The 63588-nt window shown below is 41.0% G+C and overlaps 1 protein-coding gene across 1 annotated transcript; it reads left to right on the forward strand.

Annotated features, from left to right (window-relative positions):
* The first annotated feature begins 547 nt into the window (after nucleotides 1-547).
* Nucleotides 548-58193, forward strand: TTC23L (tetratricopeptide repeat domain 23 like). Its single transcript, XM_065873634.1, is given in 11 exon segments — nucleotides 548-615; nucleotides 4494-4698; nucleotides 8755-8878; nucleotides 16667-16823; nucleotides 18181-18306; nucleotides 29214-29391; nucleotides 30560-30680; nucleotides 42631-42758; nucleotides 51247-51329; nucleotides 55542-55665; nucleotides 58065-58193. Coding segments are annotated over 11 exon segments (1443 nt in total).
* The last annotated feature ends 5395 nt before the right edge of the window (nucleotides 58194-63588 follow it).

Below are 63588 nucleotides of genomic sequence, written 5' to 3' on the forward strand. Positions count from 1 at the left end.
AGCAGATAATTACAAATCAGATTTTTTGCCATGAGTTTCAGTCATTTCCCCCATCAGCTAATGACAGCAACCAAAACAGACGCATGTGTTTTAGCTCCTTAACTAGGATCACCTATCAAGTAGTGAGATGGCCCAAGGGACACGGAGAAGAATTAACCAACAAATACACTGTTAGTAGTGAGAGCTGGTTACCTGCAAAAAACAGTATCTGACTTGAGTAGGAGATCGTAGTTTTGTTGATTCAGGAGCTGTTAATGTGTTGGCTTAAGGGGTAAAAATGGTAGGGGATTTTGGAGGTAATGTGAAGTAAAAATTAGAGGAAGGAAATTTGATTCAGGGATTTAATTTGGCAAATGTCTTTAATTTCTGCTTTCCACGGTCTCCATACATGAGTTGTGTGTATAGTCTATTTGTGGATTTAGGATGGGTTATATATTTGGGCAGTTTCATTTTAATGCTAATAGCATCCAACAAAGGGAAAACAGAACAGACTTCTAAGCGTTTTCTTTTAAAGCTGACCTCACATGTGATTCTTGGTAGGAAGAAGATGCGAGCCAGCCCCATCCGCATCCCGACTGTCAGCAATGACACCTACTGGGACTTCTGCTTCCATCTGTAAGTATCATACTCACTCAGCGGCCTGAAACATTGGGACCTCCACTTAAGGCAAACCTTGGTGAACTTTGCATGCATATTATATAGTAGAGAAGATTGAGCTTCTGTGTTGTATGCTAATAATGGTTCTGCTCTAACGTCCATTTGTACTTGTGCAACCTATGCAAGATGGAAAACAAATGTTTTTTTCCTAACTTAAGGGAAATTTCAATTTTTTTTAATAAAGATAGGTTACTTATAGCGAGATTGGTAAAGTCATGGAGAATTAAATATAGAAAAATTAATGAGAAATTGAAATTGTTTCATGAAATAAAGAGACAATAAGTAAATTAAAAATTTCACATCATAACAGCTAATACTTATTGAGCAAATACTATGTGCTGGACACTGTTCTAAGTACTTACGCATATTAATGCCACTAATTCCCCCAAAACCCTGTGAGGGAGGTACTGTGATTACACCATTTTTTAGGTAAGGAATATGAATTAAAGAGAGGTTAGGCAATTTGCTCGAAGTCACACAGCTAGTAAATGCTATTCAAACTGGGCAGTCTGACTCCAGAGTCCATTCCTTAACCACTCCTCTATACCAGGGTTTCTCAACCTCGACACTATTGACATTTTGGATCCGATAATTCTTTGTTGTGAGGGCTGTCCTGTGCATTGTAGCATCCCTGGTCTCTACCTATGAGATGTCAGTAGCACTGTCCCAGTTGTGACAAGCCAGGATATCTCCAGACATTGCCAAATGTCCCCTGAGAGCAGTATCACCCTTGGTTGAGAACCATTGCTCTATACCAATGCTATCAAGTAGAAATATAACGCAAGCCACAAATGTAATATTAAATTTTTAAGTAGCCATATTAAAAGATAAAAATAAACAGGTAAATTTAATTTTAACACCATATTTATTTATTTCAATATATCTAAAATATTACATAACGTAATTCATGAAATACGTTTTCTTCAATTAAGTCTTTGAATTTCGGTGTGTGTTTTACACCTGCAGCAGATCTCAGTTCAGACCAGACACATTTCACGTGCTTAATAGCCACATGAGACTAGTAGCTAACGTATTAGCGTAATTCTGTACCATCTCATAAAATATCTTAAGGTTAAGGGTTATACAAATATAAAATTGAAGTTAAAAATGTAGAGTATCTTGGAAATAATCAGATAATTCATATTTAATTTTACTAGTCAGAATTCACATTTATGATGGCAACATGTAGAATAAGTTAGAAACCTAGCAGATCTTTCATTTAACTGGCCTAATTATTTTATTCTGCCTATCCTTCCAGATATCTAACTGGTCAGTATTCTCCAGGCATGTTTTTTACCTTTCATAGCAAAATGTTCAAAGCTAGTTCAGGGCTTGGCAGTCTCAAGTCATTTGTCAAGACCTCAGTGTTTCTACTTCCTTTGAGGCCCTGCTGTTGAAGCTTGCTCCCTTTGGTCTCAGCTTAATTTCATTCAAGGCTGAAATTTAAATATTTAGGGCTTATAATTTTTTTAAAAAAATTATTTATTTAAATTTATTTATTTGTTTATTTATTTATTTTTGGCTGCATTGGGTCTTCGTTGCAGCGCACGGGCTTCCTCTAGTTGCGGCGAGTGGGGACTACTCTTGTGGTGTGCTGGCTTCTCGTTGCAGTGGCTTCTCTTGTTGTGGAGCACGGGCTCTAGGCGCGTGGGCTTCAGTAATTGTGGCACGTGGGCTCAGTAATTGTGGCTCGTGGGCTCTAGAGCACAGGCTCAGTAGTTGTGGTGTATGGGCTTAGTTGCTCAGCTGCATGTGGGATCTTCCCGGACCAGGGCTCGAACCCTTATCCCCTGCATTGGCAGGCAGATTCTTAACCACTGCGCCACTAGGGAAGCCCCTGGGGCTTATAATTTTTAATATCCAAAATTAGTAATCTCTTTGGTGACCCCAGTAGATTGAACTTCTGCTTCAGGTGGGTGAAATATGCAGCCTACGCGAAGCCTTCTATTGAGGGACTGAGCTTTCTTTCCGTGAGTTTTCTTGAGTTATGATCTCTTGTCACAGACTTCCTCCACCTTCAGTCTTTTTCAGGTATCCTAAAGGCCTTACGCTTTCTTTTTCCATTCATTTGTTCATTATTTAACCAGCCATTATTTGTTTTTACTGTGAGCCAGGTATCAGGGTTTCTTAGAAACAAATGAGACTCAGCCCCAGCCCTGGTGGAGTTAACTGGCTAGGAAGCAAAGAAGACTCCGAAACAAAAGCAGATTTTGAAAATGAGACTGTTGCGTGATTCGCACTATAGTAGAAGTTGGAGAAGACTTTTGCAAGCCCTGTAGAGGGTGTTTCTACTGCTACTCCAGTGCTAGACTTCCAGCAGCGGTGACATTCGAGTTGGAGGAGGAGTACGGAATTCAGTAGGCAGAGAACAGGCAGGTTCAGCACCTGTCTCCTGCTTACAGCGCTGCGCCAGCCTTCCCTGGCTTTTCCATTGAATTTGCATGTCTTCTGAAAGCACACTTCCGTTTGTGGGCAGAAGGCAGTCCTGCTGGGCCCTGGGCTTGGGCCTGAAGAAATGTTGCTGTCCTGTCCACATAACCTGGTTTGCCCACATGCCTAAATAAACATAGGTTATTTAGAACAGGACTCTGGCTGGGTATTAGGATGTCATTTATTCGAACCTGGTGTAAAAGGTTGCAGTTGACATTTATTTTCCTTCTAAATTTTCCTCTTTGTTTTTCTTACAATGAAAATTCATTACTTATCTAATCAGTGGAAAAGGAAGACAAATTTTATTTTAAAAACTATACTATGGTTGAACTTTTAAAAGCTATCGTGAATACAAAGGTGATTCCTTTGGGGGAACTTATTAATAATTAAAATTTCTGTTGTTGCTCTTAATATCTTAGAATTCTGTTTCTTCTGGATCACTTTATGATGTCTCTGGTAGAGTTAGGATATGGTTATCTTTTTTGTTATGTAAGATTAACTCTTTGGACTTTTATCTTTATCATACCAATTACCCATTCATAATTACGTTCAGCATCATAGTCTGAGATCTGCATGGGGTGTGTGTGTGTGTGTGTGTGTGTGTGTGTGTGTGTGTGTGTGTGTAAGGGGGTGGGCAGGGGGTGCTGGGAAGAGGGAGATTTTCAACCCACTCAGCTCTTTCTCAAACACGTTTGCTTTTTTGTTTTGTTTTTTCTAACATAATTGAGAAGGTCATTTCTCTTCTGAATCTGCACTTGACCCAGTGTGGGTTCTCTCCCCTCTCCTTGGTGGGACCACATCCTCTTTAGTTACTATTTACGTTGAAGCTTTTAAGAAATATGAAAGAAGACACATAAAGTTCTGACCTCAAAATGTTAGTTCCCTTTACCTTATTTCATTATGTCCATTTTCCCCCCTGGTTTGGATCAGAATTTTAGAACATCAGGGATCTTGGAGATCTTCCAATTCAACATCCTCACGTCATGGAGCTCATAAAATAAGAATACCTAATGTTAAAAGAGCACTTACTAAATAGCAGGCTAAGTGATTTATGAATATTATCTGATTTAATACCATAACCTCATCAGGTGGGTATTCATATTGACTTCATTTTACAGTGAAGCAAACCAGTAACTTACTTAGGGTCATATGGTTGGTAAGCAGCAGGGCTGTGACTCTGCCATAGGTGGGAGGTTCCCTAAATCTGTTTGATTGGAACCACTACATTGCCGTTCTAATTCTTGGCTTTTCAGGTGACGTGAGTTCACCACCTAGCTTTACTCTACAGGTTTATTTTAGAGATCATATTCCTAGCCCCCAGTTGGGAGGGCTCTGTCCTTCAGTGCTACCTTGTTTGAGATATGCAGGGTTAAACCTGACTCCGTGTCCCTCTCTGGTACCCACAGGTCACAGCAAACCAAGATCCCAGAGCATCAGCAGACAGATGAGTTGTATCCCACTAGTGGGTCTGGAGAGAGCGAACAAGATGCTGAAGCCAAGGAGAAGGCCATAGACCGTATGTCTCTTCCCAAAGAGAAACTGGCCCAATCCCAGAAGAAAGTAGCTCAGCTGATTAAGGGAAAAATGATAATAAAACAAAAAACTCACTGGGTTTTCCATTTAAAAATACGTCCATGACTAGAGAAGTTCTTCCTTAATTGCAGATTGAAGGACATGAAGTAGAGGAAGGTGTTATATTTCTCTATAAGTGGAAGAAAAGAAAGCAGAGCATAGTCGGTAGCCAGCCCGCCTTCGGGCTCCACACGTGGGTCACTGTGCATACCTCCTTGGAGTGTTTGTGCTCCTAGCTTTAAACTAAAAATTGTTTGCTTCTTCCTGTTGCTGTTTGATTACGTTAATTAAAAAATCATCTTTTGATTTCTCCTGAAAGGTTTCAGAATAATATCTTTTGGGTAACAAGAAGGCCAGGATAGTGAGGCAGGAGGCTGAGAGTAAGGGTAGCCAGGCAGAGTCTAGGCTCAGGCCTGGCAAGGATACGGTGAGATGCCTGTGGTTACAGTGGAATCATAAGCAAACCAAAGGACCGGAAGTGGGCGGTAGCAGCAGGGGTCAGAGAGTGTAGGTATCCATTTTCAAGAGCAAAGCAAGGACTTGGGAACTAGGACCTCAGAGCAAGCCTTTAGCAAGAGTGTTCAAAATGCGGGAACCCGAGAAAGCATGTCAGTGACCCTCACGATTAACACACAGGCACCGGCTTGCTCCCAGAGCATTATTTATCAACAAAGGAGTTCATGTACTGACTTACTGACTTCCTGGCCATTCCTGGCTAAAGGAAAAAATGATCTTAACGTACATGTGTGAAAAATAAAACTCTGCAGATGGCTTAGGAAAGGCTGAGAGGCACTTCAGAGGGAGATGATAGAAGCTGATACTTCCCTAGATGGATGTATTTATAATATAAAGTTACCTCTGTACAGTACCCAGAAACTTGCAAAGGACCATCATCCTGACCTGGATCCAATAATATTTCATAAACCCAGGCTAGAATGATCACTTCTAGAAAGACAAGTACCCACTGCTGCGGAATGCAAGTGTGGGCTTTTAAGACTTGACAGCTCCTCGGGACTTCCCTGGTGGCGCAGTGGTTAAGACTCCCAATGCAGGGGGTCCGGGTTTGATCCCTGGTCTGGGAACTAGATCCCACATGCGTGCTGCAACTAAGAGTTCACAAGCCACAACTAAGGAACCCGCCTGCCGCAACTAAGACCCAGCACGACCAAATAAGTAAATATTAAAAAAAAAAAGAAAGAAAGAAAGACTTGACAGCTCCTTGACCAGTTTGGATAATGACAAAGATTCAGATTTAGGAGTTCTATCTAGCCCAGCTCAGCGCTCACAGCCCTGAAGGACAGGAATGTTGGTGGCAGGAGCAGCAGCCCTGGATTGACCTCTAGAGCCCATACTGGTTGTCTCAATTTCCCCGGGGCGGGAAGTGTGGGGATGAGTGAATACAGAATGTCCAGAGCCAGGACAGAACTCAAGGCTTTGGACTCTCATTCCAGTGACTTTTCGTGATGTTATGCTTCTCCCTCAGAATAGAACTTAGTGTTTACTGTGCGTTCAGCCTGTGCAGAACTCTCAAAAATTCGGACTGAATGGATGTTTCTAAAACACGAGGGGAAATGTCCCTCTAACACTGTTTGCGTCTGTGTGTTTGAGCTGGGAGGGGTGAAGCATCAGGGTAGGAAGGAGATGGGGTGGGGGGATGGGAATCATGGGGATCGGAAGGGAGCAGTCCTTGGACCACTCTGTCTGTGTGTTACTCTGTAAATGGTTACATTCAGATGACACGTAACAGATTTGGATCACTTTGATGTTGACTCACTTTCCCTACAGTAACTCCATGAGGTAGATGGTATAGATTTCCAAATAGAAAAGGAAGCTGGGACTCAGGGTGATCTTGCCCCAAACATCACAGTCAGTAAACAGAGGGTTGAAACTCCAGGCTTTTGAGTCCTTGAAGTGCCGTTTTCACCTCACTGGGAAATGAATGCCTGACTTTGTCAGTTAGTGCAGCCAGTCGATGACTGTGTTTGTAGAGTTACTGACGTCTGTGACCTGAAGGTGCAGTTCTCTGATTTCTTAGAGAGCTCTGCCTGTCAGTTCTACAGAGCCAGGGGCTCTCTCCCCGCCTCATACTTACCTTTGCCAATCGAGAGATGATTTATTCAGCAAATACTGAATGAGCGCCTCCTCTCTGCATGGAGCAAACAGCAGTGAACATGAGAAATAAACTGTTCTTTTATTTATTTATTAAATTTATAAATTTATTTATTTATTTTTGGCTGTGTTGGGTCTTCATTGCTGTGGCGAGCGGGGGCTACTCTTTGTTGCGGTGTGCAGGCTTCTCATTGCGGTGGCTTCTCTTGTTGTGGAGCACGGGCTCTAGGCACGTGGGCTTCAGTAGTTGTGGCACGTGGGCTCAGTAGTTGTGGCAGGCAGGCTCTAGAGCGCAGGCTCAGTAGCTGTGGCGCACAGGCTTCATTGCTCTGCGGCATGCGGGATCTTCCTGGACCAGGGCTCGAACCTGTGTCCCTTGCATTGGTGGGCAGATTCTTCACCACTGTGCCACCAGGGAAGCCCCAGGAATAAACTGTTCTTGAGGAACTTATTTTCTATTTGGGGAGACAGATCATAGACAAACAAAATAATAGTTACTGCAAAATCAGAGAGAGGTAAGTGCCATGAAGAAAAAAATCAAATAGGTAATGGGGTAGTAAGTGATGGGGTGAGAGTCTGTTTTAGATAAGGTGGCCAAGGAAGGCCTCTCTGAGGTGAATGCAATGAAAATGACAGAAGAGGGTAACGATGTGTGAGAGGGTCCCAAGCTGGGGGGACAACAGGTGTACAAGCCCCAAGTTAGAAATTAGTTTGCTATGTTCAGGAACATCGGATTTGTTTAAAAATCCAGATATGTTTATAGTAATAATGAGAAGAAGAATGATAAATAACTAGCTATTTGGTCACCATCGGAGGATGCTAGTGAATGAACTCACTGTTTGGAAAGCTGCTAAATAAAGAGAATGATGAAATCATGTATCCTGTCCTTCTGATACGAACTGTACTATTGGGTAACTAAGAAGGAGATGAGAGGAGATTTCCTTTTATAAAGTTATTCCACCTAACATGAAGAGGGAATGATAGAATTAGGATATCAGCGTTTTATAATCTTTTATAGATTAATTCACGTAGTTTTGCTTTTATCAGAAAGAGACAACCCAAGGTTAGGTGTCTTCTGATGGTAGAACATATGAAGTAGTTTTGCTAAAAAAAAGAAAAGCTAAAGGTAACCAAACTTCTAAATCAACCACCAATATAAAGGCAGAATGGAGACTGGAAGGACATGTTGAGTGACACCATAAAGATTCAACCAAATTTCCATTTTTGGGAAACACTATAAACCAAATAACTCAGTTTCTTCAATAAATAATTTGCAATGCAAAGAATTAGAAATGGAGGTGGAACCCACTGATCAAAAGAGACTCAGGAGACTGATCTCAGTGTATGGACAATTAAACTGTAAAAGAAATGTTAGCTTTATGAGGTAATTATTAGGTTTACGAGACTAGGTATCCGATAGTAAGGAATTGTTATTAATATTTTGGTGAGATAGTGATTTTGTGGTTATATTTCTAAGTCTGTATCTTTTGGAGATACTTATGAAATATGAAATGATTTAATATCTTTGATTTGCTTCAAAATCGTAGAGGGAGAGGGTGGATGCTTGAGGAGCATAGGTATGAAACCAGGTTGGCTGTGAGCAATGAAGCTGACTCACTCTCCATGCTCTTTTTGTATACTGTTACAGTTTTTCACAATAAGAGGTTAAAAGAAGTCACTCTGGCTATGATGTAGAAAGTAGACTATGGGGGGCAAGAGTGGAGGCAATTAGGAGGGGCTGTGGTCACCCAGGTCAAAGATGAGGGTGGCTTGGACTAGGTACACGTGGCAGAAATGAGAAGTGTGTAGCTTTAGGACTTAGGAATAGGGTGGAGCCAAGAGGACTTGATGGATTGGCTGTGGGATGGGAAGGGGGGAGGAGAGAAAAAGTTGACAGTGGACGCAGTCCTGCAATCCAGTGATAAGATACAGGCTGGAGATTTTCCTCCTTCCCAAAAAGTGTAATGACTTGTTTGCTCTCTGCAGAATACCCTAGCAAATAAGGAGCTGATTCGCTGTGTCATCCTTCCTCGGATTATTTTTGGGGAAGAACCCTGGAAATGTGCACAGGCTTTGGCCACCCTGGCTTACAGCTACGTGACACTGAGAGGTACTCGATTTCCCCGGCTGGGTCTGGGGGAGCCAGCCACACTGAGCCCACACAGAACCACAGTCGGGGTGGGGTTGCCCAGGGGAGGGTCCATCCTGTCCCCAACTCACACCTTGTCAAGAAGCGGGGAAGTCCATGGATGAGGCGGGCAGTGTGACAGGGATCGTAGAGGTAAAGGTAATAATGAGGGAAGGAAAGCAGAGGACAGAAGCCCGGAGGACAAGAGCGTTAGGGTTGGGTAGCGGAAGCGGAGCCAGCAAGGAAATAGAATCAGGAGGGGCCAAGTCATGGAAGCCAAGGGCGGAGAAGGGGTTTCAAAAGGAAGCGCAGTGTGGTTTCAGCAGGGTCAGATGGCAGAGAGAGGTCAATGAGGTGAAGGCCGAAGACAGACCCATGGAATTGTCAGTTGGCAAGTCATTGACACTTGGTTTGGCACCGACAGGTATACTCCTTGGGCCCTGGGAGAGCCCAGATTCAGGGAGACAACTTAGGTAACTATTTTTGAAATTCTGACCTGAGGTGATGGCAGCTTGAACCTGAGAGGAAAGTACCAGAAGCATCTGAGGGGGATGTCTGAACCGAGGGCAGGCAGACACGGCCTCCCTTTCTTTAGAGAGATTACTGTGGTAGGTCTGTGGAAGGAGGTTGGCCTTCATCTTCTGAAGTCAACCCTTTCTATGAATAGCCACAGTGGACTTTGAGTTTTGCTTTTCCAGTTAGATTCCAGACTGACTCAAGACCGGTAAACAGGTTACATTATAAAAGATGGTGGGAGCACCACCCTCTTTTCCCTAATTCACAGTTCTTCCTGCCACATGAATGGAGAACCACATTTGAGTAGTAGGTTGGAGGGGAAAAAGTTTTCCTGTAAAAGAAGGTCTTTTTGTGTGTTTGTTTTTTCTAGATGGGAAAAACAACTTCCTGATTAGCTGAAGTGCCCACATAATATAACAGCACTCAGTCTTGAACCCAGACTTTCTGAGGCCTAGCCTAGAGTTTTTCTAGAATAGGTTTTGATTATGACCGTACCTTGAGAATAGCCTAGGGTCTCTTATTTCAGGTATAGGCCTTACCCAGTTTCTTCACTTTAATTATTTTTGAAGTCTGTGGTCCTTCAAATAAAACAGCGAAAGCTTTGAAAAATCACGGACCTTCAAGAGGGATGAAGTGCTTGCTGAATTCCACTTAGTTTTCTTGTCATTAATCCTGCAACTGCTGCAAAATAGACAGAATTTATGAGCCAGGCTCCCATGTAGGCGGGACGTATGCATCTGTGTGTGCTCACGCCTCACTGCACGTGTGCATGCTTTATGGCCAGCAGACCTGCCTGGCTCATTTCCCTGGGAGCCTTTTCCAGCAATGGGGGAAGGGCGTCAAGCCAGAAGGCTGATTTCTCTCGATAAATGGTCTTCCAGTAAGTATTTAATGAGACACTTGTATATGTGAAATTCTTTGACGAGGGCTCTGGGAACTATAAGGGGCAGAAGGCACAGTCGTTGCCTTCAGAGAACTTACAACCTCGTATGGAAGGTGAGCTACCCACGGACAACTGCGATAGAAGGCACCGGAAGGCACCAGAAGGCCATGGGACTGGTTTAAATACAGGGCTTTGGGGGCGCTGGGTGAAATCATTTCTGACTGAAGGTAGTAAGTGATAGATTCAGGAAGAGGTGCCATTCAAGAAGGCCCTTTAAAAATGAGTAGGGTTGGGTAGGCAGAAGAAGGGGTGGGCATTTCTGATGAAGAGCAAGGCCTGGCAGACGCATGGAGGTGGGAAAGTGCAGCGTGTGTTTAGAAAGTAATCAGCAGCGCTGGCTAGATACGGTAAGGACCACTCAGATGAACCTGGAAAGGAGGGCGCTTTGGGCAGGCTGAGGAATTAGTCATTTATTTGGTAGACAAGGAGGACTATTAGAGATTTTCCAGCAGGGGGATGAATAAATCAAAGTGTGCTTTTGGAAAGGTCAGTCTAGCAATGATAGCTAGAATGGAAGCTATCTCATCTAGCTGTTTACCTCTAGGTGTAAAACCAGGCTGGTGACAGGGGGCACGAATGAGAAGGTAAGGATTTAAGAGTCTATGAAGGACAGATACCTTTACCTTTTAAGCCAGAGATCCCACTTTTGGGACTCTTTCCTGAATACACACTTAAATGGATGATATTATTCTTTGCAGCATTGTTTATGATAGTAGAAGATTGGAAACAACCAAGTATACTCATCATACTTGGACTAATACACACTATGTGGTATATACAGCCTTAGAAAGGGCTTATCTACCACTAGGGAAAGATCTCCTGGATACATCTTTAGGCAACAGAGAACGCACAACGCAGGACCGTGTTTGTAACATACCTCTTTTCAGGTAAGAAGGAGGGGAGAGAAATGAGAATATGTGCTTATATTCACATCAAGAAACACTGAAGGAAACACAAGAAAGAAACAAAAGTTACCTAGAGGCTGCTTGTGAAAGGGAATAGAATTTGAAGTGAGACCTCTCAACATTTACCTTTCCATATAATTTTAACTTTTGAACCATGGGAATATATTACCTATTCAAAAATGATAGTTAAAAAAGGGCTGTGAAGGAAGAATTGGCAGGACATGGCATTGGATTTCTGCCGTTGAGATTCAAAGTGAGGCAAGATGATCAAGAAAGCTAGAGCCCTCCAGGTGCCTCTCCCGAGCTTCGCTTCCTTTGGAAAGGAAGCGAAGTGGGAGAGGAATGGTGGGTCTAGTTTTTGATATATTGATTTTGAATTACAACGGAGAAATCCACAAGTATATTTTTACTAGGTGCTGGAAAGTTGGGACCAGAACTGAGGAGGAGAGAAGGGGAATCCTAAGCATGGAAGAATATTTGAGACCAGAACTAGGGAGGGAGGGGAAATGGAAAATTATAAGCATGAAGGCCGAGGTTGACGTTATAGGAGTTGATAAAACTTCTGAGAGGAGAGAGAAGAAAAGGAAGAAATGGAAAGACAGACCCTTGGAGAATGGACATATTAATGGAAGGGAAACAGAGGACCCTGGTAGAGTGAGCAAAGAGTGCAATAGAGAAGGTTTATCAAGGAGAGCTGAGTTAGAGCAGTGCCCTGGGAGCCAAGAGGAGAAGCCAAGCAGCCTAGGTGTCTGATGCTGCCATGAGATGGGGATACAAGAAACTGCGACTGCACTTACTCAGTAAGAGGCCCTTGGGGACCTCATGAGAACCATTTCTGCAGAAGGGTTGGAGCAGACGCCAGATCCCAGGGATGAGGGGAAGGCATGGGCCGGTAGCCTAGGCTATGTATGCCACGTCCTGCGTAGTGAAGGCTATGTATGCCACGTCCTGCATAGTGAAAGGGATGAGGGGAAACAGGAGGGTAGCTAGGGAAGGCAGAAAGGTCATTTGAAGCTAATTTTATAAGAGGAGGCGACCTGGGAACATTTTAGGCAGTGAAGAAGGAGCCAGATAGAGAGTTTGAAGGTTTTAAAAAATGGAGCAATCGATGCAGCGGGGTTCAGGAGTCAATAACAAAAAAACGCGAGGCCTTTGCGAAGCAGAGAGTGTAAAAGACTGATGGTTGGTGAAACAGGGTAAGGGACCCTAGAAGTGGAACTCTGTCACCAGCTGACCTGGCGAGAACCCTCCCGAGCCTAGGGCTTCAGTGGTTGAGAAAAGGGCAGGTGGAGGTGGCTGGTCACCGTGTGACCACTGTTTCCATGTGTTCAGGAAGGAGAAGACAGTAACATGGGCAAGCAGTTTCCTGGTGTTTTGCCTATTATTAATGAAGCAATGAATTAATTTGTTAGCCTGTTATTACTGGGAACCTTCCAGGTATCTGGGGCTCTAAGTGTTGCAGAAATCTCAAAAAAGATGCATAAGTCATGAACCCTACCTTCTCTGTCTAGTTGGTAAAAAAGCTGGTACAGGAACAACAGGGAATGATAAAGAGCAGTTGATCTGACCTTCAGGAAGCCTGGTACCTATCTGAAGTGAGTGTGCGTTTGAGAAGGCAGCCTTCTGTAAGCAGCTTTATGAAGAATGTCCAGAGTACATAAGGACATACATAAATAATAAATTGCTTAAGGGGATTGGACCCTGGTAGTAATGATGATGATAACAGCTAATATTTATTTAAACTCATTTCATTTCGGTGTCAGGCACTATTTAATCCTTTTTCATAAATTAATTAAATTAATGCTTGCAACAACCGTACGAGGTGGGAGGTATTTTCATTGCCATCTTATAGGTGAATAAACTGAAGTACAGATAGATTAAGTAACTCATTCAAGTAGTAAGTGGCTGAGCCAGCTTCTGTACCTGGAAGTCTGGCCCTAAGACCCTGCTGTCGTAATCACTGTACCACGAGAACTTCTTAAATATAGGTGATGGTCAAAGGTGACAGCAGCAGCCTCCAAAGACTGAGTAGCTCCGAGAAGATTCTCTGTGGCCTGAGTCAGAGTAACAGAAATCAGTGGTGGAATCTTACCCCAAACTAAAGCAAAATGATCGATACATTTGGTGGACAATCTCTGGACCGCTTTTCCAGTTCATTAATATGCCCTTGTGATTTCTGAATCTCAGGCTCCAGAAGCAGGTCTTGCTGCCACCCTGATTTTTACTTCTATAGTTGCTGCCCTGTTGGTGCAGGGAGAAGGCTGATGTCCCTGGCTGGGGAGGGCAAGTAAAGGAAAATGACGTGGTCTTGGAACAGACATCGGATTCAGGGAGGTGGGACTTGGAGTTAGGGAACAAGGTCACCGATCTGTGAGCATCCTCTAGAGAGAGAGGAAATGAGTCTTACACAGACACATATATGCAGAGCATTATTTTTACATAAAAGAGGGTGTTCTTGCAATTAGTAAAAAGCAAATGCATTTCAGAATATTAGATTCTGACTCTTCATACTTTGTCATCCTGAATTTTCTCATGTAGGAAATGCTATAAAAATATTATCACAGATTTTTTTTTAATGAAAAAGGAGCTTTTTCATACTTGAAAACTTTAGAAAGCATTTGTCTAGAGCAGTGGTCTCTAAACTCTTGAGAATTAGCTCTCTTTTCACAAAAAATGTTTTGAGCACTCTCCATAAATATGTACTTATTATAAACTATGTACAATAGTATTAAATATTATGTAATATTATATTCATAAAAATAGAAAACAAAAAAGATTGTTTTTAAAAGCAGAGAAATTTTAATTTTTTCCCCACATCCTTACGTCATCTTGCATACCCATAATAGGGGTACACGCACTCCACTTTGGAGACCAGAGTGGATTCTGGGAAGAGTAAAGGAGTCATTTTTTCTTTAGGGCTGATTTTAAAGTTGAATGAGCTGTTTTAAATCGAGATCCTAGTTCAATTTACTTTAGTCCATTGGTTACCAGCTCAGCTTTTTCATCAGAAGGACCACAGTGCAGGGCATGGGGAAGGGGAGACAGGGAACTATATACTCAATTAGCTGCTGAGTTTAGAGGAAAAGGGTTCCTCTTGGGGATTTCACAGCCAGCACTGGGCCCCTAGGGCTGGGGTGTGGAGCTGAGGGGGCAGCCTTGCAAAGCCTCAGAACAACTTTAGGATTTGTTTTCTGTTTAGGAGCCCAGAAGCAATGTTGTGCTGATTTGGGGGTGGTTTTCAATAGCTCATCCAGTTTCACTTTTCTCCCTCCTGTGGACCCAGGGAAGCATCTAGATGTGGTTCCTGCACTCCTTATTGACACGCTCCCAAGGGCCCAAATGGTTGTGGAAAGTAACCTATTTGATAAAAAGACTCTCGGTTTCCTACTTTGGTGTCTTGGCCTGATTCCCTGGCAGAGTTTTCTGTTGCCGCTGCCTTCTCAAGACCTATGAAGACTCCCTATTACCTAGCAGATCAAGTCCAGCTTCCTCAACTTGGCACCCAAGACTCCATTTTCTCCATCCAATTCACACGTTATGTGTCTTTCAACTTTAACCTCCCTTCAGGCAGACTGGTCTTCTTACAGCCTTTGCTAAATAATACTACAGCACCCCCCAACCCCACCCCACCAGTGCACGTGTGCACGAGTGTGCTCGTGTGCGCACACACACACACACACACACACACACACACACACACGCTTATTCTGTCTTTATGGCCTCAGGCTGTTTACTCCAAGTGGAAACCCGTTCTCGTTCTTCTCTATCAGTCAAAACCCTACCTACTCTTCAGAAAGGAGATGAGTCCCACTTCCTGTATAAAGGCTTTACTAACTCACTGTTTCTCCAAATGTGGTCCTCAGACAGCCTACATCAGTATCACCTAAGAGAGTTGTTATAAATCTGAATCCTTGGTTCTCACCTTAGAACTTGTGAACCGTAACTATGGGAGGCCCAGGAATCTGCATTTTAACAGGGTGCTTATGACGCTCCATGCAATTTGAGGACCACTGTCGTCTGGTAACTTGAGATGCAGCCCTCTCTTTCACCACAGAGTCCAGTTTCCTTTTCAGTTGAGACCTACAGAACAGGCATCTCTGAGTGTTCTACAAAGACTTCTCGGCTTCTGGGTCACTTTTAGGGCTCTTCCAGAGAAACTGTGTCCCCATTGCTGCAGTTCACTAAGGACCTGCACATCTGGAACATATGAGGGCTGCAGGCATCAAATGCAAGTCCTTTCAAATTATCTCTGTCGCCACTGACTGCACCCATCCTGTGAAAGCGGGCTCCAAGGGCCAAACGGAGAGCAAACTGAGGGCTGAGGTGTGAGCGGAGCATCAGAGGTACAGTGGGCCTCCCCACAGTGGCAGGGGTGAATATGTTTCTCAGACCCTGGGGGCTGCCAAGAGGAGAGCTGAAGCAGCCATGGCAGTCCTCAGTAGGGTGGAGGAGAACCCCTATGTGTTCTCTGCTGGCTTTTCTCTTTTCTCCAGAGTTTCCCTTTCCCATCAGGGATCCCTAGACATGAGCTAGGCTAGAAGATGAGGAAATAGTTCTGTAAACTGAATACTCCCAAGTCTCCCTCTGTTAACTGGACTAATAGTTCAAGTAAGTGCCCGGAATACCAGCCTTTAGTTAGAAAATGAGGGGAAACGTGCCCCATGTTCTGTCTAGCAGAGGTTTGGTATCCCCTTTGTCTTCTTTCTCTAGAGAGGGGCCTCACTGCAATTAGAAATCAGGTATTTTGTGCGTGTGTGTGTGTGTGTGTGTGTGTGACCAATTTGTATCACCAGCTTCATCTTGGATTGAAAAAAATCCCCAGATGGAAGTAATTGTATTCATAAGCCCTTTGACTTTATAGAATGCCTTTTCCAGAAAGCTCGAATGAAGCACAGCACTCTGTGGCATAACCCAGTTCATTCCTGGACTATCTCCATGTGTTTGGTAAAAGGGCAGCTTCTATAATTTTGTTGTCATTTTGCATTTGGAGGATGGAGAAGCTTTGTGGATTGAAAGGTCACATGGCATTAGCGGTGGATTGGGAATGGGATACTCAGCTTCCACTCCTGACTCCATCAGTGATTTCCAAACCGAGTCCGTAGACGAATGCCCGGATGGCTGCATAAGAAGCATTTGTGGAGTTAATTCAAAATATAGAGTCCTGGACACTATTCCTCTAGAGATTCCAACTCAATACGTCTGGGGTGAGGGGCAGGATGGGGGGAGCCAGGAACCTATATTCTTTACAAGCATTCCAGATAATTCTAATGCACTGCCAATTTGGGGAACCAATACTAAAGACCAAATGACAACCACAATGCCCTCCTTCCCCCTCCCAGTAATGTCTTTGACTGAGAAACCTTTTTAATGTTTCTCATCTTGCCATCCACCCTCAAACTTCCCCAGGTCTCCCAGCTCAGGCCAAGAAACATGCCGAGTGTGCCAAGAACACACTGCTGACCTGGAAGGGAAACACGACCTCAGACAAGGAGGAAAAGGAAATCCTGGAAACTCTGGTCATGCTCTACTAGACTCTGGGCGTGGCCTGGCTCCTACAGAGCCGATATCCTTCCCTTCCCAGCGGGGTCTGGAGATCAGGGCCAGGGGCCACGCATGCCACATGGGTCATCTCACACAGGGTAAGAGGTGAAACCGAGGCCTCGTAGCTCCATTCTGACATCCAGGTCTTCCACAAGCCTCTGCTGTCCATCTAGAAAGTACGAATGTTCCTCCTGTGTCTCTTCATATGAGCTGTGAGTTAAGCCATGGGAGGGTTGTCACTGGGGACACATCCCCTGGCCAGCTGGAAGCTTTTGGAGCCTGTCCCGCTCCTCAGAGCACTCAAGACAGTGTTAGCAATGAGGATGCAGGTGATAGCGGCGGTGGCCCTGTAGGAAGACAGAAAATGAATGGTAATTTAAAGCACTGTTTGTCAAAGTAGGCTGCATGTTGTAATCCCCTGGGGGAGCTTTCAGAATTATTGCTATTTGGGTCCCACCGCAGAGAGTTTGATTTAGTAGGTCTGGGGTGCATCTGTTCATTGAGATTTTTTAAAGCCCCAGGTGATTGTAACATACAGCCCAAAACCTCTGATTTAACGTACACATGATCATTTTAGTTTTTCTGAAATGCCGTTGAGAACACTGCCCATGAAACCAGAGGCCAAGCAAAATGGACAAAAGAAAGAGTTCTCCATATTTCCAGAGGGGAGCTGTTACATATGCCTCTCCTCAAAAAGCTTGTGATTTTGACAGCTCCTTTTGGTACCATCTCCACTTGAAAACTGTTCAGGGTCTTTCATGTTCATGAATAATCATAAGCCCTCTTTGAGCCCATGTGTCCCCAGTCTCTCCTCTCTACACATCCCCCTCTCTACTTTTTTGGTTCTGATGCTCAACTTGCAAAATCTGATATGTTTCCTTCTTCTCTTATGCCCTTAGTAGAGGGCTATTGAAAATGTGGGATAGAAGGATATTTGGAAATTAAGGGGATTTTCTTTCCTGCTATTTGCCTCTCGCCCAAAACCTGCTTTGCTTGGATTTTCTAAATGACCCAGAAAGTCCCTTTCAGCAGATTTAGTTCCTCTCTTTTACAGAAACCCACTTGGGAAAAATGAATAATTGTTGTCATGCAGTAGATGCCTCTAAGGAAATCCAGTGTAAGTTACGGTTTCCGTTCACTCCAAATGCTCACCACCCATCCTAGCCCTGGATTGCAGCAATACCACAGGACACCCAGGGCCCTGTTCCTTTTCTGAAGAATTCTCCCTTCTTGACAGCATATATAGATGGAAAATAGGGAAGGGTGCATTTTCAAATACTGCTTCGTTTTCCCAAGGGCCCCTTTTGTTTGCTTACCCACTGGTGCCCCTAGTCAGTGTGGGAGGTTTGTGTACCTGGCATTCTCCTTGACTGTTTCACTGGCAGAGAGGCTTATTTCAACCTGCAGAAGTCAGAGAGAAACATGGAGGAGCTGAAAAAATCATATAAGGGAGGGGCTTCTGGATTACAGGTCTCAGAGGAAGACCTAACAGTTGCTTTGGGCAGGTAAGATCTGGGCTTAGACAAGCTTGGACTTTTATGGCTAAGGCCTGGAATTACATGATTGTCTTGTACTCTCTATATAAAGGGAGAAAAATATTCAGAGCCAAATACCCAGAGACTCAAACGATAGTAAAAGAGGCTCGAATTTGCCAAACGCATACATCATGGTCTAAGCGTCGTGTGCTCTGTCCCATTTAATCCTCACAGCCACCACTGAGGTAGTTAGTGCAATAATTATGTCATTAGAGAGAGGGCAAAAAAACTGAGCTGAGGTTAAACAAACTATCCAAGGTGAAGCTTTTTTTTTTAATATATAAATTTTATTTATTTATTTTTGGCTGCGTTGGGTCTTCATTGCTGCGCACGGGCTTTCTCTAGTTGCGGCGAGCGGGGGCTATGCTTCGTTGCGGTGCATGGGCTTCCCATTGCGGTGGCTTCTCTTGTTGTGGAGCACGGGCTCTAGGCGCGCGGGCTTCAGTAGCTGTGGCATGTGGGCTCAGTAGTTGTAGCTCGTGGGCTCTAGAGCGCAGGCTCAGTAGTTGTGGTGCACGGGCTTAGTTGCTCTGCGGCATGTGGGATCTTCCCGGACCAGGGATCGAACCCGTGTCCCCTGCATTGGCAGGCAGATTCTTAACCACTGCGCCACCAGGGAAGCCCCAAGGTGATAAGCTTTAAGTGTTGGATCTGAACTTGATCTGAACTTACAAACTGTTAGCCCTTCCTTGTGCTGCCTCTCATACTTACTGTAAAATTCCTTTTTTTTTCTGAATTGCCACCTACTTTTGTCATCAAGTATGACAACTTAAAAGATGAGGAAGGAACAGTTAATGAAGACAGTTTATTGGAGGTCCGTGAGTTATGCATAGCACGTACATTTTAAGGGAAAGTTGTGTTCCATATGGAAACAAAGTTCATGGAATTTGTTCAAGCCAGAATGAGACTTAACTGTTTCACAGTTGAGTTAGGGATCCTCTGAGAATCAGAATATTTAGATATGAGAGTGGGCCCATCAGATTATCAGAAGAAAAAAAAAAAGAATAATAAAAGGTTTACTGTCCCCTAGAGTTTTCAAATATCTTCACATACTTAAAAGCAATCTGTTTCCAAAACTGTAAGCACTTGGCATGGTAGGGTAGGTGACGGAATGGTAAGGAAATGACATGAGTCATGCCTGCCTCCTCTAAAAAGCCATGAATCTAGAAGTCAAATGGGAAATGGCAGGGAGATGTCCGAACGTCCAGAGTTAAATATGGAATTAAGTCCACAGGCCCATAAATTAGAGTCTGGTGAATGTCTACTGCTGTCACACGGGGCAGTGACTAAGGTTTTTGTGCTTATGTGAAAGATAGTCTTGTTCCTTTTTCAGAATAAATTTGAGTGCATATTTCATTCGTCGATTCCACACTGTTGACCTGTTTTGTACATGCACTGTTCTAAGTGTTGGAACGTTTACTGAAGTATAACTACATCCTAGACACTGTCCTAAGTGCTTTACCTAATTTATTTCACTCAGTCTTATACCACAAGCATATGAGGTAGGTATTTTTCTGTTTAATTTAAAGATAAGAAAATTAAGGCATGGAAAAATTAAGTAGCTCAGGGTGACAGAACTAATAGGTAGGAGAGCCAGCACTGGGTCTTCTGAATCCCTAGCTCACCTTCTATGACACACTGAGTTATGTCTGATACCCACCAAATATCTAGGAAGGGCAAATCCTTTTTCCCATTTGAAGGGTGGGGAAAATGAGGCCAGACTGCTCAGGCAGGTCAGACAACTTGGCTGATTATCTCCCTACGAGCTCTTGATGAAAGGCATTATCATTCTATAACTTGTGCTCTTATGGTCAAGGGAAATAGTGGTCTGATTGACAAAAATAAAATTTTTGTGTGTGTGAAGAATTATCAGATAACATGCCTTATATATTCTTTTGACTGAAAATTCTAATCTTCAGGGGAGGGAGAAACCTTCCAGCTTCAAATACATTGTAAATATTGCAGAATGCCTTATATAAAATAATTTTATACACACACTTATATTTTTAATTCAACTTGGGAATACAAAGATGGGGGCATGGGGTAAGGGAGAAGAAATATTGATTGTGTATCTACTATATGTTAGGCAATTTTACATATTATTTTAAATCTAATCTTCATAACAACCTTGTAATTAGGTATCCTTAACCTTCTTTTATTTGGAAGGAAATAAAGACTCCTGGAGTTTGCCCATAAAGCTAATAACTGTGAGAAGCAGCTTTGAACTACTCATGTTCTTCTCTTTGTGTCTTGCTAACTCTAGAAAGAAAAACCTAAATGAATGCTATTTTATTATCATTAAAAAATTATATTCCCCATTTGTTTTGGAAATTTGAAAGAACACACATACATGAAGAAAATAAAAGTCAATTGTAATGTCACCACCCAGACATAACTGCTGTGAACATTTCAGTTATTTCTCTCTCTCTTTCTATATATATATATATATTTAAATATAAATATATGTGTATATACACACATATATAAACACACACATATATACATGTCAGGATTATATATATATATTTAACATCTTTATTGGAGTATAATTGCCTTACAATGGTGTGTTAGTTTCTGCTTGACAACAAACTGAATCACCTATACATATACATATGTCCCCATATCTCCTCCCTCTTGCGTCTGCCTCCCACCCTCCCTATCGCACCCCTCTAGGTGGTCACAAAGCACGGAGCTGATCTCCCTGTGCCATGTGGCTGCTTCCCACCAGCTATCCATTTTTACATTTGGTAGTATATATAAGTCCATGCCACTCTCTCACTTCGTCCCCCTCCCTGTATCCTCAAGTCCATTCTCTATGTCTGTGTCTTTATTCCTGTCCTGCTCCTAGGTCCTTCAGAACAATTTTTTTTTTATTCCATATGTATATGTTAGCATACATTATTTGTTTTTCTCTTTCTGACTTCACTCTGTATGACAGATTCTAGGTCCATCCACCTCACTACAAGTAATTCAATTTCATTTCTTTTTATGGCTGAGTAATATTCCATTGTATATATGAGCCACATCTTCTTTATGCATTCATCTGTTGATGGACACTTAGGTTGCTTCCATGTCCTGGCTATTGTAAATAGAGCTGCAATGAACACTGTGGTACATGACTCTCTTTTTTTTGAAATTTTGATTTTTATTTATTTTTTTTATACAGCAGGCTCTTATTAGTTATCCATTGTATACATGTTAGTGTATATATGTCCAACCCAATCTCCCAATTCATCACACCACCACCACCCCCCTGCCACTTTCCCCCTTGGTGTCCATACGTTTGCTCTCTACATCTGTGTCTCAATTTCTGCCCTGCAAACGGATTTATCTGTATCATTGTTCTAGGTTCCATATATATGCGTTAATATACGATATTTGTTTTTCTCTTTCTGGCTTACTTCACTCTGTATGACAGTCTCGAGATCCATCCACGTTTCTACAAATGACCCAATTTTGTTCCCTGTTATGGCTGAGTAATATTCCATTGTATATGTGTACCACATCTTCTTTATCCATTCGTCTGTCGATGGACATTTAGGTTGCTTCCATGTCCTAGCTATTGTAAATAGCGCTGCAATGAACATTGGGGTGCATGTGTCTTTTTGAATTATGGTTTTCTCTGGGTATATGCCCAGTAGTGGGATTGCTGGGTCATATGGTAATTCTATTTTTAGTTTTTCAAGGAACCTCCATACTGTTCTCCATAGTGGCTGTATCAAATTTGCATTCCCACCAACAGTGCAAGAGGGTTCCCGTTTCTCCACACCCTCTCCAGCATTTGTTGTTTGTAGATTTTCTGATGATGCCCATTCTGACCGGTGTGAGGTGATACCTCATTGTAGTTTTGATTGGCATTTCTCTAATACTTACTGATGTTGAGCAGCTTTTCATGTGCTTCCTGGCCATCTGTATGTCTTCATCGGAGAAATGTCTATTTAGGTCTTCTGCCCATTTTTGGACTGGGTTGTTTGTTTTTTTTAATATTGAGCTGCATGAGCTGTTTATATATTTTGGAGATTAATCCTCTGTCCGTTGATTCATTTGCAAATATTTTCTCCCATTCTGAGGGTTGTCTTTTTGTCTTGTTTGTAGTTTCCTTTGCTTTGCAAAAGCTTTGAAGTTTCATTAGGTCCCATTTGTTTATTTTTGTTTTAACTTCCATTACTCTAGGAGGTGGATCAAAAAAGATCTTGCTGTGATTTATGTCAAAGAGTGTCCTTCCTATGTTTTCCTCTAAGAGTTTTATAGTGACCTATCTTACATTTCGGTCTTGAATCCATTTTGAGTTTATTTTTGTGTATGGTGTTAGGGAGTGTTCTAATTTCATTCTTTTACATGTAGCTGTCCAGTTTTTCCAGCACCACTTATTGAAGAGACTCTCTTTTCTCCATTGTATATCCTTGCCTCCTTTGTCATACATTAGTTGACCATAGGTGTGTGTGTTTATCTCTGGGCTTTCTATCCTGTTCCATTGATCTATATTTCTGTTTTTCTGCCAGTACCATATTGTCTTGATTACTGTAGCTTTGTAGTATAGTCTGAAGTCAGGGAGTCTGATTCCTCCAGCTCTGTTTTTCTTTCTTACGACTGCTTTGGCTATTTGAGGTCTTTTGTATTTCCATACAAATTGTGAAATTTTTTGTTCTAGTTCTGTGAAAAATGCCATTGATAGTTTGTTAGGGATTGCATTGAATCTGGAGATTGCTTTGGGTAGTATAGACAGTTTCACATTGTTGATTCTTCCAATCCAAGAACATGGTATATCTCTCCATTTGTTTGTATCATCTTTAATTTCTTTCATCAGTGTCTTATAGTTTTCTGCATACAGGTCTTCTGTCTCCTTAGGTAGGTTTATTCCTAGGTATTTCATTCTTTTTGTTGCAACGATAAATGTGAGTGTTTCCTTAATTTCTCTTTCAGATTTGTCAGCATTAGTGTATAGGAATGCAAGAGATTTCTGTAATTTTCTATCCTGCTACTTTACCAAATTCATTGATTAGCTCTATTAGTTTTCTGGTAGCATCTTTAGGATTCTCTATGTATGGTATCATGTCATCTGCAAACAGTGACAGCTTTACTTCTTTTCCAATTTGGATTCCTTTCATTTATCTTCTCTGATTGGTGTGGCTAAAACTTCCAAAACTATGTTGAATAATAGTGGTGAGAATGGACAGCCTTGTCTTGTTCCTGATCTTAGAGGAAATGGTTTCAGCTTTTCAACATAGAGAATGATGTTGGCTCTGAGTTTCTCATATATGGCCTTTATCATGTCGAGGGACGTTCCCTCTATACCTACTTTCTGGAGGGTTTTTATCATAAATGGGTGTTGAATTTTGTCAAAAGCTTTTTCTGCATCTAATGAGATGGTCATATGATTTTTCTCCTTCAGTTTGTTAATATGGTTTATCACATTGATTGATTTGCATATATTGAAGAATCCTTGCATTCCTGGGATAAACCCCACTTGATCATGTCCTATGATCCTTTTAATGTGCTGTTGGATTCCATTTGCTAGTATTTTATTGAGGATTTTCACATCTATGTTCGTCAGTGATATTGGCCTGTAGTTTTCTTTCTTTGTGACATCTTTGTCTGGTTTTGGTATCAGGCTGATGGTGGCCTTGTAGAATGAGTTTGGGAGTGTTCTTCCCTCTGCTATAATTTGGAAGCGTTTGAGAACGATAGGTGTTAGGTTTTCTCTAAATGTTTGATAGAATTCACCTGTGAAGCCATCTGGTCCTGGGTTTTTGTTTGTTGGAAGATTTTTAATCACAGTCTCAATTTCAGTGCTTGTGATTGGTCTGTTTATATTTTCTATTTATTCCTGGTTCAGTCTTGGAAGGTTGTGCTTTTCTAAGAATTTGTCCATTTCTTCCAGGTTGTCCATTTTATTGGCATATAGTTGCTTGTAGTAATCTCTCATGATCCTTTGTATTTCTGCAGTGTCCATTGTTACTTCTCCTTTTTCATTTCTAATTCTATTGATTTGAGTCTTCTCCCTTTTTTTCTTGATCAGTCTGGCTAATGATTTATCAATATTGTTTATCTTCTCAAAGAACCAGCTTTTAGTTTTATTGATCTTTGCTATTGTTTGCTGCATTTCCTTTTCATTTATTTCTGATCTGATCTTTGTGATTTCTTTCCTTCTGCTAATGTTGGGGTTTTTTTGTTCCTTCTCTGATTGCTCCAAGTATAAGGATAGGTTATTTATTTGAGATGTTTCTTGTTTCTTGAAGTAGGATTGTATTGCTATAAACTTCCCTCTTAGAACTGCTTTTGCTGCATCCCATACATTTTGGGTCATTGTGTTTTCTTTGTTATTTGTTTCAAGGTATTTTTTGATCTCCTCTTTGGTTTCTTCAGTGATCTCTTGGTTATTAAGTAGTATATTGTTTAGCCTCCATGTGTTTGTATTTTTTACAGATTTTTTTCCTGTAATTAATATCTAGTCTCATAGCATTGTGGTCGGAAAAGATACTTGATATGATTTCAATTTTCTTAAAGTTACCAGGGCTTAATTTGTGACCCAAGATGTGATCTATCCTGGAGAATGTTCAATGAACACTTGAGAAGAAAGTGTATTCTGTTGTTTTTGGGTGGAATGTCCTATAAACATCAATTAAGTCCATCTTGTTTAATATATCATTTAAAGCTTGTGTTTCCTTATTTTCATTTGGATCATCTGTCCCTTGGTGAATGTGGGGTGTTAAAGTCTCCTACTATGATTGTGTTACTGTTGATTTCCCCTTTTATGGCTGTTAGCATTTGCCTTATATATTGAGGTGCTTCTATGTTGGGTGCATAAATATTTACAATCGTTGTATCTTCTTCTTGGATTGATCCCTTGATCATTATGTAGTGTCCTTCTTTGTCTCTTGTAATAGTCTTTATTTTAAAGTCTATTTTGTCTGATATGAGAATTGCTACTCCAGGTTTCCTTTGATTTCCATTCGCATGGAATATCTTTTTCCATCCCCTCACTTTCAGTCTGCATGTGTCCCTAGGTCTGAAGTGGGTCTCTTGTAGACAGCATATATATGGGTCTTGTTTTTGTATCCATTCAGCCAGTCTGTGTATTTTGGTGGGAGCATTTAATCCATTTACATTTAAGGTAATTATTGATTTGTATGTTCCTATTACCATTTTCTTAATTGTTTAGGGTTTGTTCTTTGTTATTGTAGGTCTTTTCCTTCTTTTGTGTTTCCTGCCTAGGGAAGTTCCTTTAGCATTTGTTGTAAAGCTGGTGTGGTGGTGCTGAATTCTCTTAGGTTTTGCTTGTCTGTAAAGGTTTTAATTTCTCCGTCAAATATGAATGAGATCCTTGCTGGGTAGAGTAATCTTGGTTGTAGGTTTTTCCCTTTTATCACTTTAAATATGTGCTGCCACTCCCTCTGGCTTGCAGAGTTTCTGCTGAAAGATCAGCTGTTAACCTTATGGGGATTCCCTTGTATGTTATTTGTTGTTTTTCCCTTGCTGCTTTTCATATTTTTTCTTTGTGTTTAATTTTTGATAGTTTGATTAATATGTGTCTTGGCGTGTTTCTCCTTGGATTTTTCCTGTATGGGACTCTCTGTGCTTCCTGGACTTGATTGACTGTTTCCTTTCCCATATTAGGGAAATTTTCAACTATCATCTCTTCAAATAATTTCTCAGTATCTTTGTTTTTCTCTTCTTCTTCTGGGACCCCTATAATTCGAATGTTGGTGTGTTTAATGTTGTCCCAGAGGTCTCTGAGACTGTCCTCAATTATTTTCATTCTTTTTTCTTTATTCTGCTCTGCAGTAGTTATTTCCACTATTTTATCTTCCAGGTCACTTATCATTCTTCTGCCTCAGTTATTCTGCTATTGATTCCTTCTAGAGAATATTTAATTTCATTTATTGTGTTGTTCATCATTGTTTGTTTGCTCTTTATTTCTTCTATGTCCTTGTTAAACGTTTTTTGTATTTTCTCCATTCTATTTTCACGATTTTGCATCATCTTTAGTATCATTGCTCTGAATTATTTTTCAGGTAGACTGTCTATTTCCTCTTCATTTATTTGGTCTGTTGGGTTTTTCCCTTGCTCCTTCATCTGCTGTGTGTTTCTCTGTCTTCTCATTTTGCTCAACTTATTGTGTTTGGTGTCTCCTTTCCGCAGCCTGCAGGATCATAGTTCCTGTTGGTTTTGGTGTCTGCCCCCAGTGGCTGAGGTTGGTTCAGTGGGTTGTGTAGGCGTCCTGGTAGAGGGGACTGGTGACTGTATTCTGTTGGATGAGGCTGGATCTTGTCCTTCTGTTGGGCAGGACTGTGTCCAGTGGTGTGTTTTGGGGTGTCTGTGACCTTATTATGATTTTAGGCAGCCTCTCTGCTAATGGGTGGGGTTGTTTTCCTGTCTTGCTAGTTCTTTGGCATAGGGTGTCCAGCACTGTAGCTTGCTGAGTGGAGGGGGGTCTTAGCGTTGAGATGCAGATCTCTGGGAGAGCTTTTGCCATTTGATATTATGTGGAGTCAGGAGGTCTTTGGTGGACCAATGTCCTGAACGTGGCTCTCCTACCTCAGAGGCACAGGCCTGACACCCGGCTGGTGCACCAAGACCCTGTCAGTCACACAGCTCAGAGGAAAAGGGAGAAAAAAAGAAAGAAAAGATAAAATAAAAAGAAAGAAAGTTGTTAAAATAAAAAATTTAAAAAGTGTTACAAATTAAAAAACCCTAAAAATAATTTTTTAAAAAAAAAGAAAGAGAGCAACCAAACCAAACAACAAATCCACCAATGATAACAAGCGCTAAAAACTATACTAACCCCCACCCCCAAAACGGACAGACAGAACCCTAGGACAAATGGTAAAAGCAAAGCTATCCAAACAAAATCACACAAAGAAGCATACCTATACACACTCACAAAAAGGGAAAAAGGAAAAAAATATATATCTACATATAAAAAAAAGAAAGGAAGAGAGCAACCAAATCAATAAACATATCTACCAATGATAATAAGCTCTAAATAGTAAACTAAGATAAACATAAAACCAGAAACCAGTCAGTCACATACAGCAAACCCCAAGTCTACAGTTGCTCCCAAAGTCCACTGTGTCAATTTTGGGATAATTCATTGTCTATTGAGGTATTCCACAGATGCAGGGTACATAAAGTTGACTGTGGAGATTTAATCCGCTGCTCCTGAGGCTGCTGGGAGGGATTTCCCTTTATCTTTTGTGTTCACACAGCTCCCGGGTTTCAGCTTTGGATTTGGACCTGCCTCTGCATGTAGGTCGCCTGAGGGCATCTGTTTCCGCCCAGACAGGTCGGGGTTAAAGGAGCAGCTGATTCGGGGGCTCTGGCTCACTCAGGCGGTGGGGAGGGAGGGGTGAGGGAGGGGTACGGATGTGGGGCGAGCCTGTGGCGGTAGAGGCCAGTGTGACGTTGCAGCAGCCTGAGACGCGCTGTGTGTTCTCCCGGGGAAGTTGTCCCTGGATCACGGGACCCTGGCAGTGGCAGGCTGCACAGGCTCCCGGGAGGGGAGGTGTGGAGAGTGACCTGCGCTTGCACACAGGCTTCTTGGTGGCGGCAGCAGCAGCCTTAGCGTCTCATGCCCATCTCTGGGGTCCGCGCTGATAGCCGCGGCTCGCGCCCGTCTCTGGACTCATTTAAGCGGCACTCTGAATCCCCTCTCCTCGCGCACCCCAGAACAATGGTCTCTTGCCTCTTTTGGCAGTTCCAGACTTTTTCCTGAACTCCCTTCCAGCTAGCTGTGGCACACTAGCCCCCTTCAGGCTGTGTTCACGCAGCCAACCCAGTTCTCTCCCTGGGATCCGACAGAAGCCCAAGCCTCGGCTCCCAGTCCCTGCCCGCCCAGGCGGGTCAGCACACAAGCCTCTCGGACTGGTGAGTGCTGGTCGGCACCGATCCTCTGTGCGGTAATCTCTCCGTTTTGCTCTCTGCACCCCTGTGGCTGCGCTCTCCTCCGCGGCTCCGAAGCTTCCCCACTCCGCCACCCGCAGTCTCCGCCCGCGAAGGGGCTTCCTAGTGTGTGGAAACCTTTCCTCCTTCACAGCTCCCTCCCAGAGGTACAGGTCCCGTCCCTACTCTTTTGTCTCTGTTTCTTTTTTTTCTTTTGCCCTACCCAAGTATGTGGGGAATTTCTTGTCTTGGGAGGTCTGAGGTTTTCTGCCAGTGTTCAGTAGGTGTTCTATAGGAGTTGTTCCATATGTAGATGTATTTCTGATGTATTTGTGGGGAGGAAGGTGATCTCCACGTCTTACTCCTCTGCCATCTTGAAGGTCTTATCAGGTTTATATTTTAAGTATAGTTTTATAACTGTAGTTTGAACTTAGCACATTAAAAAATTTTCTCCACATTAGTATAAAAAGAAAACAGGATTAATGTCTGAAGCATTTTGTTGTATGATGTGCCATAATTTATTTAACCGTCCCCTTTTGGTGGGGGGATATTTACATTGTTTTCTCTATCCTCTCTCATTTTTAACTGAGGAGGAATAAACTAAACTAAATCAAACAAAGGAAAACCTCTGCTTTGGCCTAAAAGAGAGGCAGCCAGAGGTAATAAAATTTTATTTTGATTTTCAAAAGTGTTTGTTTATGGGTAAATTATCACATGTTATGAACTGCCATAAGCCATTTTTTCCCTTTGCTTTTTTATAAAATTAGACTATAGCATGATATATTAATGGGTTTGATGAATGGTAGTCAGTGGAATCTGCTGGGTAAAATGCAGGTTAGTAGGAGTTTGTTTACAACAAGGCTAGGTTTTGAGCCAGCCACTCACATGATTGGCCTATGAAGACCAAATCGTTTAGTTCTTAGAATTGGTTCCTTGTGCATCTGCAAAGCAAGTGGCCTCTCTGTGACTTTCCATTCTTGTCCCTTTTCTTATAGAGCCTCCTTGGCCAACCGCAGGTTAAACCTAGCTCTGGCATACTTTGAAAAGGCAGTTGACAATGTTATTGCTGCTAAGGGTGATAGGACATCAGATCTGCTTGGTCTTTACGAGGAAATTGCTCAGATCGAGGAGCTGAGGAGGAACCATGACCAGGCCATCCAGTATGTGCAGCAGGTAGGTGGGTTGGCTGAAGCCCCGGCCAGGTGGGCTTGTTTGGCAGGTGGGCTTGTTTGGCAGGTGGGCTTGTTTGGCCCCAGGCCCAGTTCCCAGGGCCAGGGATGCTTGGGCTTCTCAGAACAGGGGATGGGATTGATTTTCCTCCAGATCCACACAAGAGACCTTCCTCAACTTTAAATGACCTGGACAGAGAACAACGACTCACAGTGGGCCTATCTGCTGTGTGACCTGGTCTAAGACAGCATTTCCCCTACCAGGCTTCCCTCACCTCTATCTGTACTGGGAAGAGGGAGCTGAGAAAGTCTACTCCAGGGAAAAAAGCCATAAGGGCAACTGAACTTAAGTGTTTAGCAAATGCAAAGGATTTTTTTTTTTTTTTTTTTTCTGTGGTACGCGGGCCTCTCACTGTTGTGGCCTCTCCCATTGCGGAGCACAGGTTCCGGACACGCAGTCTCAGCGGCCATGGCTCACGGGCCCAGCCACTCCGCAGCATGTGGGATTTTCCCGGACCGGGGCACGAACCCGCGTCCCCTGCATCGGCAGACGGACTCTCAACCACTGTGCCACCAGGGAAGCCCACAAAGGACTTTTTAAATGAAAATTTATGATATTTTGATGCAATGCCGTCATTTGTCCTTTAAACTAGTCTAGCTGGTTGTATCTCAGAGTTTATGGTTAAACCACCATAAGTGTGATTTGCTTGTAGGTAAGTAATTTGACAAATGCAGAGCCTGTGTGTTCCCTGCGCCACCAGGGAACCCTAGACATTTTTTTGATACTGAACCTTTGAGAGGCTGAGCTAAAGTTATGATTTTATTTTTGCTATGAAATATAATAAAAGTAATCATAGCTAACATTTACTGAGAATTTACCATGTGAAGGGTACTGTGCCCAGTGTTTTACATGCACCATCTCATTTAATCTTTCCCATACCCTAATCAATGGAAACTAAATATTCCTTCTACATATGAAGGTAAAATTACTTGCTCAAGGCTCACAGCTAGGAAGTAGCAGAGCTGGGACTCAAACTCATCTCTCTCATAACTCTATGATTATATACGTATCAGCTTTCAGTCAACTCACAATTCTATGAGAGCTACTATAAAAGCTACAGTGAAACACTGTCATTTGGGTACTTACCTTGTCGTGATTTTCTCTATTCCAGGCCCATTCCATCTGTGTTTCTTTGTTCACTGAAGTCAGCCCCCAAGCTGCAGAGGCGAGCGCGTTACTAGCCAAGGCTTATGCCGTGACTGGAGAGGCCCAACACAGGTTAAGTAGAAGAGGTGGTTTTGCAGATATTAACATTTCCTGGTCACGGGAGGGAAGCACATTGGCAAATGGAATGGTCTGTCTGTCAATATGGACAGATTATAAGTGGCTGTTCATGTCTGTGATGGGAGATAAGACTGGACACCATTTTGTAGGAAATCCTTTATGCGTGAATTTAGGCACAATCATATCTCCCCAGATTAGTTGGAACATCAAAACCAGTAAGATCGGCGGGCTTCCCTGGTGGCGCAGTGGTTGAGAGTCCGCCTGCCGATGCAGGGGACACAGGTTTGTGCCCCAGTCCGGGAAGATCCCATATGCCGCGGAGCGGCTGGGCCCGTGAGCCATGGCCGCCGGGCCTGCGCGTCCGGAGCCTGTGCTCCGCAACGGGAGAGGCCACAACAGTGAGAGGCCCGTGTACCGCAAAAACAAAACAAAACAAAACAGTAAGATCAACTGATTTCCATTTCCTTTATTCCCTTAGAGTCTCAGCAAAACTCACCTGCATAAAGCCTAGAAATCCTACATGCTATGAATGTGACCCGAGGTGTCTCAGTTAGTGAGGAGATCCAGTGATAAAAGAGGAAAACATTGGCTCCTCTCCTCACCTTCCTCCACTCTCAACCTCCTGGACTCTTCCTCTGGCTTGTAAGAGAGAATGTTTGTAGTAGCTAGAATTTTCTTGATTTCTATTCAAAAGTGAGGTACTAGGGGTTCTAGAGGAAAGCCAAGTCATGAACTCATCCAAAAGTAGTCCTTCCTTAGGCAGAGTCATCCTTTTCAAAGCGGGTAGCTTTGGGAGAGACGCAAAGGAACTGGTAAGGGAGGACACTGTCCCATGCTCACCTGGCTTGATCCACTTAATGGACACTAATGTATTCAGTGGTTTATCAGGAGGAGTTTGGGATTTGTAAAGAATGTAACAAATATTTTTTAAATGTTGATTTTTCTTTGCTTATAAAAGTAATCCATTTTGGTGGACATTATTTTCCAGTCATATATGAGAAAAAGAGAGAGAGAGGAAAAGTGTTTTTGTGTGTGTGTTTGTGTGTGTGTGTGTGTGTGTGTGTGTGAGAGAGAGAGAGAGAGAAAGAGAGAGAGAGAGAGAGAGAGAGGGAGAGGGAGAGGGAGGGAGGGAGGATATTATAGGGAAAGTTTTGTGCCCTACTTTTTTCCACTCTTGTATTTCCCCATGTTATTAAATAAACTTTTTTTTTTTAGTTTTCAGAAGTTATTTGGATATTTTGAATATTGTTTTCTTTAGCATGAATGTTAATTGAAGCTTCTTATTCTGTGTTTTCTAGCTAATTATCTTGCTCATTTAAAAAATGTCCTTGTATATACTCACAGTATTTGTGCTCCATCTATATATTTGATTTTTAAAAAATTGGTGGGAATGTAAATTGATACAACCACTATGGAGAACAGTATGGAGGTTCCTTAAAAAACTAAAAATAGAACTACCATATGACCCAGCAATCCCACTACTGGGCATATACCCTGAGAAAACCATAATTCAAAAAGATACATGTACCACAGTGTTCACTGCAGCACTATTTACAATAGCCAGGACATGGAACCAACTTAAATGTCCATAGACAGATGAACGGATAAAGAAGATGTGGATATATATATGTGGATATATTCCACACATATGCAGTGGAATATTAGCCATAAAAAGAAATGAAATTGATTTATTTGTAGTGAGGTGGATGGACCTAGAATCTGTCATACAGAGTGAAGTAAGTCAAAGAGAAAAACAAATACCGTATGCTAACACATATATATGGAATCTAAAAAAATTCCATGAATGAATTTTTGGATTCATTCTGATGAACCTAGTGGCAGGGCAGGAATAAAGATGTAGACATAGAGAGTGGACTGAAGGACACGGCGGGGAGGGGGAAGCTGGGGCGAAGTGAGAATAGCATCGATACATATACACTACCAAATGTAAAATAGCTAGTGGGAAGCAGCAGCATAGCGCAGGGAGATCAGCTCGGTGCTTTGCTATACCTAGAGAGGTGGGATGGGGAGTGTGGGAGGGAGGCTCAGCGGGGAGGGGATGTGGGGATGTATGTGTGCATGTGGCTGATTCACTTTGTTGTATGACAGAGACTTACACAGTATTGTGAAGCAATTACACTCCACTAAAGATCTATTACAAAAAATACAAAAAAAATTAGTTATGGTTATTAAGAAATTTAATCTATTTGTGAATATGTAAAATTTGTTTTTTATGAGAAAAAGTTTATGATTATAGAGTTAGGAGATTCCAAGGCCACCTTATTCTTTTCTTGGATACTAATTTTTAACTTTAAGGAAAATCTGGATTGTTACCTCCTAGCATCCACTGAATTCCAGATGGATTAATATTTTTTACATCAAAACTAAAAAATATAAATTAGCCAGAAGAAAGTACAGTACTGGAATAAAGTGTACTGAAGTTAAAAATTGGAGGAAAGAACTCTCTGAGCACACAAAGATATACCAGAAAAGAAGAGATTGATAGGTTTAATTATAAAAAGACCTAAGACTTGTGCCTGTCATGAAATACCGTAAATAAAATAAAAAACAAACTCAACCAAGATGAACAGATAACCCAAATAGACCCTAATGATTAAAAAACAAAAAGGATTTGTAGTTAACTTTCTGAGAAGGAAATCTCCAAGCCCAGATGATTTTACTGGGTAATTCTACTTAACATTTAAAGAAGAAATAACACCCATCCTACATAATCTTTTCATAAAATTGAGGAAGAGGGATTACTTCCCAACTCATCTTATGAGGCCAGCATCACCCTGATAACAAAATCAGGCAAAGACAATGGAAGAAAAGACAAAACCAAAACAAACAAAAAAAAACAACTATAGACCAATACCTTTCATGCACATAGATGTAAAAAATCCTCAACAAAATATATAGCAATATATAAAAAAAGAATAATACACCATGATCAAGTGAGGTTTTTTCCTTGAGAATGTCAGGCTGGTTCAGTATTCAAACCTGAATCTTGCCAATTGATGCAGAAAAAGCATGTGACGGAATTTAACATCCTTTAATGATGGAAGGGGAACTTCCTCAATCTGACAAAAGGCCTGTACAAAAAACCTACAGCTAACATCATGTTTAACGGTAAGAGTGAATGCTTTCCTCTTAAGATTAAGAACAAGGGGAAGATGTTCACTCGCCACTCTTACTCAACAGAGTACTGGAAGTCTTAGCCAGTGTAATAGGCAAGAAAAAGACATACAGCTTAGAAGAAATAAAATGGTCTCTATTTGTAGATAACACGACTGGCCAAGGAATCTAGAATTCCGGGGAATCTCCAAATCTCCTAGATCTAGTAAGTGAGTTTAAGCTTCGCAGGGTCATAGGGTACAAGATCAACACACAAAACCCAGTCATATTTCTATATTAGCAAGGTACAACTGGAAACCAAAATTTTTTTTTTTTTTTTTTTTTTTTTTTTTTTTTTTTTTTTTTATGCGTTACGCGGGCCTCTCACTGTTGTGGCCTCTCCCGTTGCGGAGGACAGGCTCCGGACGCGCAGGCTCAGCGGCCATGGCTCACGGGCCCAGCCGCTCCGCGGCATGTGGGATCTTCCCAGACCGGGGCACGAACCCGTGTCCCCTGCATCGGCAGGCGGACTCTCAACCACTGCGCCACCAGGGAAGCCCCCAAAATTTTTAAAGATATCATTTACAATAGTCCCTTCCTCCCAAGTGAAACACTTAGGTATAAGTCTAACAAAATATATACAGGATCTATGTCCTGAAAACTACAAAATCCTGATCAAAGAGGTCAGAGATGACCTAAATAAATGGAGACATACTGTGTTCTTGGATTGGAAGACTCAATATAGTAAAGAGGTCAGTTCTTCCCAAATCAGTCAATGGATTTAATGCAATTATGATCAAAATCCCAGCAGCAATTTTTGTAAATATAGATAAGCCGACTCTAAAATTTATATGGAAAAGCAAAGAAACCAAGAAGCTAAAGCAGTTTTTAAAAATAGTACAGTTGGAGAGAATCACACCACTTGATTTTAAGACTTCCTCTAAAGCAACAATTAGCAAGAGTGGTATTGGTGAAGAGATAGACAGAAATCAGAATTATTGGAACACAAGGAGAGTCTAGAAATAGACTTAATTAATTAATGGCCAATTAATTTTTGACAAAGGTGCAAAATTCAATGTGTAAATGATAGTCTTTCCAGCAGATAGTATTGGAACAATTGGTATCCACACGCCAAAAAAACCCCCAAAACACTCTCATATTGTACATAAACATTAACTCAAAATGAATCATTGTCCTAAATGTAAGAGCTGAAATTTACATTTACTTTACAATAATCAAGAAATAATATAAAACAGCAAAGATGCCAATTTTCTTCTATCAAATTGTCAACATTTTAAAAAGGGTAACATTTGTGATTGATGAGAAGAATTTGATTACAAACTCCCTGAAGGGCAATTTGGCAGGATGTCACACATCTTACAACTATATATATTTTAAAACTGTAATGAGATCAAGCTTTCACCCATCCTATGTGAAAATTTTAAAAATTTGAAAATATCTAGCTTTTGCCAGACAGTGGGTAAACAGGTCTGCTCATTCATAGCTGGTGGGAGTGATAGTGTAAACTGATATGAAATTGGGGGACCAATTCGATATATCTAGTAAAATTGAAAAGGAAACATGTATAAGGATGTTCACTGTGGCAGTATTTGTAATTGTGAAAAATTAAAAACAACCTTATCAATAAATGAAAGGAAAATTTGGTATATTAACTAGATAGAATTTTGTAATGTTTAAAAGGGCTAGATTTTGGGAGTTCCCTGGTGGCCTAGTGGCTAGGATTCCGGGCTTTACTGCCATGGCCCGGGTTCAATCCCTGGTCGGGGAACTGAGATCTCGCAGGCCACGCAGCGTGGCTAAAATAAAATAAAAGGACCAGATTTTTTAAATAAAGAGAAGGTTAATTTTAAAAAACAGCATTAAGGAAAAAATAACTTGCATTTTTAGGACACAGAAAATACTACTGTTTATAGTTACATATATGTAAACATGAAAAATGAACTGCAAAGTAAGTAGAACTGCATCAAAATGTACATCAAAATGTAAACAGAGGCAGAGACTTCTGGCTGTGGCTTTGTAAAGAGGTCTGTATACACTCTCAACATACACAGCAAACGTACACACACAGACACAAACTAAATAAAGTGATCAAAAACACCCATTTCAGGGCACTGGAAATAGAAAAGCAGCAAACAGATTGCAAATCATTCTCAAAAAACTGTTAGAGCTTTAGATAAAGAGAGTCTTCCTGGCATCTTGCGTGGGGCTGCTCCTATCCATCCACTGCCCCAGCTTAGTCCTTGAGAATAGCAATTTTATCAGCATGGAGCAGCCAAGAGCACCAGCGGCTTTGCTGGCAGAGGAGGCTGCTGACTCGGTCTAGAGCAAGGGGCAAAAACCTACAGATTTATCAGATAATAGTGGCCAACTTAGTAGGAAATGAATTGGAGATCGCCTGTTTGTTAGCCTGAATTTGCTGTAGTGGTTGGTGTCAGTCTCAGGCCAGTCATAAATTTTAACCAGAGGAACCTTGAAATGAGAGAGCCATAGAAAGGCTAGATGAGCTTTCCAACATCCCTGGCCAACTGGGAAACCACATACACATGCAGGGGACATTGGAGAGTCCAGCAGAAAGTAACAAGCAAAGGAGACTTGAAATGTGGCAGAGCTTTAAATGTACCCCCCAGTCTACATACAGGTCACTCAACAGAGGATGAAAGACATAGAGTCTGGAGGCATTTGAGCGCAACCTCTTCCCAAGTCAGTGGGTCAACACGAAGCTATGCAGACACAGGGGTCACCCCCAGGAATCCAGACTAAACATTAAAATAAGTGTTAAAACCCGAGCAAAGACTTTCAGTTTCTGGTCCAGTATGCAGGAGCTTGGAAATGGTCTCTCCATCCTAACAGCAAGAAAAAAGCTGAACAACTGAAACATCAGTAACTCTTCTTAGATCTGTCAGAGAAGTGAGGTCACAGGGCAGACTGATGCCCCTGAAATTGGAGACACGGGTGAATACAGGTAATCACAGTTTACCAGAACAGATACCCATGTTCACAGGAACCAGTACTGGGGTAGGAAAATCTAAACTGTAGTTGATGAATTTATGGAAGCTCAGTGTGCACAAGTCTGAGAGTTAAAACTTCTAAGGGTACTCAGTCACAGGGGAGCCCCTACACTTTTGTGTTTTACCTCCAGGAACTTGACCAGGTTCTCAAAGTGAATACTGGAGAAAAATCCCCCCTTGCTTGCAGCAGGGAGAGGGGGAAAGTCACCATTTAAAAATATACCAGAACATTCTGCTTAACAAGGCCTATCCTCAGGAGAAACTCTTTTTTACCAGACCCTAACGGGTTTTTTTCAGAGCCTAACCAGCCTGAGAAAATGGAAATATCCAGCTCCAGCCTCCTCCATCTTGCCCCACCTGAGGAAGAGGGCGACTGAAGAGCACCTGTGTTCACAGTGCAGAGGTGTAGGCCCACCAAAAGACTGAGACCTCATCATAGGATTATACAACGTTGCCCTTCCCCCAGCACCTTACTACCACATTACTAAAGACCTATTTAGAGCAGTTCCTTTTACCCAATACATCATGCCCAGCTACCAAGAAAAAACTACAGGGCATACTAAAAGGCAAAGACCACAATTTGAAGAGACAGGGCAAGCATCAGAGCCATACTCAGATATGGCAGGGATGCTGGAATTACCAGACTGGGAACTTAAAACAACTATGTGTGATCCCAGGGCAGGAGATGGATTTCCCAGCTCAAGAAAACAGAGAGAGAATTCACCCTTCCTCTGCCTTTTTTGGGGTTGTTGTTGTTCTGTCTAGGCCCTCAATGGATTGGGTGTTGTCAACCCATATTGGTGAGGGTGGATCTTCTTCACTCAGTCTACTGATTCAGATGCTAATGTCTCCGGGAGATACCCTCACAGACACACTCAGAAATAATGTTTTACCAGCTGTTTGGGCATCTGTTAGCCCAGTCAAGTTGACACAAAAGTAACCATCACAAATATACTCCTTGTCAACTTGATACCTATATGCATCTCCTTAAACATAATCTCCAAATAAAGACAATAACAAGGTCATAATTCCACCTGACATGATACAACTATCCTGGGTACAACTGAAAACGCACAAATCCCTTCTCCCAGAAGAGGAGGTAAAGACCTTCAAGGATGTTTACTCATCTTCTGGTATCCCATAACCTGAAAGCTATGCTGTAAAATTAATGATCCTTAAATGCTGATATAAAGTTAATACATCTTATGTAATATGATGAAATAAAATAGCAAAGAAAGCAAAGATATTTGCTTAATATATACACACACACAAACATATTTATAAAATAAGGAGAGGGACTTCCCTCTTGGTCCAGTGGTTAACATTCCGCCTTCCAATGCAGGGGACACGGGTTTGAGCCCTGATCAGGGAACTGAGATCCCACATGCTGCAGAGCAACTAAGCCCGCGCACTCTAGAGCCCACACGCCACAGATAGAGAGAAGACCATGTGCTGCAATGAAGAGCTGACACACGACAGTGAAAGATCCCGCATGCCACAACTAAAGACCCCATTCAGCCAAATAAATAAAATATTTTAAAAAAATAAGGAGGAAATGCTCATTACAATTATAGTCCTCATTTCTGTAACTGGTTATGTGGTCTTAGCTGGTATTTATAACTACCTTTTCTGCTACCCATTCTATTTTCCTCTTGTTTTATTAGCACCTCAGCTGGTAATGGTTCTTTACATGGTGGGGTGGTCCAAACCTTCATTCCTGAACTAATCTGGCCTGGATTGGGGTGTTGTCGTTTTCCATTGACCTTAATCACAGGACATAGTAATACTAAGAGAAGCCCTAAGGGATCTCCTGTATTCCAGACATACTCTTCCTTACCTCCATTGTGGAATACTACTCCAGTTCTTCTTAGTGGTCAGGATCAATCACCCCAGTCAGCATAGTAACTCCTTTCCTTGTCTGTTGACTCAAAGGCATGAGGAACCCCAAATGGCCAGGTAGCAGTCTTAACTTCCAGTTCAATGGAATCATTGTTGTATCTCCTGGTGGAAGCACTCCTCCCTCTGGAACTAAGACCTCTAGGCCTGCAGAGCATAAAGTTATGTGAACAGGAAGAAGAATTTTGCTAGTGGGTCACTACGGGTAATGGCGCTACTCATAGTTCCACCCCTTGATCCCTAGACCTGTGAATCCTGGCTACTGGAGAAACAGTACCATATACTGGATGCTGATTCAGAGAATATACAGCGTTCTGGAGAAGCTTGACCCAGCCTTGCAAAGTATTGCCACCTAGCTGACACTGTAACTGAGTCTTCAAAAGGCATTCCACTGTTCCATGAAGACAGCTACTTTAGGATGGTGGGTAACCATCCTAAAGTGGTGAATTCCATGAGCCTGGGCCCACTGCCACACTTTGCTGTGAAGTGAGCTCCTTTGTCTGAAGCAGTATTGTGTGGAATACCATGATGGTGAATAAGGTATCCTATAAGTCCACAGATGGTGGTTTTGGCAGAAGCGTTGCATGCAGGAAATACAAATCTGCATACAGCGTAGATATCTGTTCCAGTAAGGACAAAACACTGCCCCTTCCATGATGGAAGTAGTCCAATGTAACCAACCTGCTACTAGGTAGATAGCTTATCACCTGGGGAATGGTGCCATACCAGGAGCTCATTGTTGGTCTCTGTGCTGGCAGATTGGACACTCAACAGTGGCCTTAACCAGGCTGGCCTTGGTGAGTGGGAGTGCAGGTTGTTGAGCCCACTCCTGGTACCAAAATCTGTGTTAGAGTTCTCCAGAGAAACATAACCAACAGTATATATAGAGAGAGATATAAAAGAGGAGCTTTGGGCTTCCCTGGTGGCGCAGTGGTTGAGAGTCCGCCTGCCGATGCAGGGGACACGGGTTCGTGCCCCGGTCCGGGAAGATCCCACATGCCGCGGAGCGGCTGGGCCCGTGAGCCATGGCCGCTGAGCCTGCGCGTCCGGAGCCCGTGCTCCGCAACGGGAGAGGACACAACAGTGAGAGGCCCACGTACCACAAAAAAAACCCCAATAATTAAAAAAATAATAATAAAAGAGGAGCTTCATTATAGAAATTGGCTCATACGTGGTTATGGAGAATGAGAAGTACCACAATCTGCCGTCTGCAAGCTGAAGAACCAGGAATGCTGGTGGTATAATTTAGTCTGAGTCTGAAGGCCTGAGAACCAGAGGAGCTGATGGTGTAAATCTCAGTCTGAGGCCAAAGGCCTGAGAACTGGGGGACGTGGGGGCCACTGATGTAAGTCTTGGCGCACAAAGGCCCAAAGGGCAGGAGTAGATGGATTTCTCAGCTCAAGAAAAGAAAGAGACAAATCGCTTTTCCTTTGCCCTTTTTTGATTCTATTCAGACCCTTAATGGATTGGATAATTCCTGCCTATGTTAGTAAGGATAGATCTTCTTTACTCAGTATACTAATTTAAATGCTAATATCTTCCAGAAATATCTTCACAGACACACCAGAAATTATTCTTTACCAGCCTATCTGGGATCCCTTAGCGCAGTCAGGTTGACACACAAAATTAACCATATTTGGGGGCAGAGTTATATTGGAAATCTCTGTATTTTCCACTCAATTTTGCTGTGAATGTAAAACTGCTCTAAAAAGTCTATTAATCAAAAAAAAAAAAAAAAAAAACCCAAAAACAAACGCACACAAAAATAACACCAGAGCAAAGACATTAGCCTCCAAGCTCCATGGGGGAGACAGATTCTGTAGTTTAAAAACAAAACAAAACAAAATCCCTTAAAGATGTATCAGAATCTCTGATTGCTCCTATATATTATCTAAAATGTACAGTTGTCAGCAAAAAAGGGACAATACAAGGAGGCAGGAACCTGTGACTCAGAAAAATTGACTCTAGGGAATTCCCTGGTGGCGGTCCAGTGGTTAGGACCCGTGCTTTCACTGCTGAGGGCCTGGGTTCAATCCCTGGTCAGGGAACTAAGATCCTGCAAGCCTAGCAGCACAGCCAAAAAAAATAAAGAAATAAAAATAAAGAAAAGAAAAGAAAAAGAAAAAGAGGTTGACTGTAAGTGGGCTGGATGTTGGATTTAGCGAAAGCTTCAAAGCAGCTATCATAAATATGTTCAAAGAATTAAAGGAAACTGTTCAAAGAATTAAAAGAAAATATTATGAAAATCACTTAGTAACTAGGAAATCTCAATAGAGAAATATAAACTACTTTTAAAAATCAGCTAAAATGGAAATTCTAGAATTTTAAAATATAGTAACTGAATGAAAAATGTATTAATGATCACATCAGATTTGAGATGGCAGAAATGATAGAGATAGCTCAAAAGCAGGTCACTAGAGATGATCCAATCCAAAGAACAGAGATAGGAGAGAAACAAACAGAGCATAAGAGATCTGCGGGACAATAGCAGATGTACCAACAACACTCACGTAATGAGAGCTGCAATAGGAGAGGAGAAAGAACGAGGCAGAGAAGCATCTAAAGAAATAATGGCCCCAGAGTTCCCAAATTTGATAAAAATGTTATCCACAGATTCAGAAGTCTCAGTGCCAAGTAAGGTAAGCACAAAGAAAACCATAATTAGACACAAAGTCAAATTGCTGAATGGCAAAGAGAAAATCTTAAAAGCAGCAGTGGAAAAACAACTCTGTACAGGGGAACAACAATAGGATTAATGGTTGATTTTTCATCAGATAAATGAAGGCTAGAAGGCAGTGGAATAATATGTTCAAAATACGGCAATAGAATTCAACCAAGAATTGTACATCCAGCAGAACTATCCTTCAGAGATGAAGGTGAGATAAAGATATTTCCTGATTAACAAAAACAGGATTTGTTGGTAGCAGTCTTGCCCTGAAAGAAATACTAAAGGAAGCCATTAGGCTGAAAGAAAATGACAGCAGATGGTAACTCAAATCCACAGAAAGGAATGGAATTGGAACTAATAAGTATGCGGATAAACATAGTAGACTGTATACACATACACAAATATTCACCAACTTGTAAATGTATAAATAAAATGTGATATATCCATATGATAGAAAACTACTCATCAATAAAAAGGAGTAAAACTAATTCATGCAACAACGTGGATGAACCTCAAAAACAGTACGCTACATGAAAGAATCCAGCCTGAAAAGACTATATATTGTGTGATCACATCATGTATCATGATTATGTAACTATATAAAACCTTATCAGACTGTATAATTACAATGCGTGAATGTGTGGTGTACAAATTCTACATTAATACAGTGGTTAAAAAAAAAATGTTAGTGCCTGTTCCTGAGTGATGTGTATGGGGATAATGTTCATTTTCTTTTTGCTTCTCTGCATTTTCTAGATTGATTACATAAACATCTATTATGTTTGGAATAAAAGACAACATTAGAAGTAAATTTTTAAACAATAAAAACTGTATATTTAAAGTTCTTTGAAAATCAAAACTCGCCCTCTCTCTCCACACACACATACACTGAACAGAAACCCCAGTAAGCAGTAATCTCCATCAGATTTTAATTTAGCTAAAAACATAGTCTGGCGTTGCACTTGGGAGTTTAATATGATGGTTATCTTAGGTCTCAGGATAAGACTGTTCAGACATAAGCTTTCTTTTCCTACAGAAAATCCATGCATTTCATCAAGAGAATAAAATCAGAATATCATCTGATATACCATCAAGTTATATCTCAGACTTTTTGAGGCTTTTATGAGTGCTGGAAAGAGGACAGGCATGGGCTTTAAGCATGCAATTGTCTAAAGAATTTAGCTGAAGCTGAAATTAGACACCTGTAAAGGCTAGCATATTGCCTTAAGTAATTGTTTCCCTGTTTTGCAGATGCTGTGGAGATATATTTTATAAAAAGCATCACTGCATATCAAACAACATTGGGCCCAGAGGATTACGAAACACTGACGACCATTGAAGAATTTTGCAAATGGCTTGTTCAAAATGGGGAAAAACAGGTAAATGTTATCAACTAATAAATGTAATGGCTAGATTGTTTATTAGATTGGGACAGCCTTTTTCATCTCATTATTCAGAAACTGGAGCTCAGAGAAGGCTCAGGTAAAGCCAGCAATAAAAATAGGGCTGGTGCAGCTTGCAATATTAGTAAAGAAAAAGAAGTATTTTTCTTGTATTTTGAAACATGAGGTCCTTCAAATCTTGGACACATATAATCTCTGGTCCTGCAAATTTAATATTTTAAGTCAAAATTGGCTTTTATCTTTGGATATAGCTGATAGTTTTTATCTTTACATCTTTATTGGAGTATAATTGCTTTACAATGGTGTGTTAGTTTCTGCTTTATAACAAAGTGAATCAGTTATACGTATACATATGTTCCCATATCTCTTCCCTCTTGCGTCTCCCTCCCTCCCACCCTCCCTATCCCACCCCTCCAGGCGGTCACAAAGCACCGAGCAGATCTCCCTGTGCTATGCGGCTGCTTCCCACTAGCTATCTACCTTACGTTTGGTAGTGTATATATGTCCATGCCTCTCTCTCGCTTTGTCACAGCTTACCCTTCCCCCTCCCCATATCCTCAAGTCCATTCTCTAGTAGGTCTGTGTCTTTATTCCTGTCTTACCCCTAGGTTCTTCATGACATTTTTTTTCTTAAATTCCATATATATATGTGTTAGCATACAGTATTTGTCTTTCTCTTTCTGACTTACTTCACTCTGTATGACAGACTCTAGGTCTATCCACCTCATTACAAATAGCTTCAATTTCGTTTCTTTTTATGGCTGAGTAATATTCCATTGTATATATGTGCCACATCTTCTTTATCCATTCATCTGATGATGGACACTTAGGTTGTTTCCATCTCGGGGCTATTGTAAATAGAGCTGCAATGAACATTTTGGTACATGACTCTTTTTGAATTATGGTTTTCTCAGGGTATATGCCCAGTAGTGGGATTGCTGGGTCATATGGTAGTTCTATTTGTAGTTTTTTAAGGAAATTCCATACTGTTCTCCATAGTGGCTGTACCAATTCATTTTTCTCTTGATATATTATTTCCTTCTCAGTTTCCGGTCTTGAATTCTTTATTAATCAAACTTTTGTTTTCACATTAAAAAAACAGTTAGAGAAAATGCTTTTGATTGCTGACCTTTTACTTAGAAGTCCCATGCGTCTAAACTGTTACTCAAAAACTCAAAAACTTTATGTACTGAGTTCAGCATGAAGGCAGTGAAGACCTTTATTCGTCATGAGATCCCGTGTGACTTTGACCTGACCAAGCCAACTTTATTCTTCCTCAGGCATGTGAGAAACAGGTGTGGATCTGACCTGGTTTTGTTGGCCATGTGAAAACCAGTTTAAGAGTAAGTTTCTAGACACTTAATAAGTAAGAATTTTTTTCAAGGAATGAAGAAAAAGCTTTTTTTATTCCACATTTGAACTTTTTTTTTTTTTTTTGCGGTACGCGGGCCTCTCACTGTTGTGGCCTCTCCCATTGCGGAGCACGGGCTCCGGACGCGCGGGCTCAGCGGCCATGGCTCACGGGCCCAGCCGCTCCGCGGCATGTGGGATCTTCCCGGACCGGGGCACAAACCCGTGTCCCCTGCATCGGCAGGCGGATTCTCAACCACTGCACCACCAGGGAAGCCTGACATTTGAACATTTTTGTAAATGAAGACATTTTCTTTAGTTCTATTTTAATTGCCACTTGTAGAGGCAAAAAACCTTGTGGTGGTTTGTGACTTTTTTTTTTTTTTACAGTGGCTGCAATATTTTCTGTTGGTTCCAAAGATTAATGTAAAGCCACAGATTGACCTAATATTTTTATTTAGTTTCCAAGAAAGTACTTGGCCAGAATCTCATAGCTTATCCTTGTTATGTTCTGATACAGTGAACATCTTGACTCTGTGATAAGACACCAGTACCAATGCCTGACAGCTGTCTGCTTCTAACCGAGTGTACCAAGCTCCTAGACAGAGATGCAGAAGTGTCTTGAGTGCCAGGTGGCTCTGAATCTAAACCACAAGCAGGACTGTGGACAGGTCACCTTTACTACTAAGAAACACGCTCCATGAGGACAAGGGTTTTGTCTGTTTTGTTCACTGCAATGTCCCTAGTGCCTGAAACAGTAACTGGCACGTACTAGGTGCTCAATAACTATTGAGTTACTTTGCTGAATTTTATAACACATTTCCTGTGGGATAATTCCATTTTAAAAGGAGCTTTTTCTCCCAACCTCAAGCCTGAGATGAGATTCTCAGCCTGTTCTAGAGGACCGTAACAGAAACTCAGATGATATGGGAATTGTGTTCCCATGAAATATAACTTTTTTTTTCAAACAGATTTAATCTGCCACTGATAAAAAATAAACAGGATCCATTGGCCAGAACTGCCATCTTCCAGTAATTCTTAAAACGGTGAACACAAAGGGAAAGAGGAGAGGCATCCACTATATGTTCTCTAGGCCTTTTAGAAAACATGGAGTTATTTCTTTGGCCACATCCTTGGGGATCTACAGGAAAGGTGATCTTGTATACAGTAAGGGAATGGGCATTGTTCAAAAAGGAATGCCCAGAAATGTTACCGTGGCAAAACTGGAAGGGTCTACAGTGTTACCCAGCTTGCCATTGGCATTGTTATAAACAAACAAGTTAAGGGTAATCCTCTTGCCAAGAGGAGTAATGTACATATTGAGCATATTAAGCACTCTAAGGGCCGAGATAAATTCCTGAAATGCATGAAAGATCAGAAAAAGAAGGAAGCCAAAGAGAAAGGTACACGGGTTCAACTGAAGAGCCAGCCTGCTCTCCCCAGAGGAGCACACTTTGTGAGCACCAGGAGCCTGAGCTACTGGAATCAAGCCCAATGAATAGCTAGACTAAATAAGAGCAACAGGGAGAAGACTCAAATAAATCAGAAATGAAAGAAGAAGCATTACAACTGATGCCACAGAAATTGAAAGGATTATAAGAGACTACTATGAATCATTACATTCCAACAACTTGGATAACCTAGAAGAAATGGGTAAATTCCTAGAAACCTACAACCTGCTAAGACTGAACCATGAAGAAATAGAAAATCTGAATAGAACTTTAACTAGTAAGGAGTTCAAATGTGCCAACAAGAAAAGCCCAAGATCAAATGGCTTCACTGGTGAATTCTATGAAACATTTAAAGAAAAATTAACTCGAATTCTCCTCAAACTCTTCCCAAAAAATTGAAGAGGAAGGAGTGCTTCCAAACTCATTTCATGAGGCCAGCATTACCTCGATACCAAAGCTAGGAAAAGACTACAAGAAAAGAAAACTACAGAACAATATCCTTGATGATTGTAGATGCAAACATTTCAACAAAATACTAGCAAACTGAATTCACCAGCATATTATAATGACCACACACCCTGACCAAGTGGAATTTATCCCTAGGATGCAAGAATGGTTCAACGCATGAAATACGATCAATGTGATACACTACATTATCAGAATGAAGGATAAAAATCACATGATCATTGCAAGAATACAGAAAAAATATTTGACAAAATTCAACATCTTTTTATGATAAAAGCGTTCAACAAACTAGGAATAACAAAGGTCATATATGAAAAGCTCACAGGTAACATCATACTCAGTGATGAAAAATTGAAAGCATTTTTTTCTAAGATCAATAACAGGACAAGAATGCCTACTCTTGCCCACTTCTATTCAATATAGTCCTGGAAGTACTAGCCAGAGCAATTAGGTCAGCAAAAGAAATAAAAGTCATCCAAATTGGAAAGAAAAAAGTGAATTATTTCTATTTGCGGATTATATGATCTTATATTCTTATATGTAGAAAACCTTAAAGATTTCACACACACACACACACACACACACACACACAAACGAAGTGTTAGAACTAATAAACAAATTGCAGGATATAAAAAAATTTCAGGATACAAAATCAACATACAAAAGTCTGCTGCGTTTCTATACACCAACAATGAACAATCTGAAAAAGAAATTAAGAAAACACTCCCATCTACAAAAGTATCAAAAAGAATAAAATACTTAGGAATAAACTTAACCCAGGAGGTGAAAGACTTGTACACTGAAAAAATAGGAAAATCTACTTATATGCATGTTTTCCTATTCTGAAAAATGCAAAGATAATATAGAGCCTTGAGACTCCTAAATTATTGTCAGTGTTTCCTGGAAAGCAACAACTGACATCCTTTTTATGTTTGTTCTGACATGCCACATATGAGGATATTGATTACATATTCAACCCAGTTCCAAAGAAATGTTCTATTTATAAATGTCAACATAGTTAACACAGGCAGAGGGTGATGTGCCATTCTCGAGGGTGCCAGCAATAACTATACCTCTTCACTCCCTCTAAAGAAAGCACATTGGGAAATCCAATGAGTACAAGTATTGTTGTTCTGTAAACAACTTCCAATGTATACTTAATTTTTCTCTAAATCATATGCTGTATAGTAAGTAGTTAAGAGTGAGAGTTGAGCTGAAAGACAACTGGCCTGGACTTTAAAAATAAAAAAGCCAGTATTATGAAAGGGCAGAACTGCTACAGATTAAAGAAGACTAAAGGATTGTGAAAACTAAATGCAATATGTGATTCTTCATTGGATATTAGATTTTTAAAGTTATAAAGAACATTATTGGACAATTGGGAAATTTGAATACAGAACATATATTAATATTATATCAATGTAAAAAATTTTGAGAGTAATAATGTTATGTAGTTATGTAGGAAAATGTTCTTGTTCTAAGAATATACATGCTTAAGTATCTAGGGGTAAAGTATCCTAAGTACAACTTAGTTTCAACAAAAGTATATATGTGTATGTACTTATATATGTATATAAAAATGTTATCTATTACATATACATATAATTTTTTAAAGAGAAAGCAAATGTGGCAAAATGATAGCCAATTGGTGAATCTAGATTAAAATATTATGTGTATTCATTCTACTATTCTTTCAGTTTTTCTGAAGGTTTGAAAAGCTCATGGAATACAGCCAGCATGCTCCTTCAGAATTACCAGGTGAATTAAAAATATGTACATATTTTTTTTATCCCCTAGGAGGCTTACAGACTGCTAAAGGCTTTATTGAAGTCTCAGGTCATTAGCTATGGTGACTGTAGTAAAAAAGTGGCTGAAACTTTTTATAACATGGGCAGGATCTGCTTTGCCAAAGGAGAGCTCAGAAAGGCAATTCAGCTGCTAAGGAAGGTGAATACTGGCTGGTGTTTTACATTTGCTCCCAGACCTGTAAGCAAAATGTGAGGGGAGATGTGTGTGTGTGTGTGTGTGTGTGTGTGTGTGTGTGTGTGTGTGTATTTTCCCTTCCCTTCCCTCTCTCTTTCCTTCCTTTTTTTTCTTCCTTCTCTTTTTCTTTTTTTTTTTTTTTTTAAGTAAAGTGTTCTCTTTTGAAAATTCTTCACATTCTTAGATGTGCTGAGGGAGAATATGACTACAGAAACTTTTGTTGTGTCTGTGCCTGGACCAGAGTTTTAGAAGAGTAATACCCTAATCCTGGAAACTTGGTATGGCAGTAGCAGAATCTTGTGAAAGCACCAAAGTTTGTGTTGGAATAAGGAACACCTTGTCTAGCCATCATTACCTGAGCACTGATTCCCTTTCCAGGGAGCTCAGACAAGCCTAGAAGTTCATTGCCTAGTAGTAGGATGTGGCAAGAGGTGTGCCTAACCGTTGTTCAGCCAGTCAGTATACTAACAGCCCAAGCTAAAGGCTAGGTGAGATCAGTAGTGATGTCTCTACATAAAACCCAAATTAGTTCAATTTCAGAGGAAAAGTTGGTAAAGATCTCAAGAGGGCAGAGTCAAAAGCAATCTACACATGGGAATTTCCTGGTGGTCCAGTGGTTAGGACTCTGCGATTTCACTCCAGGGGCCCCAGGTTCAGTCCCTGGTTAGGGAACTATGATCCTGCAAGCTGTACAGTGTGGCCAAAAATAAATAAATAAATAAAATTACATACATACATATATCGGCAGGTGTGGAGATATTTTATCTCATTTCAGGTTAACTTAATGTAATAAGTATGAAAATAGTAAATAACAGAAGAAAGGGGACTTCATTTTGAAGATTCAGAGAAAAAGAAAACCTTACGAAAATAAGTTATAAGGATCAGAATAGCTTCTTCAAGGGAAGCATAAACACATGGATGGCAGCTATGTAATGGGATTATAAACCTGTAAGGAGAGAAAACTTTAAAATGAAAGGATGACAGTTTGAGGACAAAAGATGAGATGAGATTAAAATGCTAAGGCTGAATTAAGAAGGAATTTCAGGGAAACAGGGAATTCCCTTGTGGTCCCATGGTAAGGACTCCATGCTTTCACTGTTGGGGCCTGGGTTTGATCCCTGGTCAGGGAACTGAGGTCTCACAAGCCACGCAGCATGGCCAAAAAAAAAACAAAAAACAAAAAACAAAAAACAAAAGAAGGAATTTATTTCAGGGAAACAAGAAATTTTAAAAATTCAAATCCACATTGAAAATAGGGAAGAGCATCTTAACATGCTGTAATGATGTTGAACAATATTTCCTCAATCTAGATTTGCAAGAGTCAGTAAAAAACAAAACAAAAATGAAACAGAAAACAGACTCCTGAGTCCCACCTCAGACCATCAAATCAGATGTTCTTAGTGTCCAGAATCTGCATTTTTAATACTTCTAGAGGTGTAATATCCTGTGAGTTTTAAGAATCAGTGATTTATATGACAAATTTGGAAAGCTTTCCTATAATGCAGAGGACAAGGAAGAATGTATATAATGAGAAAGTAGCTGATGTGGAGGACAAAGTAGAGATTCAGCCAAAGAATTCTATGTATTTCTGAAGAGGAACTATAATACTTGGAATAGAAACAGTAATCAAAGAAATCATTGGAGATAACTCTCCTGAAATGAAAAAAGACCCCAGCATATACATTGTAAGGGCTTACCATGTTCCATACAAAGTCAATGAAAGAGAGCCCATCTAGATTTTACCAGCAATGAATGAATGTTTGATGTCATGTCTCCATCCTCCATTTGGAGTAGGGATTCAACATGAATCTTTGGATGCCGGATATTGTGTATTTTACCTTGTTGAGTGTTGGATATTTTTGTATTTCTGTAAGTATTCTTGAACTTTGTTCTGGAAATCAGTTAAATTACTTTGTTGTGGAATTCAGCTAAATTACATTTTGGTCCTTTTAGGTCCTGCTTTTAAGATTTGTCAGATGGGACTAGGGCTGCATTTAGTCAAGGGCTAATTGACCCCCATTACTGAAGCGAACGCCTCAGTACCTCTGAGTAGCCCACCCAATGCTCCACGACAATGAGGCTTGCCAGTTTGGCTGATGTGAAGAGGCCACTATACCTGGCCCTGTATGAACACAGGGCACTGTTCCCTCCAGTACCTTCAGATGCTTTTCTCAAGCCTCGGGCAGTTTTTACACCTCTGTGTTAATCAGTACTCTGCTGAACAAACAGTTCAGCAGTTCAGGGACACAACAAACAGTTGTGTCCCTCCGTATCCGATTGGTTCTAGGACTTCCCACCCGCCCCCCTCACCAACACCAAAGTCTGCAGGTGCTCAAGTCCCTAGTATAAAATGTTGTAGTACAGTCGACCCTCTGTATCTGCAGGTTCCCAGACTGCGGGCCAACCGCACTTGAAGGGGACACACTGCAGATATAGATATTCTCTTTCTGTGCAGCTGTCTCTCCTCTGTTACTCTGCCCTGAGAGTCTCCTGAGACTCTCAGCTCCATATCCTCAATTCAGGGCGTCTGCTGAGCTCCACTTCCCTGCATCACAGCCTGGAGATGGTCTCAAAGCAGTAATCTGGGGCAATCATAGTGTTTATTTCACTTGCTTTCCCTCTGTCAGGGAACACTGTCCTTTGTTGCCTAATGTTCATTGTCATGAAGATCGTTCCAAATATATATCGTCTACTTTTTCTTTTCTGGTTGTTTCACGTGGGAGGGCAAATCTGGTGCCTATAATTCCACCTTGATTGGATAGAGAGGTCAGCAATAAAATTTACAATGGAAAACTGCCTAAGAGTAAAGTTATGTAGCATGAGAGTGCAGTGCGAGTTTGGGACACGTACACTGATTTCATTTATATCTACCCGTTTGGTTACAGCTATTTGGAAAATCCTGGTGGAAACCACTGTGGGTTTTAGGTAGGCATGCTGTCCATTTTCAGGCGTGTTACTTTGGTTTTCCACAGCCTCATATGGTAGTGGGGGCTTCAGTGAAGTAGAATGATCCAGGTGCAGCCCTAGGGGGACAGCGCCTTCGATTCAGACCCCTTCCTCCTTGGAAGGGAACCAGGAGGAAGAGTAGTACAGGCATCTGAAGTGTCAACCTGTGACATCTCAGTTCCACTGGTGCTCTCCTGAGTTTGGTTTATAATGAAGGTGCTTGTTATTTGATTCTCTTTAAACTGTTAGGCTTCTCAACTCGCCTACAGTGTCTGATGATTCAAATCCTCATATATGGAGATGAGCACTGTAAAAGCAGAGACACAAAAAACCTCCTTAGCCTAACGCAGAGGTAAGTTCTGACCCTGATCATCAACCAGGTCTTCAATGTGGATATATGGATAGCATGGCCTCACCCAGATGCATTCGTTTAGGGGTGATTCACCTGTTATTCTTGTTAGTAAGGCAAAATGCCAGCCTGTACTATGGATCTGGCCAAATCCTAAACTGGAGGTACCTAGTCAATTTCTAGTAGTCTCTCAGAACCCGATGTTACCGGGGTCTGCTGCAATATTATTTAGTATTTATGTCTCTTTCAATGCTGAGCATTATAACCAAGTCCTACAAGACCGTTGCAGCTAACAGCTTGTGAGAGATACAAATTGGGTTTATAACAAAGCAAGTGAAGGAATTCCCTGGCAGTCCGGTGGTTAGGACTCCATGCTTTCACTGGTGAGAGCCTGGGTTCCATCCCTGGTGGGGGAACTAAGATCCCACAAGCCGGGGTCACGGCCAGAAAAAAAAGTAAGTGAATACGTTAAACTTATTTTTCTTGCTAAACATACAAAATCTAAGTCCCTAAACATAAGGCAACTTTTGGGGGGAAACAGTTGTCTCCAAAGTTAAAAATAAAAGAGCCTCTTCAGATTCTTCTTAAAAAACGTTTCAGCCAAAGAAGAGTGTTTTGTGTAGACCTGCCCCCTTCTTGACCCTTGGCATATCAGTGCTGTTTGTTCATCTCAGAATGATATTGATCCTGAGCTGTTCTCTTTTGTTGAGTGTATACTAAACCCCTAAAATGAGCTAGATCCTATTCATAAAGTATTTAATTTTTACAAATACCCTACATGATAGCTCCCGTTTGACAGAAGGGGGCCTGATGTTCTATAAAAGAACATGCCTAAATTCACTTAAGTCTTGGAGGTTTGGACCCAAGCAAGTGTGACTCTAAAGGCCATGTGCTTTCCCCTTAGAGCCCTCTAACAAAGAGGGGTGTCATTATGGGTTGAGAGTTAGGACTGATTGCACTTCACTGGAGGTGGCTCACAGTTAGTACTTTCTCACTACGCTGGCCAGGTAGGGGACCAGATGAGCACAGAGAATACATCAGCCCATCCTGTCCCCATCCACCTCAGTCAGAGCCACACCTAAAGGGGGCCCAACAGTAGACTGTCTCCTGTTTGATCTTACCCAGGAGAGAATGTTCTCTAGCCTCTCTCAGTGATGCCCATGGTAGGAGGGTATATGGGGAACTTTGCCCTCTGCCTGCTGGTGTATATGAAAGTATGTTTTCTTAGTCAGTAACCATAACAGTATTAATAATAACTATAAGGTAGAACTTCTTCCAATCCCCTGATATTGTAACATACATGTATTATTTCTGATTCATAAATAACCCTATTCGGTAGGTATTTTATCTTACATGTTCAGGTGATGAAACTGAGACTCAGAAAGTTTGAATATCTTGTTTAAAGTCATCTAGCCAGTAAGTGTGGTAACACTTGAACTCAGGTCTGTCATAGTTCAAAAATACACTGCCTTTCACTACATAATAGGGATTCTGACTTTTGAGGAATTTGAGACTGTATATGGGGACACCTGATCAGCAAGCAAGTCCCCAGAACCTCGTTTTACATATGGGGGAACTGAGGACAGATATGTTCAAGTTGAATTACCCCGGAGGAGGCAGAGCTGCGATGTGAACCCAGGTCTCTCTAGCTCCGGAACGTGCTCTCCGTGGACAGTGTAGCTTACTCTCTGACGGCAGGCTGTCTGGATTTTAAATCAGGCTCTCTGACCTAGGTGAGCTTACTTAACCTCTCTCAGCACCTTTATTCATCAGTGAAATAACTGTACCTTCCTCAAAAAGTGGATTTTCTGAGAAATAATAATATCATGTATAATACAGCACTTAGATCAGGGCCTGACAGGTCTTAAGTACTCAATAAATGTTGGCATAAGAATAAAATAAGAATTATCTTTCTGAGATGCTGGAGATAATAGAATGTTTTGATAAGAAGCTTCTATATATCACGCTATTATTATTTTATATTAAGAGTGATGGGTAAAGAGTATATATTACTGGAGTCAGCCCTGTCATCTTAAACCTGCCTCTGCACTTAGTAAGTATATGACCTTGGAAAAATCACTTAACCTCTGAGGCTTGGTTTCTGCATCACTAAAATGCGAATAATAGCATATGACATAGAGCTGTTGTGAGTTTTCGATAAAATAACATATATAACATGCATAGGCCAGTGCCTGGCAGAATATGTACTCAATGAATGTTAGCAAAACACATTTCCTTCCCCCTTCTTCTGCAGTACATGCCTTTTGCTTCCAGGGTAATAGGTCAGAATATTTGAAATCCTAATTGTGATTGATCGTTGGGCAGTATTACAATATGTTTGTATGTTTGAGAATTAGATTGAGAATTTGAATCTTTGAACATATCTAAAGTACATTTTGTACACTGAAGGTAATAATAATGAAACTAAAAGTACAAAACATGTAACTTCAGACAAGAAGTGCATGTGTCCTCAAAACTGGAACAAAGTTCTACTCAGCTTGTATTTAAAAAGAGAAACTTCAGAATAGCTGGAGTGAATCCATTTCCTCAGTAGCTTGAGGTTGCTTTTCCCTCGAGTTTTTTTTTTTTTTTTTTTTACTGTTCCTGGTTCCTTGTCCATGATTTGAAAAGAATGATAGGAGGAGGAGAAATTAGGAAGCATTGGTATAACGCAGTTCAGGCCCCAGGTAGTATGAGTTTCTTTTGGTTCTTGGAGGCTAATTCTTCTCTCTGTAAATGACAGTGAGACCTAGACCTACCAAGAAAGCACATGTAAGGGGAAAAGAAGAGTCTTTTGAAGGACTCTGCTGTAGCAGAAGTCCAGTCAGTAAGATGTGAGTCCTGAAACAAGCTCATATCTCATTCCTCAAGAATTGCTGAGCAAAGCCATAGGCGTGGCTGCCAAAGCCCAGATGTCAAACACCACCACCACCACCACCAAACAAAAAACCCCACAAAAAACCCAGTACAGGAACTGTTCTCTTGGCCTGAGCATCTTGCTGGAATAATCAATCCCAGATGTCCTGGAACTCTGCTAGTTTCCTGATGTGCTCTTGTGCTTTCTACCCCACCTCCTCTGGAAACCCAGTGACAACATTCACCGAACTTTCACTGCCAAGAGCCCAAATTCTTGGCTTTTGAAGCCTCTGCAAAGAAGTGAAAGCAGAACTGGCCCCATGAAATAGGAGTTGGTTTCCAAGGTTAAATGTTAGTTGCAAGAGCCTCAAATAAGATTTCAGTGTAAAGAAAAGGCACAGAAAGTCTCAGATTTGGAAGTAAACTTTGAGATTTAGTCTTTTACCTAAATCACAAATGGACTTCAGTTTTAATCATTTACATATCGAGCTCCCGGTAAGCTCTAGAAATACTAAGATGTTTAAGATATAGTCCTTTCAAGAAAACAGACACACATGACCAGATTACAAGTTAGTCTGTAATAAAGCTTTAATAGAAATATAAACAGAGGACAAGTAATAAATTGTAGGGCTGGAAATGTAGGGGGAGACAGTGTGTACGCAGCAGGCAGGTGGCTGGGTCTTCAAAGAAAAGTAAAACATCAACAGGTAGAAAAGCCAGAGGAGGGCATTTCAAGTAGCACAAACAACAGCACAGTGGCCTGGAGAGACTTGGTATTTCTGAGAAGCAAGCGGCCTTGAGTTGTAGCTGGAGGTACCTGAGTAGGAACGTGCTGGAGATGAGTTTGGAAAGATAAATTGGGGTCAGATTATGGAATGTTTTATGTGCTTTGCTGATGAGTTTAGAATTTATTCAGTAGACAGAAGGTAACTATCAAAGGGTTTTGAGCAGGTTGTGCCATGATCAGTTACTGGCTTTGAAACATTAACTGTCAGCCATGGGAAGGACAGATGGGAACTGAGGAGACCATAGAAGTAGGGAGACCGCTTAGGAGGCAGATGCAATAGTGCAAGGGAGAGATGTTGAGAGCCTTAATTATCTAAAACCATAATAGAAGGCACATGGAGGATGGATTGAGAACAGTTTGGAGTCTCAAATTGGCAAGACCTTAGAGCTGATTAGATGTGAGGTGTAATGGAGGCAGGGGCCCATTCAAAGGTGGCTTTGAAGTTTCTAGCTTGAGCAACTGAGTGAATGGCAGTGCTATTAAGTGAGAGCATATTGGCAAGAGGAGGTCATCTTGGAGGATGGCTAGGAGGTCTGAGGAAGATAAAACATTTTGGATGTGTTAAATTTGAGGTACCCAGAATACGTCCACTTGGCAATGTCTAATAGGCTGTATGGACCAGAAATTCGAGATACATTAGAAGTTAAAGAAATGGATAAGAAATCCGTGGAATATGTATATGTTAAACAAGAAAACGTAGGTAAGAACTTTGGAGAACGTTTACACTTACTTTGGAGAGAACATATGTGGTGTTTTTGAATCAAAATAGAGAGGGCTCAAGTGTGAGCTTTTCCACTTACAGTGAGGCTGTATCTTCCTTTCTTCATCTAATGAAATACAGACAATAAGACTCTATTTTAAAGGCTTTATTTAATGTATGGCACATACTAAGCGTCTGTGAAATGTTAATTATTGTAATTATTATTATTGTATTATCTAGGGGTCATTCAGAAGGAGGACTGGGAAGGAGACTCAAGAGGAGTCTTTAGAGAATTGGAAGTCAGGAAAAAATAGAAAGGAACTCATAGGAGGAGAAAGTTTCAGAGAAGGCAGTGGTCATTATCAATGTCACAAAAGACACGAAGGAGCAGTTCAAAGAGGGAATGCAAATGTCCCATAAACACAAAACAGGATTTCCAATCTCATACAGAATTTACAAATTCAAAAACTGAAATACCATTTTCAAACTATTTGTGTTAATGAAAAATACAGGTCATATAAACCCAGCTCTGTCAAAGGTATGGGGAGATCAGCCCTCCCAGTACTCTAGTATGGAACTGTTTGGTTGATATATATATCCACAGGTAACCAGCTAGAGTTTTATATACATATATATGTATATCTATATCTATGTATCTTCCTTGTAGGTGTCTATTGTAGGAAAACTGGTACATGTTAATGGTCCATATAATATGGTCATTCAAAAGCATGAAGTAGAGCTTTGAAGAGTCATGGAAAAATATCCCAGATATATTATTAGAGGTAAAAACACACAAATAGATATTAGTATTTATATATAGTATAACTCATAAATATAACTATATAATTAAGGAGGGTAACAGTAATCTCTGGGGTATGGAATTATGGGGTCCTTTCAACTTGTGTTGAAATAATGTATATTATTTGACTTTTTTTTTAAACAACAAATATGTATTATACCTCTGATAATAAAAGAGAATAAAAATTTAAAAAGAGTATCACATACATGTCAAATATATTGAGACAATATAATGTAGTGTTAAGAGAATGGACTAGAGCCAGATGCCTGAGTTACAATCAGTTTATTTATTAGCTGGGTGAGCTTGTCACAAGTCACTTTATTTCTGTTTTCTCACCTATAAAATGGGGATAATAATACCTACTTCATAAATGAGTTAATGAGTTAATGTAAGTAAAGCTCCTCAGAAAGATGCCTGACACATAGTATGTGCTAATTAGAGGTCATGATGATAACGACTAATAAGAAGCCATACAGGCAAATAGAAAATCATCACTGACATGAGAGCGAGCTGTACTGGTGGAACAGATTTTTAAGATTACTGTTTGTCCAGTACCTGTTTAAACACCTCCTCAAATCAGGAACTCACTCATTACCTGTCCAGGTGGCCCTTTCCATTACTGGACAGTTCTAGCTGTTAGAATACAGTAGTCAAGGTCATGGACTTTAGAGTCAGACAGACCTGTGTTTGAATCCAGGCTCCTCTACTTCCTGTGTGCCGTAGGGCAAGTTATCCTAAGCCTCAGTTTTCTCTAATGAGGACTAGAATAGCATCTATAGTATGGAAAGATAATAAAGAGTAAATGAGATTGTTCACATAAAGCACTTCGCATGGTATTTGGTATATGGTAAGTGCTCTATAAGTATTAGCTATTTTTGCAGCTGTAGCCAGTCACCCAGACTTACGGGAAGTATGAAGGCATGGCGCATTAGCTTCGTCTTTGTCCTTGTTAGACATCTCTAGGACAGCTGCATGCTGAACACTTATTTTGGTATAACTTTTGATAGGTCTTAAGCTGTAGGAGACAATAGAAGGAGCAAGGAAAACCATCCTTTTCTCTTTACAGGAGGGGGAAGAGGGAAGGGGCCTCAGTGCCCATTAACCTATTAGTGATCTACTGTCTTCTTAGTCATATGAACAAAAATAGCCTTTTCTGGGCTGAGGGGCTGGGGAGAGAAAGCCAAAGAAAAGTAGGGTGGAAAAGGAGGATTTGGGGTGATTATTTCCAGAGAGAACTGCAGTTAAGTAGGAGAACAGGTGATACACTCAGTAAATTTTGTGTCAGCCAAACCAGTCTTGGGCAGGACCTCAGTGATGAAATTTATGACCCGTAAGCTAGATTGTTTCCAGGCTGCTGCACTCATGTTCTTTCCTATCACTAGTAAATATTCTAACACTGCCTCTACAAAATTGAAAGAGAAAATATCTGCCAAACCTTGGTGTATGAGTGGGTGAGGAGCAAAATCTGCTCTAATATCCAGGTGCCAAGGGGCAGTGGCTCTTCCAAATCAGGACTCTAGGAATGGCTGGCAACACTGGGGCAGATAGAGGAGTGAACATTTAGGAGCATTTAGCTCCCCCCCCCCCGCCCCCCAGGGTCTCACTGAAGGGGAACGGAGGCTGCTAAGCCACAAAGAGCCAGCTCAGGGTACCTGGTCTTCAGCAGAGCACTGGGGGAACTCTACAATCAACAGCCACTCTGCCATGCCCACAAAAACAGATTGACGGGAGGTATAGCGTGGAATAGGGCAAGGAGAACAAGTATATTTTACCTCCCCGGCCCACTCTGGTAGTGGTTTCCTGGAGTGATGCTTGAAGTTCCAGAGCAAAAGGCCGGGTTTGGTGGAGCTTGGTTTATTATTGTCTGTCATGGGGCATGGGTGGGGGAAGAGCTAAACTTCTGCCACACATTTGCTGTTCATGCCCAAAGAGCCGTATACCTTGAGTCAAGGCACCTTGTGTGTGAGTCCCACCTCTGCTATGAAATAGCAGTGTAACCTTAAGTTGCTTAAACATTCTGAGCCTCTTTCCTCAACATTCCTTCAACACATTTATCTGGTGAGCTCCTACTAAGTGCTAGGTGCAGTTAAAGCTGCAGGTGGTAATAAAATAAATAAAACACGGCCATTACTCTTAAGGAGACAACAATCTAGCGCAAGAGACAAACATGAAAAATAATGAAAATGTGAAATATAGGTTCTCTAGTAGAAGTCTCAGCGCACTCAGAGCAGCAAGGAGAGAGAATCTAAGGCTGGAGAAGACTTCATAGACAGGGTTACATTTGAGTTGTTTCTTGAAGGGCGAGTAACAGTTCATCCAGCAGGAGGAGACATTACAGGAAGAAGGTACTCTATGCAGAAGCACAGAGGCATGACAGAGGGCAGCGTATGAAAGAATGGTAAGTTCTTCAAGGCTGCTGTACCGGGCAGCACTTCCTAAAGGGTATTTCAATGTCGATTCCAAGGGATGGAGGAAGAAAGGCTCTGTGAAAGAACTCAGTTTAGGAAGAAACCAAACTGAGTTAAACAAAGTGACACAGGTTTACTTCCTGAAGGACTTCTCAGAACTTTTTTTTTTTTCTTGCGGTATGCATGCCTCTCACTGTTGTGGCCTCTCCCGTTGCGGAGCACAGGCTCCGGACGCGCAGGCTCAGCGGCCATGGCTCACGGGCCCAGCCGCTCCGCGGCATGTGGGATCTTCCCTGACCGGGGAACGAACCTGCGTCCCCTGCATTGGCAGGCGGACTCTCAACCACTGCGCCACCAGGGAAGCCAACAAATTAATTTTTAAAAAGCCACTGTATTTATATTTACCTGAATTCTTTTTAAAATGGTCAGTGATTTAAATTTTGGCAAATGTTATTTAGAGCCATAGAGAAAGTATCTTAGGTCTGGTTTTATTTAAAGCAAAAGGTATGCAGAGCACATGTTTGAACTGAGGGTACAAGAATACTTGTGGAGTTTGGTAAAGGATTTGGGCCCCACTTTAGGACATAAGTTCTTTCTGAACAATGACTATCTCACCAATGAACTATTTTATCTGATCATAGAAACATGACTTCAACACATCCCTATGAACTAATTTTTCTTTATGATTCGTGGTGGTTAAGAGCTCTAGCTCTGGAGACAGACAAGCCTGCTCAAATCCCAGAACCACCACTTTCTGGCTATGTGTAATCCTGGTTTTCTCATCCATAGGATGGGGATGAGAATAGTACCTATCTCTTGGTGATGCTGCGAAAACGAGATAATGTATGTAAAGTGGTTATCATGTAATAATAATAATAAATTATTTTCATATTTACTGAAACCTGGGCTTTGACTTCATTACCTTCCAGCTACACCACTGGCAATGAAGGAAAATGAGATAGGGGCTAGTAACTGTGAAAAGCTACCACTACGCTGGTGTGGAAAACATTTTGCTGGTTAGTATCTCAAAAGTGAGCTAGAGCTTAGCCCCTGGAAACATAATATCATAGACGAGGCAGTCTGATATAATTACTTACATGCAAAGACGATGATATATATACACTATGGAAGTCAGCGTTCTTTCAGTAACCAAAGATTTCAGGCAAGGGGAATTGTGCCACCTTGTGGTGGGAGAGCACTAGGCCCAAGGCTGTTTTCAACTTGCTGTCTGTCCCTAGCAGAGATCCCTCTCTGATCTCTGCCGACCCTTGCTTTTGTGAGACCCCTGGGCAACTGACTTCATTGGTGCCTATTTCTTCTTCAAATTTGGAATCACAGTATCTCTTGGTTTACGGACAAGGAAGTTAAAGTGCCAGATAGCTTTCTGTATGGTCCAGTAGTAGAGAATGAATCGGTCTTCAGTGCGACTTACATGTAAGAAAACCTCAAGTTGCTCATAAAATTTTGTAGCTGATATTTCTGTGGAACAAATTTTTTTTTTTATTTTTCAAACAGGGGCTATGCAAACCACACTTGTTGCAGGCTTGTGGTCTAAATAGGAGGTAACTGAAGAACACTTAATAGAAACCGGGTTTCTGGATCAGTCTTTTGGACCAGATTATTTCTAACTCTTGCCCAACTTCTCCAGTATTAAGAAAACGGAGTATGGAAATCTTAATGGCTGGAAATGGGGATATAAGATCCTCTTTTTAGCATTTACAGTGCCTCCGGGTTGTAAATCTCTGTGCTCAGGAGAAGAAATCACCTGAAAATCATGAACACTATAAAAGGCCCTACAGTTGATAAAAATTTTCAGCTGTGATTAAAAGCAATCCACGTATCCTAGATATCCTTGACCTGCCATCTGAATCAAGCAAAGGGTTCCCTGTTCTTTAGGGAGGAAACCCAAGACTCTAGTACCATTTTGGAGGCCTATTAGCAGAATCAACATTTTAGGGCGATGGTCACACGGTGAAATAGTTTTCTCAGACTGAGGTCAGCCTTCTAGGTCAATAAGGCAGTGATTGGTGCTAGCAGGAGGGAGAGAAGGCAAGAACCAAGAAAAATGCACGAAGGGTTTTCTCCTTTCCTCTAGGTCTTCTGTTAACAGTAAAGAGAAAACCTCTACACAAGATAGCCAACAATAAAGCCAACATTAATAAAAAAAATTCTGGACCACAAAATATATTTACCAACACTGATAGCAGTGGCAGATCAAAAGCAGAACAAAGGACTCTGGAAGAAAAAAGATCCACTTAGCATTACAGGTAAAGCACCCAAGAGCCATTAGAAACCAGGATCCTGTAACTTGGGAGAAGAAATCTTTAGATACATGCTTTAAGTTAGTTTTTCATGTCACTAGGACTCATATTACCTTCCATTTCCCTTTTTCTAACTCTACTTTCATTCTTTTCAGTCCTTTTTAAGAAAATTCTGCAATACCTAAGTATTATAGTTTATTGGCAAACATTTAAATATACCATTTGTAAGAATTTTTAGCCATAACCTGTTTGAGGTCATTAAAACTGCTTTGTGAGGAAATATTTGATCTTCTGAAACACTGGCCTGATCCGGTTTACTGAAGTCAGAAAGGCCATTTTGATTCTTATAAATGAAAAAGCCAGGGATACGAAAAATTGATTTGTTCAAGGTCAATCTGGTGATTATAAAGCAGGCTTCCTGAATCACAGATGATTACTCTTTCCATCCCACTATGCTGCCCCCACTCAAACTGGATTAAAAAGGCTCGTTTTTAGGAAAGGAATTCTCACCAAGGTTGTTAAAAAAAATCCTGAGCCCCTGAACAAGTGTATATCTAGGAAACAGGCAATCTCGAATCATATCCCTTTGTGTACCCAGGGACAAAGGAGAAGTCAGATTCAAGGTTATATTATAAAAAGCTTTTATTTTTCCCTTTTCATCGCTCCTCAGTTACCTGAGCTGATTTAATAGAGCTGGAACACCTGTGTCTTCGGGATCCGAATTTGTCTCTGACAACATCTCTATCACTCGCTCAGTGCTGCTGGAGCCACATCTTGGTTCTTCATTTAAGAAAGTATTTTTTCATTTCAGTCATTTTTCCAGGGTGTAAATCCTAATAATCAGCCAGTACCCAAGGTATTAGCAGTGAGCAGTGTTCTGCTGTGGCAGAATACCTACCTATTCCTGGTAAGCACAATTTTACTGGAAAGAATATGCGATAAACTTCAAACAGGCAAAGACAATCTTAAAAATAAGATTACAGTCTTCTATATGTGTGTGACACATGAACTGAATTTGTAGTCACCAAAGCATCCTGCTCTGCCTGAGGAAGTGCTCCCCCTAGTGGTCTTTCACAGGAACTTGAACAAAGTTAAACTAGACAAATAGAGCGCGCATAAAAAAAATTCTTTATTAAGTCACACCTTGATGTCAGGGTGATTTAGAAAGAATTAAATTCATTAGTTTCTGAATTCTAAATAACTCAAGATACGTGCGGCTAAAATAATAGTCTTAAATGTGCAAAAAAGTCTTATTAAGTCGATACATGTTTTAAATTCTTTATAGGTTCAACTTGAAAAAAATACATTAGGTCAAAATAAATTCAAACCGAAATAATGGAATTAAATAGTGACTAATAATCTGAAAAGTGGAGGTCCTTTCACCTAACAAATATTATTGCATCCTAGGTACTGTTCTAGGTACTAGACATGCCAATGAAAAAACAACTGCCCTATTTTAAATTTAAAGGAAAACTGTAGTCCTTGAAATGTTTACTGATTAAATATTTTCATAATTATGTTTTAGACTTGTTTTGATCTTGTGTTTATCCAGACAAAAAAATATTTGGACATTTAGTAGATTTAATCATTTCCTTCTCAAACATATACTATACTTTACAAAACTCCAACTTCTTTTGTACCAGCTGGGCACCCTGAGATTGCCTGGAAGATCTATTAGTTATCAGGTACTCACTCTGGACTAGACACCCAGAATTGCACAAATTGTACACGTGCCTGGAAGCAGTGCCTACATAATGTTCCGGAGGAGCTTTTCCCTGAAGTGCTTTGCTGAAACACTCTCCAAAGGCCAAAAGTGCCTGGCCACTGAGAGACACTGAGCTGTTGTCACATGGCGCAGAAACTTCATTTTAGTTATATACTTTTTCTAATAGAAAACAAGTTAGATAATTTAGTGTTGTTTTCTTAACCTACATATCACAAAAATTATTTCATTGAAAACTACCTACGAAAGTATAAAATCACTTAATAAATGGTTTTGTACACCTTGGTTTGATTGAGAAACTCTTACAGGCAAATAGAAGGTATCTAATAAGTACTTACTACACTGAACAGTTTTCAGAACAAGATGAAAATCTGTAACTCTGAAGACTGTTTTATAGCCTGTTCACAGATGTCTTCAAAATGTACACTTGAAAAATAAATCATATAATTATTCAAACTTGTTTGACGAAGCCTAAACTTCAGAACATTTGTGAAGAAATCACAGTTAAAAGCAGTCACTTCAAGGCAATTAAAGACTATTTTTAAAAAAGTATCCTTTACAACAGTGATTCTCAAACTTGAACACTTGTCAGAATCTCCTGGGGGGAGGCTTATTAAAGTACAGATTGCTGGCCCACCCCCAGAGTTACTGACAAGTTTCCAGGTGATCAAGGCACAACACTCTGAGAACCATTGCTTTAAGACAGATTATCCAGAATTCCAAATAGG

Source organism: Phocoena phocoena, chromosome 3 (assembly GCF_963924675.1).
Source record: "Phocoena phocoena chromosome 3, mPhoPho1.1, whole genome shotgun sequence".
In the NCBI taxonomy this organism is placed as follows: Eukaryota; Metazoa; Chordata; class Mammalia; order Artiodactyla; family Phocoenidae; genus Phocoena; species Phocoena phocoena.